The following is a 72,089-nucleotide window of genomic DNA, read 5'->3' on the forward strand; positions in this document are numbered from 1 at the left end:
TTGACCGGACATAGTAATACCCGAGGTAAAATTAGCTCGGTTGGAGAGCCTGAGGGTAATTCGCTCGGCTGGAGAGGCTAAAGGGTTTTTAGCTCGGCTGGAAAGGCTTAATAAACCCTAGCTCGGCGAGAAGACTGATAATCCCAATCATGCTGCGCAGATGGAATTAAGGGGCAATTGAGAGGGTAATTTTTGGAAAAAATTGGGCCGAGCTGCGAGTTGGGCTTTGAGGCCCGAAACGCGAAGGACTGAGTAAAAAAGGCCGTAAAGGGTATTCCGGCCCAGGATAGATTGAAGGCATTCCGGCCCAAGTTGTTAGAGTTACTCCGGTCAAGAACGATAGATTTACTCCGGTTCTGAGGAGATGTTGACTCACTCCGGCCCAAGGAGGTGAGATTACTCCGGCTCAAGAAGAGATAGTTACTTCGGCCCAAGGAAGAGTAAAACTACTCCGGTCTGGAGGCAACTCACAGTTGGGTCGATCTCAGTTAGTCCGGTCGCAGTATGTTCTGGGAAGGCCGGTTTCGGAATTAAACCGGTCGTGACATACAGTGGTTAGGTCAGTCAGAACTTGTTACTTGGAAGTTTGATCTAAGCACACCAAGGTTGAACAGGGGCAGCCGAAGTAAGGAGTTAGAGGAGAAGACCGAGCTAAGGATAGTTCGGCCTTCTGTGGCTCGGTATAGCCAATTTTACTTCGGTCAAATGGAAGTTCGGCCATAAAGAAAACCATCCCACTTGGTTTAAGCAGTGGGGGAGGGTGTAAAAGGATAAGCATTATCCTTAGGAGAATGAATCCTAGGAGGACTCTGCATGGAGAAATACAAGTCCTACTAGGATTGTGCCACAGGAAACTTATAAAAGCTCACGAGCATCACCTTGGAGGAGGTAATTGAACACAATCTTTCTGAGAATTTAGAACTTTGTCTATTTGTCAAGTTTTCTGACTTAGGCATCGGAGAGGTTTCCGGCACACACCCGCCGGCTAGCTCACGTTTGTGTTTTCAGGTGACAAAGCGACGTCGTACGGAGGAGCGTGGACTTGGTCAACAGGATTATACGAGGAGAATTATTTCTTCCCCGTACATTTCTAAAGTAAAATTCCACTGTAACTTCGTTTCAATCATACAAAACAGAGTGAAATGATAATCACTTTGCACAATGAAATTTTACTTTTCCATAACAATATGAACAAAGTAAAACTTTGTCGAATTTCTTTTTAGAAGTTTATATTCATGGTGAATTTTATTTTATAAATTTTTTAATAATGATTAAAAAAAAATACATTATTTTATATAAAAAAAAAAATGTTTAGATTAAAAATTAGAAAATTTATTAGAAAATTCTCTTTCAAGTACTTGTATCCCAATTAGTTTATAAGATATTCTTGTATTCTAATAAGTCATATTATTTTAGACATTTGATCTACCAAATTCTAATTCTCATGTTGAAGATAATTTATAGATAATTTTACCTTTATAAAAAAATTTGAACCCTTAGCAACTTGGTTTGCACTATTTTGGACTATTTCGAATGTTCCATGATATGAATATTCACATTAAATAAATTTGATGGTGTGAATTTTCATATCATGAAATATTCACATTGTCAACGTGAATATTAATGCACGTTTCACCCTATTATTATTAGATGTATTTTGATAATTATGTCATTCATAGGACTTATTGAAATATAAGAAAATAATTTGGATTGAGTAGACCGTAAGGTGGAGAAGGATTTATGAGTAAATACTCCATAAAAATTATTGAATTTTAAAATTGTAAATCAATAAAAAAAAATGAATGGAAATTTCATTAACATTTTTTAAGGCTCAGTTTGGTTAGATAGATACAGAAAAGTGAAATTTTCAAAATATAGAGGGAAATTTATTGTACAACTCAAGTTTTTTGTAATAGAAACTAAAGTTTTTTGTACAACTCAAATTAACTTGTTAGTTAAGCTAACAATTTCTTGCAAAATATAGAGGGAAATTTATTTTTATTTTTCTTTACAACTCCTTGTTATATAGTGATTATATTTTTTTTCATAATTTTCTTACAAAATTTTTATCTATAAATAAATGCAAGAAGATAAATTTTCATTTTTTTTTTCTTTTTTTCACTTTACTTTTTACCTTTTTATTTTCTATCATGTACTTCTTTTTAAACAAAGAGGGCCATAATGAATTTCCACTTTGTCAAATACTTCCTAGAAATAGTTGCCGAAAGTGAGTCATTGGTAATGAGTGGTAGTCACGGAAAAATTGTCACCAGTTGCAGTAGATTAAATTATTTAATTTAAAATAATAAGAATTAAAATAAAATTTGAGTTAAATTTTAAAGTTCAAAGTATAATTTAGGCCCTGTTTATGAATGATTATTTAGGTTAAAATAATTAATAAAGATAAAATAGATTAAAATAGTTAATAAGTCCATAATTATTTGAGAAGTTATTTGTTAGTCCTAGGTACAGCCACGTGATGCCTCTTGTGTGTTTTGATTGGTGGAGGAGGTAGGATCCATAATTTTATGTTGGGTGATTGAAGAACAAGAGAGGCATGGAGATTTGCGATTGACCATGGACACGTGCCCAGGACCAACTAATAATTTTTCTAATTATTTCACTTTAATTCTTACAACTATCAAATCAACCATACAAAAAATAAATAAAAAAATTAATTATTTCCAAATGCAACTTTTTTAGCTAGTTTAAAATAGCTAAAAAATTAAAAAATCAACTAAAATAACGAGCTTTCCAAACAAAACCTTAATTTAAATTATTTTTATTATTCTGGCTTATCTTAGTAAGTATAACATAAAGCGTAAAGTCTTCAAATTTTGGGAGAAATTATAAGAAAACTTTAGAGTTTGAGTATTGCAACAAAATGGACTTTGAGTTTTTATTTTTATCATTTTAAATTTTAAATTTTTTATTTACTTTCAATTTAAATCATTTATCTATTTTCATTAAGTAAAATTGATGAAAAAAAATAGGTATTTTAGTCATTAAACTTCTCAAAAAGCACGCTTTAGATATTTTATGTATATACAGTGTATTTAATGACTAAAATACTCTTTTTCCGTCGATTTTACTTAATGAAAATAGTCTAATAAAAAAATTAAAAGATTATGATTTAAATTGATAAAATTCAAAATTTATGATTTATTTTGTAATAAAGCTCAAACATTGGAGTTTTTTTTGGGGAAAATTATTTATAAGTCTTATTAGGGAGACTTATGCTACATATGGTCCTACTGAAAAACTTATGTTCCCATATGTCCTGTGTGAAATTTGTTGACACATTTACCCTCAATATTAGTTGTCAATATCATAAATAATGGTAAAACCATATATAGGAAATTGAATGTTATCATATATCAAGTTTGCGAAACGTAACGTGACACCTACATAAACGTAACGTAACATGACGCCTACATAAACGTTACGCAACGTGTCACGTTACGTTTCGCAAACTTACTAGGTTTTTGATTTTTTTAATTGAATGTGAAAATGTTACTTTCTATAGTAACATTCAATTTCCTATATAGGAAATTGAATGTTACCATAGATTAAGTTTGCGAAACGTAACGTAACACCTACATAACCATATCAGATGGGACATTACATAAACGTAACGTGACGTGACACCTACATAAACGAAACGTAACGTAATGTGACACCTACATCAACGTAACGTAACGTGTCACGTTACGTTTCGTAAACTTACTAAGTTTTTTATTTTTTTAATTGAATGTGAAAATGTTACTTTCTATGATACCATTCAATTTCCTATATATGGTTTTGCCATTATAGTGTATAATAGTATATTAATACCATTTATTTACAACTCATAAGATCTTGTGGAATACATTCCTATCTAAATAAAACTTGAGACTCTATAAGAAATTACACAGGACTTAACATAGTATAAGTGTCCGAAATAGGGCTTATAAATAAGTCTTCCTTTTTTCTTCCGGTAATTGTCCTTATTTTTATTTATTTATTTCCCTCATTTATAAATATTCTCAATTATAAAAATCGTACTAAGATCATCTTTAATGGTTCATCAATTCTGTCATTAAATTTAAATTTGCTGAAAAAACACCTCTTTTCCTGCTCCAATGGTTATATCAAATAAATTTCAAATCGAGGATATCAAAAAAATTTCACTAAATTGAAAACGCCGAGAGCTTTCATTAAATCACTGTTCATAGCAGTTGAATTTTCACCACCGAATATCTCCAGATGACCATCTCTAGGTAAAAATTTGTGAAAAAAACACACTAGCCAATCGACTGGTCGGACATCCACTCGGTCGTTTGTCCGGTCGACTGGTATTTTGATAAAAGCTCAAAATCTTCCGCTGAAACACTTAATATCAAATAGAATTTTTATTCAAATTTGATATATATAAAAAAAAATACATCATTAGAGATGCACACACACACACACACACATATATATATACAAATATAGCTACATAGACAAGCACGCACACACATATATTCATGTTAACATGTATACATCTTGTGCAATAAATACAAACATTTGATATACATATGGGCTTGGAAATTAACAAAAATTGAAAGGCAATCCAATGACTAAAATGGTTCATCATATAAAAACAAAAGCATGAAAAACCCACAACAAATAAACATCAAATGATATCAGAAGTTGTAAATCAAAAAAGAAAAATGCTAATTGGGGAAACTTACCGGAATCAAGATGAAGAGAAGGGCGTTTGTTTTGTATTTGTTTGGTGGGATTGAAAGTTAGAAAACAAAGAAAATTAAAATACAAAGAAAATCAAGAGTGAGAGAAGAAGATAAATGAGTAGTAAGTTTCAATCACTAAATTCTTCGATTTTTCAATCACTAAACTAGGCAAGAACATCTGAAAGAGAACAAGAAAGAAGAAGAACACAGCAACTATGCAAATTCCGCTTGGTGGGGGCAGTGGACTGTCAACAGGCTGGTTTTCAAAAAAAAAATTCATTTGCTATTGCCGATCGACTGGTCGAACACTCCGCGAACAACCGATGTTTTGATACCAGCTACAAATTCGTCGTTGGAGTGACTGATATTAGATAAAGGAATTCGTAATTTTTTTTATTCAAATTTGATGAAATATTTGGCTAACCATTGGAGATGTCCTAACCAACTCCAATCCATGCATTTGACATGCATTGAACTCTTGCTTTCATCAAGACATTGACATGAAGTGTTTTTAAGGTTTATGGTGTGATTTGAAAGTAAGTGTTTGAAGTATGAATTTAAGTAGGAATTTGAAAAGAAAAAGAAAAAGGATAAGTACAATGTGAATGAAATATAATTTCATTTCACTAAGACTTTTCCTTTCACTTTTTAAATTTCTACTTAAATTTACGATTCAAATACAGTTAAAGACTCTCTACTTGAATGACTGAATTTGAAATGAAGAGATTTAAAGTTAAATTTTGTAACAATACAACATGAAACTAGCCCACCAATGGAAGAATGAAATGCTATCATTTTTTATTTTTTTTTATCATCATAATTGATTGAATGGGGGCCTATAAGGGGTTATTGTGACCTAAATTTTCCATCTAAGAGACAACAACAGACTGGGCATCACCTGCAACTGGTCCTTTCACATTTAAGATCATGAAGATGAAAAGGAGGGCAATTATGTTTATAGACCCTTTTGTTTTGCTGGCTTTGTTGTGTTCCTTCCAAGTGTGTGGTTTAAAAGTATCTTTCACTCTTTTCAACGTTAGGTTCTTTTAGTGTGTGGTGTGCATTTTTGGACAAAAGAATGGAAAGAATTATTTGATTTATCAATCAATGAGGTAGAAGTTATGTATATATAATATATTTATAATACAATTTAAGAAATAATATACACAAGGATATTCAACAAAATAATTCATATTCTAATTTTTATATTCAAACATAATATTTTGATTCCTATATTCTACACTCCCCATCAAGTTGGCGTGAAAATATTCAACAAACGCCGCTTGTCAATGAAAGACTTGAGTAAAGTTAGTCCTACATATTTGGTGAACATATTTGCCAACTTCTAAGAAGAAGAGACAAAAGATGGACACACAATGCTAATCCGAACTTTTTCTCGAATGAAATGTATGTTAACCTCGATATGCTTGATACGCTTATGCAGCACATAATCAGAGGATAAGATAATGGTAGATTTGTTATCACAAAATAAAAAGGAAGGAATAGTCTCCTTAAAACCCAATTTTGCCAGAATAGAGTGAAGCCAAAGAATCTCACATGTCTCATGTGCCATAGCCAGATACTCAGCCTTTGTAGAAGACCTAGAAACAACCGCCTACTTTTTACTTTTCCATGAGATAAGATGATCACCATAGAAAGTACACAAACCAGAAGTTAATGACGATCAGTCTTAGATCCTGCATAATTTATGGATAATTTTACCTTTATAAATATTTTTTGAACCCTTAGCAATTTGGTGTGCATTATTTTGGACTATTTTGAATGTTCTAAGATGTGAACATTCACATTAAATAAATTTGATAGTATGAATATTCACATCATAGAATATTCATACTGTCAACATGAACATTAATGTGCATTTCACCCTATTATTATTAAAGGTACTGTTAACCAAAAGATAACCTAAGAGGGGGGTGAATTAGGTTTTTACAATTAAAAATAATAATACCCTAATAAAAATCATGACTAGCACAATAGATAAATATAGTTAATGAAATAAAAATAATTAAAACAAGTGTTCTAACAACTATGTCAATTAATGATTCTAGCACAATAAAAATATGAAATATAGCTATGGCAATTTAAATAAAATAAAGAGATAAGGGAGAGAGAGGCAAACAAATTTATAGTGGTTCGGTTTCAACTCGACCTACGTCCACTCCTCAAGCTTCACTTGAGATTTTTTTACTATTCTCTAGCTTCACAGGAAGCTAGCAATCTTTTTCACATATGGAGCAATCCTCTACAGATTTTACACAGACTTTCTAAGTCCAAAAAAAAAAAAAAACAAAACTGAGAGTACTACACTCTTACAGGATTGAAAAGAATGTGTTTTTGCTTTCACAAAAAGCTACAAGAATTATCTCTCAAAAATAGATATAAAAATGACACTCTGATTTTTCTGTAAGCATTACACAGGAAAGATGGGCTTAAAGCTATACGACTTAATGTATAATTTCTCAGAGAAGATGTAAACAAAAATTGAAGAACACTTCTCAGAAAATTTTTCAGAGAATAGATGAGAGTGATTTTAGATCAAAGAATATTTTTTGATTTTTGTAACTTGTTTGTAGTTTCTGTAACTTGTTCACATCAGAGGCTTTGGTATATATAATGAAACTTATAGTCGTTTATAGCCGTTATATTCATTTGAATATCTTCTACTCCATCATTACTAATTTGAATATCTTCCACTTAAACCTTTTGAACTACTGCTGTGCTGGGCTGTTTGAACCTCTGTTTTGGGCTATTTAAACTCCTGATTTAATCAAATATTAAATACATTCTAACAACATTTAGGATAAAGGTTTAGGTGAGAAATAATGGGACAAAATAAATTTTGATTTGATTTTTCTCTTTCAAATAAATTAAAACATAATTAAATAAACCATCAAAATAAATAAGTCTAACAATCTCCCCCTTTTTGATGATGGCACACAATGAAGTTTTGATTTGATTTGGGAGTAAGAAAGGCTCTCCCTCAAATCGTACTCTCTGAATTCATTTCTAAATACATAGGTTAGCACATGTGTAATAAATAAGCTTTAATCAACAACATGATATAAGATTAAGATATCAAACTATAAATACATAATATCAGATTAGTTTGAAAATAATACCATAATACATAATATCATCATAATATATAACATCATCATAATACATAACATCATAAGTTTCTCCCTCTGTGACATTATCAAAAAGGAAATCATAGGTCAGAATCTGGAGGAGAAGGAAAATGATAGTGAGAAATGGCATCTATACAACTCAAAACATATATATATATATACATATATATACGATTCGCGTGCTTCTCTCTTTTCTGTCGAAAATAGCGTCGGACACGCGTCCTCGCTTTTGCGTCAGTCGACCGACAAAAGCGAGACGGGTCAATCAACGGCCTCGGCTCTCTCTTCCTCTTGTCTTCTTCTCCACCATCTTCTTCTTAATCACCCTCTTCTCCTTTTTCTTTCTTATTCGCTTCCATCTCTTTCTTCTTCTACATAAGAGAGATAGAACAGAAAGACTGAGCAGAGCAGAAAAGCTGCCAAAAAATGACCCTCCTGTCGATTACAACTCTCGCTTCTACTTCATGGCCTCGTCCCGTCCCCTTACTCTCTTTCCGGACCTGAATGGTCCCGTAAGCGCTATTAGGCCGAGTGCCCCGGCTCCTACTCTTCCCAACCTTCCTATGATGTCGATTGAGGAAATAATGGTAGCTCAATCAGACATTGAAGCCAATCATTTCACACTGACGTCCTGTATGGAGATGATGACTGCAGTCACAAAATTAGCTCACCGACTGCAGAACAAGATGAGTGAGCTCCACCAAGTCAACGCCCAACTCTCGCTGCTCCAGCACATGTACAAAGATGCGCTAGCAGAGATTTGCGTACTAAAGGCTAAAAATAAAGAGCTTAAACGGAAGACCACGTCCATGGCCTGATTTAGAGGAACGTCGTTTTTGGCCTTTGATAGTCAGTGGGGAGTCGTCACTTTCGACGAAAGCACGGGGGCAGGGCCTTCAAGGGCCTCCCAATGTGATAAAAAGAGGAAGAAAATGATGGAAGATGCGAGTAAGTAAGATCGGCGTATGGCCGTAAAAATGAAGGTTTTTTTTTTTATATGTAAATATGTTTATTTTGATCGGCATATGGCCGTAAAAAAAATGAAGGGTTTTTTTTATGTAAATATTTGTATTTTGATTTGTTTTTGTTTTTATGTTTAAGTATTGAAAAATGAAATTAAAAAGCAAAAAAAAGAAAGAAAATTAAGCCTAAACAAAAAATAATAATGAGAAAAAAATAAAAATAAAAATAATTAAGCCTAATAGCAAAATAAAAAAAAAGAAAATAAATTAAAATAAAATAATACCAGTAGAAATTAAACTTAATGGGACGTTGGTGTTGCTGGAATGGTAATGCGAAAAAAAAAACCATCAGGGTTTAAAAAAAATCAATGTGTGCAAAATTAATTTTACCTCAAGATGCAGAACCCCCCAAAAAAAAGTTACACAGTTGAGAATAACAAACTGTTGAGGAGAATAAATGTATGAAGGATGTAACGCCCTCAAAATAAACCTATTATATACATATACAATTGACATGCATTATTTAAAGAAAACAATTTATTAATTCATTCATCAGAGTATTACAAAATAAAAGCATTACATGCAACATCGAATAAAATGCCCTACAGGCTTACATCTTTCCAAGCCAACCCTTGGATACAAAAAAGATGAGTTATAACTCAATACAAGAAAAGCCCTAGGCTTGGATGTTTACATGTACCAATAAATAAAGACAATTAACTAAAGATAGTCTTCAAAGTCCAAGTCCCTTCCAAGCTAAGTCCTTGGAGGTAGCTTATCACCTGAACCTGAAAATGATGTTCCCATATAGGGTGAGCCACAGCCCAGTAGAAATATACTAAACCACATATAAGCAATGAATAAAGCAATAGCATTCAACAGGTGGTTAACCAAGGTAACCAATTACTTCATTTTACAGTCTCATGACAGAATTTGGATCCTCGGCCGCCCTTTTGGGCGGCCCTTCCCAGCAGCCCCCCCAAAACGACGTCGTTTTGGGGGTTATCCAGGAAAAAAAAAAAAAAAAAAAAAAATTCAAAAAACCCCCAAAACGACGTCGTTTTGGGGGGCTGTTGCCTCGGCCGCCGGAAAGGGCGGCCGAGAATCCGGACTCCTCATGACACTATTGTCTAAGACACGTTTTACTTTCCAATTTTATCAACATGGCTCAGAACCTGGCCAAACTTACAACAGTGAATTACATATATCATATTCACATCCTTCCAATATCAACAAACAAATGAGACTCAAGCTTAAATCAAAACACTTCATACTTCCAGATTGATACACATTTTAGTGCTGTATCAATAAAACACTTCTATATAAATAAGCACACATAAAAGTGATGCTAATGGAGTCCATCCCCTATCTCCTCCCAAACAAAATCCGGTTTAGAGGTCCATCCCCTATCTTCCCCTAAACCGTGGAGTACATCCCCTATCTCCTCCCACACAAAACAATGTATGCAAATGCAATGCTCAATCAACACACATATTTTCTGTATCAATGCAATAGACAAAATTAATGACTTAACCAATGTGATTAGTTTCAGTTATTCCTAATCCACATGCAATGTCTACAACAATCACGACTATCCTCCACCGATAGCCCAAAACAGTTATTTCTAAACTGAAAATAACTATGTCAACAATTCAATAGACACATGTTTCAAATTATCCAACTACGCCATTTAATCCATAAATTCCCCAATTCCATGAATTTAACCATCTTTTCCCAATTCCATGAATTTAACCATACAAATTGATTTAATAATACAACCAGGGTTTTTCTCAAAATTTTCCAAAGTATCCCCAACATATCAAAATACCAAAACTTAGAACAAAACCTATAAAATAGAGTAGGAAATCCCTACCTCGAAGAAATAGCCCCAAAAGAGAAGATGGAGATGAAAGCCCAAACTCCAAAGTGCTCCAAACTACCAACAATTCAGATTAAATGGAAGCCCTCGACCCACTCTATCTTTTTAATAAAGGATCTAAGGTAGAAACTCACTCTAAGTAGATCAATCCTAAGAGAGAAGGTGTGTAGAGGGAGAGAGAACTCGTACCTAGGGTTTTGGAATCTGAAAGGGAATGAAAAACTGATCTGAAACACGTTGCTGCCTAATTAAACCTGACCGGCTCGCTCGAGCGAAGACTTGGTCGCTCGAGCGACCAGACACAGAAAAGATACGCTCGAGCCAAGAAAACCTTGCTCGAGCCAACAACCCAAAAGCTCGCTCGAGCGAAAGAAAACTCGATCGAGCGAAGAACTCAAACCCTCAGGTCTGTAACCAGACACACGCTCGAGCGAAGGAACTATTGCTCGAGCGATGAACAAACTAACTCGCTCGAGCGAAGAAAAGCTCGCTCGAGCCAAGAATGCACAGCTACAGGTCCAAATCAGACGCAACCTCTCGCTCGAGCTACCAAACCCCGGCTCGAGCGAAGAACCAAAAATAACAGCTCGCTCGAGCGACAAACTCCTAGCTCGAGCGAAGATCCAAAATTCTGGACAGCAACACTTGGTTTCTAAACCCAACCAACCTGAAACAATCCTGCCCAACACATCCTATAAGTCCAAATGAGCAAATAAGGGACAACAACAACAATTATACAATGACAGAATCTACGGAACCTAAGTCCGGATACAATAATCAAATGGGAGAAGACCGGGGTCGCTATAAAGGACTTGAGAGCATTCAACTGATATAACTATTTCCATATCAATGTAGCAATACACATTTATTATTTTAACAAAAATTCAATTTTCACAGTCATAACAAAAAATTTTAAGTAGAAATTGACATTTCAAGCTCACCACGAATAAAATTGAAGCGATCCTCGCTTAGGGGTTTTGTGAAAATATCCGCCAATTGTTTGTCGGTGTTTACAAATTTAAGTACAATATCCCCTTTTTGAATATGATCTCTTAAAAAATAATTCAATATGTTTTGTTCGTGAGTGTTGAACCGGATTTTTGCTTAAATTGATGGCACTACTATTATCACATTTAATAGGGATATGATCATAATGCAAATCAAAGTCCTCCAATTGTTGTATCATCCAAAATATTTGGGCACAACAACTTCCGAAAACTATATATTTAGCTTCGGTCGTTGATAAAGCAACATAATTTTGCTTTTTGCTAAACCAAGATACTAATGAGTTACCAAGAAAGTGACAAGTGCCACTGGTGCTTTTTCTATCAAGTTTGCATCCGGCAAAATCGGTATCCGAGTAACTAATTAAATCAAATGCAACACCTCTAGGATAAAATGGTCCCAAATTTTGAGTGTCAACAAGATATTTAAAAATTCTTTTAACAACACTGAGATGTGATTCCTTGGGATTTGATTGATATCTAGCACATATACAAACACTAAACATAATATCGGGTCTACTTGCAGTTAAATAAAGAAGTGAGCCAATCATACCTCGATATTTTGTTTGATCAATGGACTTACCTTTTTCATCATTATCTAACTTAATGGGTGTGCTTATAGGTGTTCCAGCTATTTTTGAGTCATACATATCAAACTTTTTGAATAGTTCTTTTGTGTACTTAGCTTGGTTAATAAAAATTCCTTCCTTACATTGTTTGATTTGAAGCCCAAGGAAATAATTTAGCTCCCTCATCATACTCATCTCAAACTCACCTTGCATACACTTAGCAAATTCCTTACACAAGGTTTCATTAGTAACACCAAATATAATGTCATCCACATATATTCGCACAATAAATAAATCATTATTTTTAGTTTTAACAAAAAGTGTTGTGTCAATCGTTCCTCTAGAAAATTATTTTTAATCAAAAATTTACTTAATCGTTCATACCATGCACGAAGTGCTTGTTTCAAACCACATAAAGTTTTTGATAGTTTAAAAACATGATTTGGAAAAGCATGATCTTCAAAACATGGGGGTTGTTTAACATAAACTTTCTCATTTATAAAACCATTAAGAAAGGCACTTTTTACATCCATTTGATAAAGTTTGAAATCTCTAAAACATGCAAATGCAAGTAACATGCGAATGGCTTTTAATCTAGCAATCAAAGCAAAGGTTTCATCGAAATCAATACCTTCTTCTTGATTGTATCCTTGTGCAACAAGTCTAACCTTGTTTCTTACAATTGTGTCAGATTCATCAAGCTTGTTTCGAAAGATCCATTTGGTACCGATAATGGTATGATCTTTAGGTTTTGGCACAAGTTCCCCACACTTTATTTCTCTCAAATTGGTTAAGCTCTTTCTGCATAGCTATCATTCAATGTTCATCGAATTCGGCTTCTTGAAAGTTTTTAGGCTCAATCTGTGAGAGAAAAGTCAGGTTACTACAAATGTTTCTAAGTGAATAGCGAATTTCGATACCTTTTGTAGGGTCCCTAGGATTAAATCCTTAGGGTGTTTATGAACAAACTTCCATTCTCTTGGCAGATCATCATTGTTTCCTCCTTCTTCTTGAGGTGGGAGAATAGGTTATTCAATCTCTTTGTTCAGCTTACATGGTTGGTTCTCTTCTTTGTAGATACTTGAATCTTCCACATTCGGTTCCAAATTTACATTATCACTAACAATTTGCTTTTGAACAGAGATGTTAGTTTCATCAAATGTCACATTTATAGATTCTTCCACAACAAGAGTTCTTTTATTAAAAACACGATAAGCTTTGCTAGTTAAGGAATAGCCAGGAAAAATTGTTTCATCAAATTTTGAATTAAATTTACCTAAGTTATCCCTACCATTATTATGCACAAAACATTTACAACAAAAAACATGCAAGTGACTAATGTTGGGCTTTCTATCATACCAAAGTTCATAAGGAGTCTTTTTGATAATAGGTCTAATCAATGCACGATTTAAAATATAGCATGCGGTGTGAACGACTTCGGCCCAAAAATATTTAGGAAGATTATTTTCGCAAAGCATTGTTCTACTCATCTCTTCTAAAGTTCTATTCTTCCTTTCTACTACACCATTTTGTTGAGGGGTTCTAGGTGCTGAAAAATTATGTCCAATACCATGCTCATCACAAAACAATTCAAATTTATCATTTTCAAGTTCTCTACCATGGTCAGTTCGAATATTAGTAATAAGAAAGTCTTTTTCATTTTGAATTCTACGACAGAGTTTTGTGAAAGAAGAAAATGTTTCATTTTTGTGTGCTAAAAACATAACTCATGTAAATCTTGAATAATCATCAACAATAGCAAGACAATAATGTTTACCACTTAGACTAGATGTCCTTAAGAGACCAAATAAATCCATATGCAGTAGTTGTAAAGGTCTAATTGTGGTAATGTGAGATTTTGATTTAAACGATGTTTTAGTTTGTTTTCCTTGTTGACAAGCACTACAAAGATGATCTTTTTCAAATTTAATTTTTGGAAGTCCAATGACCAAATCATTTCTCAAAAGTTTAGCAATTAAATCCATATAAGCATGACCAAGTCTTCTATGCCATAACCAACTATTTTCATTATTAACATATAGACATTTAACATCACTAGCATAGAGATCATTGAGATGAAAAACATAAACATTATCGTGACGATTGCCAACGAATAAAGTTTTATGATCATTTATGCTTTCAATTGTGCAATGTGATTTATCAAAAATAACTCGATTACCTTTATCATATAATTGACTAATAATAAGTAGATTATGCTTAAGTCCATCAACAAGTAAAATATTTTCAATAGAATGGTTAAGAGAAATACCGATGCTACCAATACCGATGATTTTTCCTTTCTCGTTGTCTCCAAAAGTAACAAAGCCTCCATCTTTGGATGAAAGTGTAGTAAAGAAGGATTTATTTCCGATCATATGTCTGGAACATCCACTATCAAGGTACCACTTCCCTTCTTTAGCTTTGTACTTAAAGCAAACCTACAAGATGGCAATCAAGTGTTGGTTTTTGGTACCCATAGTTTCTTCGGTCATTCTTGGTTAGTTTTGTTAGATCCCTTAACAATCCAAATCTTTTTAATTCCCATGTTTATATTATTTTTGAATGAACAAGAAGATATATAATGGCCTTTTTTTTTACAATAATGACAAGTAATATGAGGGTGAGTTATGAGAGGTGCTTTTTTAAAAATTCTATTGAGATTCTTTTTTTTTTTAATAGGGTCATATCCAATGCCCACCTTATCGAAAACACATCTTTGATTTCCAAGAAGCACGTTAAGATTATCTCTACATTTTACAAAATTTTCAAGTGTTTTTGTTAAATCATCAACATTGTTTTTGTAAAGCAGTTTTCTCATTAGAGATGGTGTCAAAATCATTTTTCAAAATAATTTTTTTCTTTCTTTAATTCTTCTACATTAATAGATAAAGATGCAACAGATTTCTTCAACACATTATTTTTGGCACAAACTTTTCTAAATTCATCTTGTAGTTCATGGAATGCACTTTCAAGTTCTTCATAAAGAGTAGTTACCTCATCTTGAGTAGAGTCCTCATCTTCAAGAGCCATGAGACATAAATTGGCTACTTTATTTTCAATTTCATCACTTGAGCTTTCATCTTCACTTTCTCCCCAAGCTGCTACCATGGCCTTTTTGTTTCTTTTGTAGTCTTTTCCATGATTCTTCAATTTTGGACAATCCATCTTCATATGTCCAGGATTTATACACTCATAGCAAATAATAGGCTCTTTTTTGTTATCTTTGTTGTACTCTTTCTTGAAAGGTCTTCTTCCTCCATAATTATTTTTCTTGAAGTGCTTTTTGAGATTTCTACTAAACATGGCATAGCTTTCATCCTCACTGAAGTTTTCATGTTTTTCTTCATTTAATGAGGCTTTGAATGCAATTCCACTTTTCTTTTTGTTTCAATCATCCTCATGTTCTTTCATGGTGATCTCATGAGTCACAAGGGAACCCATAAACTCATCCAATCCAAGTGTGGAGAGATTTTTGGCTTCTATAATGGCCGTGACCTTTGCTTCCCAATTCTTTGGTAAACACCTAAGAATTTTTCTTACCAACTCACTGTTAGTATAAGTTTTACTGAGAGATTTCAAAAAGTTTACAATTTTAGTAAATCTAGTAAACATACTTGAAATAGATTCATCAGAGTTCATTTTAAACAATTCATAACTATGAACAAGTATATCAATACGGGATTCCTTCACTTGGTTTGTACCTTTATACGTTACCTCAAGTTTGTCCCAAATTTCTTTTGCCGAATCACAACTTGAAATTCTATTATACTTCTTAGAGTCTAATCCACAAACAAGGGTGAGTTTAGCTTTAGCATTGGCTTGCAATAATTTATGATCCCTTTCATCACATTCATATTCAGTTTTAGGTACACTAATATTGTCTACTAATTTGGTAGGAATTTTTGGACCTTCAGTGACAATAATCTACATTGCATAATCAGTTGCTTGTAGGTATAATGTCATCTTATCTTTCCAATGACTATAGTTGTTTCCGTCAAGCAATGGTGGCCTATTTGTGGCTTGTCCTTCAGTTGAGGTTGCCATGGATTGAAACTCCTAGATGGTTAATTCTAAAACAAGAGTCTAGGCTCTGAAGCGAATTGTTACCCAAAAGACAACCTAGGAGGGGGGGGTGAATTAGGTTTTTACAATTAAAAATAATAATACCCTAATAAAAATTATGACTAGCATAATAGATAAGTATAGTTAATGAAATAAAAATAATAAAAACAAGTGTTCTAACAACTATGTCAATTAATGATTTTAGCACAATAAAAATATGAAATATAGCTATGACAATTTAAATAAAATAAAGAGATAAGGGAGAGAGAGGCAAACAAATTTATAGTGGTTCGATTTCAACTCGGCCTACGTCCACTCCTCAAGCTTCACTTGAGATTTTTCACTATTCTCTAGTTTCATAGGGTGCCAGTAACCTTTTCACATATGGAGCAATCCTCCACGGATTTTACACACACTTTCTAAGTCCAAAAAAAAAAAAAAACTGAGAGTACTACACTCTTACAGGATTGAAAAGAATGTGTTTTTGCTTTCACAAAAAGTTACAAGAATTATCTCTCAAAAATAGATATAAAAATGAGACTCTGATTTTTCTGTAAGCATGACACAGGAAAGATGGGTTTAAAGCTATACGACTTAATGTATAATTTCTGAGAGAAGATGTAAACAAAAATTGAAGAACACTTCTCAGAAAATTTTTCAGAGAATAGATGAGAGTGATTTTAGATCAAAGAATATTTTCTGGTTTTTGTAACTTGTTTGTAGTTTCTGTAACTTGTTCACATCAGAGGTTTTGGTATATATAATAAAACTTATAGTCGTTTATAGTCGTTGTATTCATTTGAATTTATAGCCGTTTATAGCCGTTGTATTCATTTGAATATCTTCCATTCAATCATTACTAATTTGAATGTCTTCCACTCCATCATTACTAATTTGAATATCTTTCACTTGAATCTTTTGAACCTTTTGAACTGCTGCTGTGCCGAGCTGTTTGAACCTCTGTTTTTGGGCTGTTTGAACTTCTGATTTAATCAAATATTAAATACATTCTAACAACATTTAGGATAAAGGTTTAGGTGAGAAATAATGGGATAAAATAAATTTTGATTCGATTTTTCTCTTTCAAATAAATTAAAATATAATTAAATAAATCATCAAAATAAATAAGTCTAATAGGTATTTTGGTAACTATGTCATTCATAGGACTTATTGAAATATAAGAAAATAATTTAGACAAAGTGGAATATAAGGCGAAGAAGGATTTATGAATAAATACACCATAAAAATTACAAAGCTGCTACAAGGCCCGAAATCCCAACGGCTCGAATGGCTCGAAATGGTTTCCCTCTGAAATTTTGATGCACGTGGAGCTCACTGAGATTAATTCAGTCCTTTGTCCTAGATGCTGCTACAAGAAGCCACATTCTACAAACCTCTCTCTCTCTCCACCACCAGAATGGCAGGCGCCACAGCACCGCCACTGACCCCAGCCCCAACACCCACCACCACATTACCAGAAAACCACCCAATCGGCCACCCACTCTTCACCAGAATCCGCCTCGCAACCAAATCAGACATCCCCCACATCCACAAGCTCATAACCTCCTCGCCTTCGAGCGACTCGGCTACCACTGCTCTGCCACCGAGTCCTCCCTGTCCTCCTTCCTCTTCCGCAACAATGCCAACCCCTCCCCTCCTTTCCACTCCTTCACCGTCTTCCTCCTCGAACTCTCTCCTACCTTCACCCCCTTCCTCTCCCCCCACCCCACCCCCTCGCTCTTCCGCCCTATCTCCAAATCTCTCAATTTCGACCTCCCCATCACCGACCCAGAATCCCATCTCTTCAAATCTTTCAAAACTGACTCCATCGTTGTTGGGTTTGTGCTCTTCTTCCCAAACTACTCAACATTCCTTGCCAAACTAGGGTCCTATATCGAAGACCTGTTCGTGAGGGAGTGTTATAGGAGCAAAGGGTTCGGGAAGATGAGGCGAGAGAGGTGAGAGGCGTGGGTCAAGAAAAGGAAGAAAATAAAAAATAAAAAATAAAATGAAACCCAAAACGACGTCGTTTTGGGTTTCGAGCCAACAAGATTTCGAGCCCTCAAACATTTTCGATAAAAATTATTGAATTTTAAAATTTTAAATTTGTCAAAAAAGTGAATGGAAATTTCATTGACATTACTTAAGGCCTCGTTTGGAAACCCTTATTTTTAGTCAAAAAGTCAAAAAGTTACTAAATTAGCCAAAAAACCAACAACTCATACCAAAAAGTCAAATATTCTCTTTTCTCTCTACTTTTTGCACAGCTTTTCGTAAAAAGCCAAAAAGTCATCCCAAACATACTAATTTTTTTAACTCATATTTTAGCCAAATAGCCAAAAAGTTACTAAATTAGCCTATTCCCAAACGAGGCCTAAGGCTCAATTTGATTAGATAGATATAGAAAAGTGAAAGAAAAAGGAAAAGAAAAATATATGTGTTTAGATAGAGAGTCATATAAACTAATGGAAACTAAAATTTATTGTATAATTTAAATTTGCTTGTTAGTTAAGTTAACAATTTCCTGCAAAATATGGAGGGAAATTTATTTTTTCTCACAAATGTTTCTTTTTTACCTATGTTTTGCTCTACAACTCCTTGTTACACTGTGATTATATTTTTTCTCATAATTTTTTTGCAAATTTTTTATCTATAAATGCATGCAAAAAAATAAATTTTTATTTATTTTTTTTTTTTACTTTTACTTTCTATCATTTTTATTTTTTATCACGTATATTTTTTTTTTAAAGCAAACGGAGCCGAGCCATAGTGAATTTTCACTTCGTCAAATAGTTCCTAGAAATAGTCGCCGAGAATGGGTCCATTGGTAATGAGTAGTCGTCACGAAAAAATTGTCACCAGTTGCAGGTTGGTCGATTAAATTATTTAATTTAAAATAATAAAAATTAAAATAAAACTTGAGTTAAATTTTAAGGTTTAAAGTATAATTTAGGCCCGGTTTGTCAAAAATCAATGAAAATAAAATAGATTAAAATAATTAATAAGATAAAATATTATATTCAACTCATAATTATTTGGAAAGTTATTTGTTGGTCCTAAATATAGTCCCGTGATGTCTCACGTGTGTTTTGATTGGTGAAAAAAGTAAAATCTACGATTTTGTATCAGGTGACTAGAGAATAAAAGAGAGCATGGAGGGGCATAAAAGTTTGTGATTGACCATGGCCACGTGCCTTAAGACCAACAAATAATTTTTCTAATTATTTCATTTTTGTTTTCTTCTTATAATCATTAAATCAATTATAAAAAAAAAATTAACTATCTTTTCAAACATAACTTTTTTAGTTAAGTTAAAATAACTAAAAAATTAAAAAGTCAATTAAAATGCCCAACTTTTCAATTATTTCAAATTATTTTTATTATTCTAACTTATTACGTAGAACAGCGTAAAGTCTTTAAATTTTTGGAGAATTTAGAAGAAAAACTCTAGAGTTTGAGGATTGTAGCAAAATGAATTCTGAGTTTTATAAATAATCGATTTCTTTTGTTCGGAAAGTCTTGATATACTTTTGATGGAGCTGATTTGGCACTCTACAATTGGAGGAAACAAAAGGCCGGCTTTACAGTTGTCCCCACGTGGGCCCACCACCAACCATTCAACCGTTAACTACCATTCTTTTCACAAGAAAGCGCGGGACAGGCAGAGAGAGAGAGAGAGAGAAAGAGAGAGTCATGAAGCTCAAACCTCAACAACCCTTCACCTGTCAACCATTTCCATGGAATCGTATGGACCCATCATCTCTCTCCCGCCGATCTCACTCTCCTGACTCTGCCGATGTTGCTCAAAGGCAAGATCAAGCTCCCGGAGAAAGCCCGGCGAGTATTTCCCGACCACCTCGGGAGCCTAGTCGCCGGATTCGAAGACAGGGAACAAGAAATCGAAATCGAGGTTTCTGATCCAAACTTCGAGCCCGGCGAAGAGCTCGAGACTTTTCAGCCCAATGTTTTGGCATCGGACCGAGAAATCGATAAAATTGATGACTACGAGATAGATAATGGCAAGTACTCTGATGGTGAATCGGACCTAAGCAAGGTCAGACCAAAGCCTGAGAAAGATGTGGCAGCTTCTGTTTCTGTTAAGGAAATCATCGTTGCCGACGAGAAAAGGTCAGATCTTGAGTACGAGGTTAGTATTAGTTTGAGTTTGTTTCAATGTGTTTTGAAACTTCAAGATTGACTTTCAAATTAAGACAGTGCATTTCTATGATTTTTGATGCTTTATGATTCAATTTCAGTAGTTTCACCCTTTGTTTGGTTTACTGAGAAAATTGAGGTAGAGAAAGCATTAATGCGCTTTGACGTCATTTTTTGTTAATAAAATATATTTTAAAAAAAATATTTTTACACTATTTTTTTAAAAAAATCACTCATTTTAATTTTTTTAAATATATTTAGTATGTTTAAATAAGTATATTAATTCACTAAAATGTTATAAATAATATTTTATTAAATCAAAATTTCTATTTTATGTAATAAAATATTTTTGATTTAAACATCAATCAAATGTTCAAAAATTAAAATAAATTTTTTTTTTAATTATAAAATATTTTACGTCGAAATACCCTAAATGTAAAAAACCCATATTTGTAGTTTGGCTCAGTTGACTGGATTTCATAGGGATGAAAAATCTAGGGTTAAAAGATTTTTATTTCTCTCCAGTATTTTGGCTACCAAATGGTGTGTTAGTGCATTGAGATTTTGCTTTTGTTTTTGAATTTGTTTCCATGTGTCATGAAATTTCAAGATTGAGTTTCAAAATCGTTGGTTTAGGATTCAATATTAAAAATATTCAGTTTAGTTTTACCCATCTACTGAGAAAATCAGGGAAAGTAAGCCCCAAAATTGCCAAGCCCACCTTCATCTTCAGGCTCAGTTGACTGGGTTCCATAGTGATGAGAAATCTAGGGCTAAATATATATATACACATCTGGTGGATGCAAACACAATGCCTTTGCAGTTTTGCATTTAAACTTTTAAATGACTTGCAATTGAGGGGCGGTCTGCTGAATGAGTAAAACATTTAGAAAGTTATTGGATGTAACAGTTATTTGTTGTCAAGGGCATTCTAGAAAGGAAAAAAAAAAATGACAGTGTTCACACCAAATAGAGTGTTCATTTTATATAATAGAATAGATATTTTGGTACATTAGGAATAAAGATTTTTGTTTATTTTATTTTTCTCTACTTTCTTGGCTACCTAATGGTGACCTCGTAGTAGTGTATTGGGGTTTCAGTTTTGTTTTTGTAGTCTTTTAGTTGTGATTGTCAGATTTTGAATTTGTTTTGTGGAAATGGTGCATTGATTAGCTTTCCCAAAAGGAGATAAATTTGGAAAAGTTGCAAAGAGTTGCTAGTTCGGGGCTTCCCGATGGAGGAGGTTTGCGGGCAACAGCTTGGAAGGTTAGGGTTCTCTTCTGGAATTAACTTTGTTTTGTAATTAATATTTTCAATATGGTTTTTACCACTTTGATTGAAAATGGGTTTTTATTTATTTATTTATTTATTTTTGAATGTGCAAGGCATATAGTTCTATATACACAGTGGTTCTCATTTATAGACATGATCTGAATGTAGAATGAAACCTGATCGTAATTGGTTTTACATTCAAGTTGGTTGGAAAGTTTAGTTTCTTGATATTGATAAGGCCACACTATCAATATTTGAATAACTAACCAGGCCACCTCAGCCTTTATTGTAGTCCAAGAGTAGATGGGTACGGCATCAATTACAACTTATTTTGTGCATTGTAATAGCTCAACAAGATGCATCAAAATGATGTGGAAAACAGGCAGGGAAAACAATGAAGGAAAATTTGTTGAGAAGTTCATTTTTAAGGGGTGTATAGCATTCAGTCAGAAACTTCTCTTAAGGTTTTTATTGATGATGTTAACATTTTTTTTTCCTTACGATAAAGTAACAGGAGTGAATTTATAATAGAAACCTAAACTTCAGGGAGGTTTCTGTCATTTCAAAAATCTCAAGGGAGGTTTTTCTACCATTTCATTAAACTTCAAGGGAAATTAGTGTAATTGGAAACTAAACCTTAAAGAGAAGTTTCTGTCATTTTAACAATTTCATTAAACCTTAGGGGATGTTAGTGTGATTGAAACTAAAACCTCAAGAGAGGTTTAAGTCATTTTGGAAACTTTGGGGAAGGTTGTTACAAATTTACTACCTCAGAAGATACTTGGAATTTCCTTCAAAAAATAATTTATTAAATAAATAATTTCTATGTTTCAGCCTTCCGCATAAAGTAGCAGCAGGGTTTCATGAGCCTTAGTAATTGGCTGAATTGAATTAACTGAAGACGGAAATAATTTGAAGTATGAATGTTGCTTGCATTGTCTAAGATTTAACTGTTGAGATAAAAATATTCTGCAACTAGATTAGCTTATGAAATGAGGCCAATTTTCCCAAATAGTTTTGTTTGAGATTCTTTTTTAGTTTCCTGGAAAGAGCATTGATAAAGAAGTAGAGAAATAACGGTTCAAATCATCCATAGGCTAATGCAACTTGCTTCATTACTTAGAATAGCAAGTATATCATGAAATATTTGTGCTGAGGAATTTTTTTCCCCTTGCGCTTGGATTTTTCATTGGAATGATCAGAAAATGGTACTAACATTACAATGTAATTATTCCCTTCACTTTTCTTCACCATTTCTTTTTGTGATTATTGAAGATAATATAAATTAGACTTACAATTGACAATATGTAACAACACAATAATCGTACAAAATATTTTTTACGAAAGAGTCTCACTGTAAATTACAATGATACTCACCTGTTGTAATAATATAAAATGCTTCATTTTATTGTCTCTTTTGATTCTCAATAAAGTTGTGTGATTATGAGGTTGTGCTAACGTTCTTTCTTGGAAGACATTTAGAATTTCATTTGAAGTTGAATCAATATTGTTTGTAGTCGATTCGCATATTATATACACTTCATTTCTTCATTTTGCTTCATCTTTCTAGAAATACCAAGTGTGACAATGACTTTCATTTCGCAGTTGATTTTGTTTGAGCTGAATGCCCTAATTACTGTGATTATATGATTTGCATATTCATCAAAACATGTCTTTCAAATACTCCGATATCAATTTACAGTAACCATGTGAGCTCCTTTACAATATTTGTTGTTTATGTGTAAGCTCAGAAAAGATTGAGTCCTCCGGCTCATGGCACAACTGAGCCAAGGAGTTTTTAGCTCTATTTGGAACATGACATGTCTCTATGAATAGTTCTAGAGCAGTATGCTACTGACCTGTCACACATAGTACGTGGTAAATCCAACTTATATTGTCCAAATTCTGTTTTAACCAATATGTTAGGGGGATTTAACGTTAGAAATTAAATCCTTAAAAATGCAATAAGCTGTTTTTAGTAGCAAAGTGTTCAGGGATTCGGTTTCCCTGATATGCAAATTCCCAGAGGCCAAGGAGCGACAATCTTGTAATTGTGAAGAAGTCAAAGCTGAAGCACTTTGAAATTCCAAACAGTTTTGTCATTCAGGCAAGCCTCAGTTATTCTTTCATGTTATGTTATGTGCACATTAGGGAACCCACTTGGAAGCCATATCAAAGCACCAAGGTAATCGAAGCGCAACTTCGAACTTATTTCGTATTTTTGGTTTCGAGGAGCGTTCAGGATTAGCCTTGTGGACCTTCGTACATGTACCGGTAATCCAGGATTCCAAGCTTCTTTACACTTGCATATAGGTTAGTTTTTTGGCTCAATCATTAGGTCCACCTCATTTATGAGGCATATGTTACATGGATTCGGGTATGGGTGTGGGTATGTATCTAGAGGTCGGACTCATCAAATTATAAATTTAAGGGTACTCAGACTCAGCAACTAAGAAGCACGGACTCTTCTAAGAAGGTGACGTATCCGTGTCGTGTCCGTGTCGGACACCGACACTCTTTGGACACGTGTCCGACACTCTTCAAAACGTGTCCTAATTTTTAAATTTTTTTAAACAGCCGAACACTCTTTGGATATTTAGAAGACACACATGTCAATCACATAAACACACGTGTCTATCGATTGGATACATGTGAAACTAATTATAAGTTTAAACAAAATAACTTAAGATACAATAATAAAACAAAAATCATATAAATTTATAAGAATTAGTATCATATTGCATTTTTTATTATCTTTGAATGATATATTAATATATATAACATATAATAAATATATAAAATTACATATTTCACGCGTGTCCCCTACGTGTCGTGTCTTTCATTTTTTGAAAATTAACGTGTCAGCGTGTCTGTGTCGTATCCGTGTCGTGTCACGTGTCTGTGTCCATACTTCTTAGCTCAGCAAAAAAGTGTCATATTTTTGTTTTTTTAATCATGTATGTGAGATAAAATGGTGCTATATGTAATTTACAGTGTCAAAAAGACATTTATAGTATTTGTGTGACAATAGGTACATATAATAATGGTGTTGAAAACAATTATATAAGAGGTGTTCGATGAAAAGTATCCGATTCATATCCCATTCCCTTGTCCCAGTGTCGGGTGTTCGACATGGGTATTTGATTTATTTTGAAGAGTCCTGTAACACAAACTCACATAGCCTGCATCAGTAACAGTTACTGTAGAAGAAAACAATAGCTACAAATCTTATTCACCTGTCAACCCACATGTAGAATTGAAAAAAAAATAGGAAAATGCTATAGGTCCCAATTTTTTTACCAAATAAATGACCAAATGTCTCACATGGATGCACATTTGTGGACCCCACACCAATGTGAGAAATGTGGACTCCACTCCATATGAGACATTTGGTCATTTATTTGGTAGAAAATTTGGTATCCCTAGCATTACCCAAAAATATATATATATATATATCCGAATCTTGAAAAGCTACAAGTTGTTATATGATGCTACAGTGAAAAAGACTTCAGCAAGTTAGTTTCAAACGAGGATCAGTTCAGTTGGCTTCCCAGTGACTGTTAAGTCACCAACTTCCCAAAAACTTAAGCTAATAGGCTATGGGCCAAACAATGTATATGATGCTATTCAACACCCTTCCTCACGCGCAAACCATTTCTTGCACATAGAGAGACAAAGAGAGAACCAAACAGAAAGAATGTTGGAAATTCGTGGTGGGTTAGACACATCTCAAATCACAATGTGGGAGAGAAGTGAATAGGAAGAGATCACTTTGTAATTTTCATTTCACTAAATCATAGGTTACTACATCATACTCCATCTCAATTCCTATTTCACTCTTTTTCACTTATCTACTTAATCCCTAAGGTACATGGGTATTCATAGGATCCAAAGAACATGAACCAAGACATTAATGAGTCATAACCCTTCATCTACGTACATGACCATTATTTAACTACATACATGAACATGAACCACTTCATGCATGTATCATGTATGTCTAGACATTTAATTATCTAAATCAAGTTTACTTCTCGACATTCCCCCTTAAACTTGATTTTGCATTGAAGTCCTTGTGCTACAAAAAAGCTTCGTGGTTGATCAGTTTCAAAGCAACATTTCTGGTACTATTTTCAAATCCATCACCTTCAATAGCAATTCACAGCCATCTCCATGGATGTATAAACTTTGAATTTGAATTTTTTAAAAACACTCTTGCATTTCTTCCTTACATGCTTGTGCAATGCCTTCAAATGAGGAGCTTCTAATTTTTTCTTCACGTGAGCATTCCACAAGCCTTCATTCTTGAATTTGTAATGCTTCTTGAATTCTGCATTCGCTTGCTCTTGGGGATCAAAAAATTCTTCCATATTTACCCAATTCGTGTCAAAAGTTGTATTCTCCAAACTAATTTGTGAATAACAACTTCTAAAATTCCATCCCCTTGATATTTTCTATCACACTTTAACGAAACAGCTCCATCACCACTAACATCATAAGGTTCAATGACAAATGCCAAAATGCCCTCCAAAATATGCCGCAGCAGTTGGTATTTTGAGCATCTTCTTCATATGATATCGGATTGAGATGAGGTTCAATGATAATCATAAGGTTCATATTTTATTCATTTCAAGTCCAAACGATGCAAATCTTGTGTCTAAATTGAAGCTTTACAAGTCTAGTTTCAGATGGAATTAATCTCATGTCAAAATTCATAGCATGGAGGCAGATATCAATAAAATATTTAGATGTAACGCATGTGTTCAACAACTAGCCACCAAATTTGACTTCTTAAATCTTTCATTTTCAACCATGAGTGGTTGTATTTATGAGCAAATCTCTAAATATTTGAGTAGGAAAGACTTTGTACATGTATTTGGATTGATAAATAGAGAAGTTGGGTTGATCAAAGAAAAAAACAACTCCTAATATGATCGTCAAAAAAATTCATATACCGAAACTCTAGGCATGGACTATCTTCAGTTAGTACGAACCGTCTTACGCTAAAACTACTGTTGTAGGAATGGTCCAGCTTCCCTATGCAAGGTAAGTATTTCTGCTTGTCATGCAGGTGACCCGAGTTCAATCCTGGCAACGCTGCCAAAAATTGATCGTTCAAAAACTAGTAACCCATAACTATGCAAAATAAAGAATATAGTAGAATGGGTACGGGTGTCATACCACAGTGATTGTATTAACTAAAGTGCTTAAAATCGAAATTTATTTTCATTTGATCAAAGAAGGTTGATGATATGGACTTAATGGAAATGACAATTAAGTATAAAATAATGATGGAGTTTGGTTGAGGAAAATTCCTTACGATGTTCAAATCCACCAATACTCACGTAACACGAGGTAATTGTAACCGTTCTTGGAAGATTAATTAGTGAATAATTATGATATATTATGACTACAAGTCCTAATATGATCATTAAAATATTCATATATTGAGACTCTAAACATAGACCATCTTCAGTTGGTACGAACCATTTTATGCTAAAATTACTGCCGTAGGAACGGTTTGTCTTTCCTAAGCATGGTCTATCTTAGGATCTCAATATATGTACATATAAAACTATTGCATAACCATGCATTTGAAATCACAGAAATCAAACACAAGAAGTAAGATTAATTTTTACATACAGAAAAATCTTTAAATGTTATGCAATTATTATCCAAGCATAACACAACCCAAGAATTAATTACAAAGCTTCAATCATTCCTTGAGTAGGGCTTCATCTAAGCCCTAATAATGAGAAGTTAATATACACATGATTGAGGAAATTTCCATAACTATCTTAGAAGAAAGCTTGGAAGAAAATTTTCTCCTTATTTTATTTTCTACTACTCATCTTCACTTCTCTTCTTTTTTTGATTAACACAACTTCTCTATTTATAGAGAACATACATGTACAAAATCTTTTTTCTCCTAATATTCAGGGATTTTCTCATAAATACAACCATTCATGGTTGAAAATGGAAGATTTGGGAAGTCAAATTTGGTGGCTAGTTATTGAACATATGAGTTATGTCTGATCTTTTATTCATATCTCTCCATGCTACGAATTTTGACATGAGGCTAGTTTCATCTGAAATTAGACTTCTAGGGCTTCAATTTAGACACAAGATTTGCATCGTTTGGACATGAAATGAATAAGATATGATTTTTCAAGTTTGATGCATGTAATCTGTCCTTAATGCAATTCTTTTCTCTGAATATGTTCTCATTTTTGACCTCCAACATGGCTGAATTGAGAAAATATTGTGAAACAATAATTTGTATCCCTTTAAGTTAGCTTTTTAATGACACTTGAATCAGCTCAATCGTATATTGTATGAAGAAGATATGCTCAAAATACCAACTGTAGTTCAGAGAAACTTCCAACTCAAAAATTTAAGATTTTGTTCTTAAATTTGATTGGGTAATCCTTTCTTCCAAAAGCCCATGTAAGCTTTGTAAAAATCATCCTACTCATATCGTTTGAGTGTAAAGACTTGGAAAACCTACAAATCCATAACGAAGGAGAGCCATGGTGGGTTAGACAATACGTGGAGGGTTAGACATGTGGTAGCTTTGATACCACTTTGTTGCCAATACGTGGTGGGTTAGACACACCTCTAATCACGATGAGGGAGAGAAGAGAAGTGAATAGGAAGAGAACAATTTGTAATTTTCATTTCACAAAATTATAGGTTACTACACCATACTCGATCTCAATTCCTATTTCATTTCTCTGCTTAATTCCTAAAGTAGATAGGTATTTATAGGATCCTAAGAACATGAACCAAGTCATTTACATGAAACAAGACATTAATGAGTCATAACCCTTCATCTACATACATTGCACATTATTTACTACATACATGAACATGAACCACTTCATGCATGTATCATGTATGTGTAGGAATTTAATTATCTAAATCAAGTTTACTTTTCAACAAAGAGAAACAAATAACCAAACAAGAAGAAATCAAATGGGGACAAAATACCAAATATGAACGGAGAGACTTGAACCCAAGACCTCTCTCAACATGAGCTTTGATACCATGTTACGTCACCAACATTTCCAAAAGCTTAAGCTGATAGGTAATGGGCCCAACAATGTATATCAACATATTCAACAATGACAAACCACTACTATAAATAACCCATTTGGGGGAGCTTATTAGGCGTCGAAGTGAGAGTTCATTTGTATAATCACTTGAGAGTATTTTTTGAATACCCACAGTTGAGTGGAGAGAGAGGTGAGTTGGAGCATCTCCAGAGAGATTGAGAGATCATTGTATCTCTTTGAACACTTGTTCTTGTTTGAGAATGAAAAGTATTGTTTGTGGGATTGCCTGGGGATGTAGGCTTAGCAGAACCACGTAATGCTCTGTTATCTTGTGTGATTGTCTCTTTCTTACCATTCTCTATACTTTTGTTTGTATTATTGTTCTCAATATACATAACCATCATCAACCTTGATGTGGTATAGTTTTCTAGAGGCTCTCTGCACAACATATAGTTAGCCCTAATTGTTTGATTCATGGAGTTAATGTATCAACTAATGCTATCTGTCGCACGCTTGCAGTTGCTCTTGGGTTATTTGCCAGCTTCTCGAGACTTATGGGAGAAAGAGCTAGCTGAAAATCGATTAAAATATGCGAAGTTAAAAGAGGAGCTTCTCTTGAGTCCTGTAAGATGATTTTGACCATGATCAACTATTTTCACATAGTAAGAATTGCCAATGGTTTACTAACTAAATTGTCTAGCTAAAGCAATATTTTAGCAATAAATAGTATCAAAATGCTATATTTTAACGATGTTACTCCAATGGTCATTTTTCTATTTTTGGTACAACCAACTTTCCCTCCCCATTTAAACTACCATTTTTTCAACTTCCATTACTCAACCATGTCTTCGTCCCGCTATGCACCCTACATTGCTTTTCTTTCTTTTTTTGTTTCTTTCTTTTTTGTTTTTCTTTTTTTTCCCCTCTTTTTATTGCTCTCTCTACAATCTCTATGCTCCTACCCATTCTTGCTCTACAAAATATTCGTTTTGATCTCTCTCTTACACTCTGGTACTTTATTTTTTATGGAAGTGCTATGAAAAATTTTGGAGTTTGAGTTTGTTCAGTATGGAGTTTGAGTTATTGTTGATTTGTTTGATTTTTTAAGTTCATTTTGAAATTTTTGGTTAGGGGAGATAAACCGTGTTTTTGGTATACAATTGGGGAAGATGAAAAGTGTTATTTGGGCAATTTTGTTGGGTTGGCAGATTTATCTATAGCTAAACCTTGTGCCACAACGTATAGCAAATCTAAAAAATAAAGTATTCCTTTTAGCTAGCTATTGAAGAGGGAAAAAATTAAACTTCATGCTATTTTTTGAACAATAGCAACCCTTACACCTCACCATTGGAGAATCTCTTAGGTTGTGCTTGGATTTCCTTAGCTTATATTTCATTCATATTGTCCCTACATTTTCCCTTGCCATTTCCAAATCCCTAATCAAATCAATGATCCAAAAACACCATTAATGGACTATAATTTTGTTGGTGCTGAATTTTTTTGCCCATACACCTCAATATGTAGTATCTCTGGTTGCTGGTAAATATGCACTAATTTAAGGCTTCAATCTAGACAGACAGAATTCTCTCGAAGAAACGGTGAAGTGTTGAATTCTAACCAGCAGTGTGCTGACGGTGATGTTGATGGGCCGCTTGAGCGACAAGACATTTCTAATGAAGATCATCCTCTGAACCTTGGTAAGGCTAGTGTTTGGCACCAATTCTTTCAGGTAAAGATCTTCTCCATCTTTAGGTGCCCAGTTGAAATTCTTGTGTTGTACTAGACAGATGCTCATGGTAACAGATGCATTTTGTTTCCAGTTCACAGAGATTGCAGAGCAGATTGATCGTGACTTGCAACGCACGCACCCAGATATGAAATTCTTCTCTGGGGAATCATCATTGAGTAGGAAAAACCGGGTATTTTAATTTTTTTTGTTTGTTGTGGAAGTGAATTCTGTTAAGATTGTATGTTATGCCAAAGTCAGAAGTCCCTACAGGGGTAACCTTGTCATGACTGGACTGGACCGTCCAGTCCATATGTTGTTCGTTTATGTAGATCATTTACAGAAAAAAATCAGACTGATTCATAATCGCAGCCTCATGATTTCATCATATTTGTTGTCAAAGAAATGGACGATAAGTATGATTTTCATAACTGACTACAAGACAAATAGGATGCAATTATGCTGCTATATTTATTGGATCAAACTAATTTTTTTCATAGATAATCCACACATAAGCCTAGAAATGAGTAGTTTTGATCATCAAATCGGCCACATGGATACCAGACTGGAGAGAATCTAGTCTTTTCCCATATCTTGAGCTAATATAAAGATTCTCATTGACTGGATATGTTGGCTGCTTTATTTCTATCTACAGGAAGCAATGAGAAATATTCTTCTTCTGTTTGCGAAACTAAACCCTGAAATCCGTTACGTCCAAGGCATGAACGAGGTTTTAGCACCAATATTCTATGTATTTAGTACTGATACTGATGAACAAAATGCTGTGAGAATTTCTGCGACCTTGGTGTTTCTATTTTTTTTTATATTTTTAGTTCTGACTTAAAGAGTAAAATCCAGATATGCTTGTTGTTTTTACATTGAAATCAGTACATTTTGGGGCTAATCTGAACTGAATAACATTAATGTTTATTTTTGTTCCATTATGCAGGCAAATGCAGAGGCCGATAGTTTTTCTTGTTTTGTTCGACTCTTAAGTGACTCAGTCGATCACTTTTGTCAACAACTGGACAATAGTTCTGTTGGTATTCATTCTACCCTTTCTCGCTTGTCAGAGTTATTGAAAGACAATGATGAAGAACTGTGGCGGCATCTTGAATACACAACCAAGGTAATATAAATGCATATTTGGATGTCTGAATATTTTTCAGAATCCTTGTCACTCAATTTTTCTCATTGTCTATTAAAGTTGTATTTGGATCATGGATCTGGATAGAAATTTGAAAGAAAAAAAAATGGCAAGGGATATGTAAAAGAAATATAAGCTATTTTTTAAATTTCTTTTCCATTTCCTTTGGCCTTTTTTTTTTTTTTTTCAAATCCTACTCAAATCCATGATACGGCCTAAAAAGTGTCATTCTGTCAACTACCAAAGAAAGTTTGTAATGTTGTCGACAACTTATTTGATTTGAAGTTTGAATTATGAGAAACTTACATTACCGGTCCTAATGAGCAGGTCAACCCACAATTTTATGGATTTAGGTGGATCACTCTGTTGCTTACGCAGGAATTTGATCTTCATTCTGTCATGAGGATTTGGGATACCCTTTTAAGCAATCCTTTTGGTGTTCAGGTTCTCTCTCTCTCTCTCTCTCTCGGCTCAACTACTTTTAGGTGGGGTTTGGCAAATGTGTTTTTTGTAGATTTTTTTATGCTTTATTTATTTTATTTTTTTTGGCATTTTTTTTTAGTTAAACGTAATTTTGCTAAAAAAAAAACTAATACATTTGACAAATGGTAAACAAGTTGTCCCTTTGTTATTGGGAAGTTGAGCGGAAAAGTTGTTTATTTCCCATTTTGTCAGCTAAATCAGCCATTGTCAAATGGGCAAATATTTTTTGTAGCTGAAAATAGTCAAGAAGTGGCTAATATGTAAGCTATTGACAAACAAAAGAAGCTCAATTTTTACTCAGTCTAGTTTTCTTCTCATCAGTTTAAAATTTATTCAGCCAATTTGCACCGGTTTATGTGATGCTGATGTATTTGGAGCTCTTTGTGCAGGAAATGCTTTTACGGGTATGTTGTGCAATGTTGCTATGCATTAAAAGCAGTTTGTTGAGTGGTGATTTCATAGCCAACTTGAAGCTTCTGCAGCACTACCCCAAGATCAACATTGAACACCTTCTCCGGGTTGCCAAGGATATCAGCCCCGACACGTCTTCCTTTCATTTGTCACTGTAAATTTTATCTGATGATATACGAAGAGGGGAGGAGGGGAGAAAAAGCACTTTTATTTGCAAAATGTCTCCCTTGACATTGTTCATGAATATAACAGAATTTATCAGTAGATTTTGAGTTGATTGCAATATAGGTATAACAATCTCATGAACAGAAGTATGTCTAAGAACCAAAAAATCAAATATAAAACTAGACACGGAAAACACATGAATGGGCTTGATTTTACAAGATTTGTTGGTAGCACTCAATTCTAGACAATTCTGTCTATTCATGTATTTTCTGCATCTGGTTTTGTATTTGGTTTACATGTTGGTAGGGCTACAAACGAACCGAGCCGAGCCGAGCCGAGCTTTGCTGAGCTCGAGCTCGGCTCGTTTACTTAGCGAGCTCGTTTATTGAGCTCGAACTTGGCTTGATAAGGAACTGGGTTTGAGTTCAACTCGGCTCGGCTCGTTAATATTAATGAAACTTAAGTTTGGCTTGACTCGGCTTGATAATTTTTTTTAAATATTATTTAAATAAAAATATTATTTATATTATTTAATATATAAATAATATATTTAATATATTATTTAAATAAAGATAAACAAGCCGAGTTCAAGCTTAGCTCATTTACTAAACAAGCTAGCTCGAACCCAGCTTGTTTACTAAACGAACCGAGCCGAGCTGAGTCGAGTTCTGAACGAGCTGAACCGAGCTTGTTCATGAACAATTTAATTTATTTACAACCCTACATGTTGCTAGGATTATTGCATGAGCAATGGATGAAGGGTCATGATTTGGAGCATTGAGTAAAGCTCTAACTTGTCTTTGAATTTCCATTTTTTCCACACGTATGGAGTTGCAATTTAACTGAGATGTCCCTGATATTTTACTCCATCACCATGAGTCTACTACTACTATATTCACGTGGAAGCTACACATTCCACTCATTAAGGCATGTGTAATGCACAAAAGAAGGGGAAACCATGTGAAAAAGTTGCGAGGTTGTTGAATTGCCATACAAACCGCAGGTTGTTTAAAGTAGGAGAGTGTTGACAGGGGCATCCCAGCTGCTTCCCATGCTCTGACCTTGCATTTGCTTGGCTTTAACTTCTGAATATTTCATTCACATTGTTTGTGGGATGAAGTTCCACTATCTCACCTAAATTTAATTGGTGTTAAAAATAATTTAACTTTTTATAGGATTTGTGATTTGAACCCATGGCAATCTAGTTGTGATACTACATGTAGAATCAAGTTCTCTATGTTATGTAAAATCAATTGATGTTGGGAATAAGAGGTGGATCTAACATAAATCGTTGCAACTCTACCCACAAAAAAAAAAAAAAAAAAAAAGGCAATATTTATCACAAAAAATAGATAATATATATCACAAAAATGCTTAAAAGAAGTGCATACTTATATATATATATATATAATGGAATTTATGTTAGAGTGTTTGGTGCAATTTTGGCTTATAACTAATGAGATAAAAATAGTTTTAAAAAAAAGTTTAAAAAAAGTTGATTTGTTTGGTAACCATTTTCGTTTTCAATTTTCAATTTTCAGTTTTTAGTTCATATTTATAAAAATTTTAAAAAATGTCAAAAAAACTTGTTTGATAATTTTTTTGGTTTATAAATGGTTTTCTCAGTTTATAAATTTGAGAAAAAAGTGTAAACTCAAAAAATGAGTTTACCTTGGTTTTTAAATATAAATTTAAAATTTTGACTAACAAATTTTTTTTTTCAAATAATTTTTTTTTCAATTATTTTTTTCAATTAATTTTTTTTAATTAATTTTTTTTCCAATTATAATGTGTATGATCCCATTGTCATAATTAATAAAAAATAAATATAAATATTTTAGGTTTGAACAAACATATTTTTTGGTTTATATTTTAAAATTTTTCAAATATTTTGTTCAAACCAAACGGGTTTTTAGTTTATGTTTTTCTAAAAATAAACAAAAACCATTTTATAAATTTTTTGTAAACATAAACTAAAAACGTAAATGGTACCAAACACTTAGGTGCCGTTTGCTAACACTTGGGTCTGTTTGGTAACGTTTACGTTTTTAGTTTATATTTATAAAAATTTTATAAACTGATTTTTGTTTATTTTTAGAAAAATATAAACTACAAACGCATTTGGTAATTGACAAAATGTTTAAAAAAATTTAAAAATACAAAAAAAGAGTGAGAAATGGCAAGTAATGGCAAGTAGCGGCGGAAGACGGTGGTGGAAAGTGGTGACGGTGGGTGGTGGGTAGCGGGTGGTGGCGGGTGGATGGGTGACGGTGGAGGGTGGTGGGTGGTAGCAAGTGGGTGGTGGTGGCAGATGGCGGGTGGTGGTGGGTGGTGGCGGGTGGTGGCGGGTGGGTGGGTGACGGTGGCGGGTGGGTGGTGGCGGGTAGGTGGCGGGTGATGATGGTGGGTGAGTGGGTGACGGTGGCGGGTGGTAGCGAGTGGGTGGTAGTGGTGGTGGGTGGTGGTGGCAGGTGGGTGGCGGATGGCGGGTGGTGGTGGTGGTGGTGGGTGGGTGACGGTGGCAGGTGGTGGGTGGTGGTGGGTAGTAGGTGGTGGTGGTAGGTGGGTGGTGGATGATGGTGGTGGTGGTAGTGGTGGTGGTGGCAGGTGGGTGGCTGGTGGCTGGTGGTGGCGGGTGGTAGATGGTGGTGGCAAGTGGGTGGTGAGTGATGGTGACGGGTAGGTGGCGGGTGGTGGTGGCGGGCGGTGGATGGTAGTGGCAGGTGGTGGGTGGATGGCAGGTGGGTGGTGGGTGGTGGTGGCGGCGGCGGCAAGTGGGTGGGTGTGTGGTGGGTGGTAGTGGCAGGTGGGTGATGAGTGGTGGTAGCAAGTGGTGGTGGGTGGTGGGTGGTGGATGGTGGTGGCGGAAGACGGTGGTGAAAAATGATGGCGGGTGGTGGCTAGTGTTGGGTGGTAAAAAAAAAAAAGTTGAAAACTCAAAACGTAAACTCATTTTTTGAGTTTACATTTTTTTGCCAAATTTATAATTTAAGTGTTACCAAACGGCACCTTACGTTTTCAATTTTCAATTTTTATTTACAAAAATTTTAAAAACTCAAATAAAAACTTGTTTGGTAAATTTTGATTTATAAATCAGTGGTCTTAGTTTATAAATTTGGCCAAAAAATGTAAACTCAAAAAATAAATTTACGTTTTGAGTTTTCAATTTTTTTTTTTTACCACCCAACACTAGCTACCACCACCATTTTTCACCACCATCTTCAGCCACCTACCACCCACCCCCACCACCACCACCTGCCACCACCACTCACCACCACCCACCTACCACCCACCAGCCACCACCCGCCACCATCACCCACCTGCCACCACCACCTATCCCCTGCCGCCGCCACCACCACCACCACCCGCCTGCCACCCACTTGCCACCACCACCCACCCACCTGCCACTTACCCACCACCACTACCCACCACCACCACCACCACCACCTACCACCCACTCTACCACCACCCACCACCACCACTCACCTGCTACCACCATCCACCACGCACCCGCCACCACCGCCGCCACCGCCACCATCACCCACCACCCACCTGCCACCACCACTACCACCGACCACCCACCACCCACTCGCTATTATCCGCCACCGTCACCCACCCACCACCACTACCCGTTTCCTATCCGCCACTACCCACCTGCCACCCACCCGTTACCCATCACCATCACCTACCACCCACCTGCCACCACCACCCACCACACACCTGTAACCACCACCTACCACCCGCCACCACCACTACCCACTCACCACCACCCACCACCGTCACCCACCCACCCAACACCACCACCCACCCACCAACCACCACCTGCCATCCACCACCCACCGACCCGTTACCGCTTTCCACCACCATCTTCTGTCGCTACCACCCGTCACTTACCCTCACTTTCCACCACCGTTTTCCGTCACCACCACCCACCCACCCGCCACTTTCCACCACCGTCTTCTGCCACCATCACCCACCACCTGCCACCATTTTCTACCACCGTCTTCTGCCACCACCACCCGCTATCATTTTCCACCACCGTCTTCCGCCGCCACCACTCGTCACCACTCGCCACTACTTGCCATTTCTCACTCTTTTTTATATTTTTAATTTTTTTAAGCATTTTGCCTAAACTAAACGCGTTTGTAGTTTATGTGTTTTCTAAAAATATAAAAAAAATAAACAAAAAACAATTTATAAAATTTTTGTAAACATAAACAAAAAATGTAAACGTTACCAAACGCTACATGAAAAACTAAACAATGCTTTCAATTTTTATTTTTTTTAATGATTATTAGGCCTCGTTTGGGAACAAGGTTTTTTAGTATCTTTTTGATTTTTTGGCTAAAATATGATGTAAAAAAAATCAGTATGTTTGGGATGACTTTTTTGATTTTTTTGGGACAAGATGTGCAAAAAGTTGAGAGAGAATAGAATCTTTGACTTTTTAGTATATGTTGTTAGTTTTTTGATTTTTTTAGTAACTTTTTGGTTAAAATCACCACTTGTCAAATGAAGCCTAGTTTTCAGTTTGAAATAAGTTACACTAAATGTCCTTTAAATGTACATGGGTAAATTACAAATACACTTTTTGAGGTTTGATTAAAATACGAATCACTCCCGATGGTTTTGAAAATTACATTCCATCCTTGAAATTTTTAATTTCATTACAAATCGACAATTTTATTAATAAATTATCAAGTCAATTAATAGTTTTTAATGATGTTAAAAATATGTTTCAATTAATAATTTAAGTAATTTTTTATGGGCAAATTATACTAACAGTCCTTATAGTTTGAGACTCGTATCACTTTGGTCCCTGACTTTTCAATTGTGACACATTTGACCCTGAATTTTGAATCTTGTTCTAAATAAGGACAATTGAAGATACAACTGTTTAATTTCAAGGGCAAAATCGTTAATTAAATAAAATACAAACTAATTTGACAAAAATAAATGTCAAAAAAATATTTTTAGTTTTTTAAAAATTATTTTTATCCACCAATGATAAAATTATATAAAATTGATAAAAATTAATAAAAATTACATGATTAATTTTTAAAAATTAATTTTACATGATCATCATCCAAACACATAATAAAAAATAATTTGGTAAAAAAAATAAATAAATATCTAAAAGATTTATCAGTTTTACATAATTTTATTTTTAGTGGATAGAAATAATTTTTAAAAATTCAAAAATATTTGTTTGACATGTATTTTTGTCAAATTAGTTTACATTTTATCAAATTGACCATTTTACCCTTAAAAAGTTTAATGATATATTCAATTGTCCTTATTTGGAACAAGATTCAAAATTTAGGGTCAAATGTGTCACAATTAAAAAGTCAGGGACCAAAGTGACACAAGCCCCAAACTGTAAAGACTATTAGTGTAATTCACCCTTTTATTGTTGTATAGGAAAGCAATTATAAATTTCATTTTTATAGTTAATTCTATAAAATAAAAAATTCTACCAAAAAGATATTTTTAATTTTCCAAACCATAGAGGCAATCTGTATTTTAAAAAAATCTCAAGAGGTATATTTGTAATTATCCAGGATGATATATGGAAAGTTTTCTCTTATCTTTGGTGGTTTGTGCTATGATTAAAGATTTTATTTTGTCCTAAACTTTCGTCATTAGTACTTAAGTTTGAGTAATATTATATAACTAATAAATCTTACAAGCCTTTTATATTTGCCGATGTGGCACCTATTACCATATTAAAATAGGTCTTGTTTCAAATAATAATAATAAAATTATAAAAAAAAAAACGTTACACATTGGTTAAGAAAAACAATTTGTAAAATTTATTAATTAGTATTCATTTTATGCTTTATATTAGCTCAAAAATCATATCATTATATTGTTATTAATTATGAGGAAAAAAAATTGAGATTGCACTAAATTAATTTCTTGATTTGTCACCGTTAGAGATGACGTCACTTATATTTTTTGAGTGAAATTATAATTTGGCAAGAAGCACTACAACAAAAACATACTTCAGTAGCACTACACTAGTGGCGTATTTTTAGAAAATGTCATAAAAAATGATATTTAGTGGCATGTTTTTGAAAAATGCTACAAAACGACAAACATAAAAGGCTCTAGTGATATTTTAATGAACAAGTGTCACAAAACTACAACAAAAACATACTTTAGTGGCACTACACTAGTGGCATATTTTTAGAAAATGCCACAAAAATGATATTTAGTGGCACGTTTTTGAAAAATGCCACAAAACGACAAACATAAAAGGCTCTAGTGACATTTTAATGAACAAGTGTCCCAACACTACAACAAAAACATATTTTAGTGACACCATACTAGTGGCATGTTCTTAAAAAATGTCACAAAAAGAATATTTGGTGGCATTTTTTAGAAAAATGTCATAGAGCCACATACATACAAGGCTCTAGTGGCATTTCAATTAAAAAAAGTGTCACTTCACTACAACAAAAATGTCACTACAAAAACTTTTTATGAATATTTGCAATGGCATTTTTTAAAAAATGTCAGGACACTAGGTAGGTGCAAATTACTTTTTATGGCACTTAGGTGAAAAGTGTCATAAACAAATATTTTATAGCATTTTGAGAAATGCCACTAAGCCAAAAACTTTCCAAGCTTATAATGACATTTTTGAAAAAACAAAAAATGCTAATATATTTTCTAAATTTTTAAAATGCAATAAATGATTAAAAATAAATGTATTAAACTCAATATACACTACAGGAAAAAGCATATTCGGAGACTAAATTTCCTGACCAAAAAAAATTTGGTCACTGAAAGTATAGCTTTCAGCAACCAAAACAGCATTAGTTGCCAAAAGTAAAGCTTTTTGGCGACTAAACAATTTTAGTAGCCAAAAGTCTACAATTGGCGACTAAAACTAAGTTTGGTCGCTGATTATATGGGTTTTATTGACTAAAAAATTTTTAGTAGCCCAAAGTAAAACTTTTTGGCGACTAAAAAAATTTAGTAGCCAAAAGTCTACAATTGGCGACTAAAAATAAGTTTGGTCGCTGATTATATGGGTTTTATCGACTAAAAAAATTTTAGTAGCCAAAAGTAAAGCTTTTTGGTGCCAAAAAAAATTTTAGTAGCCAAAAGTAAAGCTTTTTGGTGACTAAAAAAAAAGTTTAGTCGCCAAAAGTGGTTATTTTTAGCACAGGAGAACTAAAATCCTAAGGCGGGAATAAAATTTTTTGGTGACCAAAATTTTGGTAACTGAAAGTGCATCTTTGGCGACCAAATCCGATTTTAGTCGACAAAAGTTAAATTTTTTAACAACTAAAAAATAATTAGTAGCCAAAAGTATAGAATTGGCGACTAAAAAATATTTTTAGTCACCAAAAGTGGTCTTTTTTTTTATTTTGGTAGTAAATAGTTTATTTTACATAAATTATGTTCAATAAAATAATTACGTTTATACATATACTTTTATATATAATATGGATGTATGTACTATATAAATAATATATGTTGCATATATAATCATGTGGTGCTTTAGAGGTGTAGTGAGAAGAGTGTGGTGTATAAGGTTTATGGTGCGGAAGGTTGGCAGTTCGAGTCTCCGCAAGAGCGGATCAAATTGTTCTACAACGAATTATTGTCATGAATGACATTTGATAGCGTCACGAATAGTGCCTACCATGACATTAAAGTGTCACTGAAAGGTTTTAGTCTTGATGGTGTAATGACACTTACAAGTGTCACTAACTCTTTTTTTAATGGCACTTGATAGTGCCACAAATAATATCTACCATGACATTAAAATGTCATTGAAAGTTTTCAGCCATGATGATGCAGTAACACTTGCAAGTATTTACCGTAACACTCGTATCTACCGTGGCACCGATAGAAGTGGCACTTGTTCAAAATGCCACAAAACTAAAAAATGTCATTAGAAGAATAATTTTGTGGCACTTTCAAATGTCACTAAACTAAGAAAATGTTGTAGTGAAGTGAGGGGAAAACAATAATGAAATGGTGAAAATCTTATCGAGGGTGCAACTTTTATTTTTTAATTTTTAATTATATATATATATGAATTACAACCTCCAAGTATTGATAATTAGGGAAATTCTATATACACATCAAAAATTCTCTCAGTACACACTATTTTCTCATACCTTTAATCTCCGATTCTTACCTTTGAACATCACCTAGGTTAGTTTTTTCTATATGTTTTTTATTTGCTTAGCGATTCACCTGCCATAATTGTTTCTATTTTGAATTTAACTCGACACTAATTGACTGAATATTATACAACAAAATAAATACGTTTGAAATATTTATGTTAAATAAAATTAATAAGTTCATACTTTTTAGAATAGACAACTCAACTCGTTCAGACTTGTTATGTTTAGTTTTTAACGTATGAGCATTTAATATTTGGTCAACCTTAATAATTTAAACAAAATAGTTTTGCTCACATTGAATATTATGTAAATGTTCAACCATGGTTAATCCGAATGTGCGACGAACAAAACCATCCTTCTAGTGATTTTACGAACAAAAAAAAAAAAAATACAAAATTGCCTTTGTAAGTAGTATTCATTGATACATTGTTCCAAAGCAAGAATTTGAGTGCTGTTCATGATGTTTAAATCTTTAAAATTGATTGATTCTAATGTTTTAAATCCCAAGTCTTCAAAGATAATAATATTTTGAGTTGGGAATAGAAGTATAATAGAGAAGAGAATGAAATAAACTAATTGATAATAAATGATGTTTATGAATGTAGTATGTTAGATTATAATGGAGAAGATGATAAGTGCTGGATAATGATAAAGAAATACAATGTTTATATGTCTATATATGATGATGTGCAAAGAGTGTTTTGTATTTTGATGTATGAATTTTCTTTGGATTGATAGAATGCATACTATTATTGTCCGTAATAATCATTCTTTTAAGAGATTATTATAATATAAATTTAATATTTTAATAACATGTATTTGAAATAATTTATAATGTGTAAATAGAATTATTCTTGTAATTATGTATGATCCAACAAGTTGATTTTTTTTTTTTTTGATATCACCCTAAGTAATTCACTACAACATTTTCTTAGTTTAGTGACATTTGAAAGTGCCACAAAACTATTCTTCTAATGACATTTTTCGGTCTTGTGGCATTTTGAACAAGTGCCACTTCTATCGGTGCCACGGTAGATACGAGTGCCACGGTAGATACTTGCAAGTGCCACTGCACCATCATGGTTGAAAACTTTCAATGACATTTTAATGTCATGGTAGATATTATTTGTGACACTATCAAGCGCCATTAAAAAAAGAATTAGTGACACTTGTAAGTGTCATTACACCATCAAGACTAAAACCTTTCAGTGACACTTTAATGTCATGGTAGACACTATTCGTGACGCTATCAAGTGTCATTCATGACGATAATTTGTTGTAGAACAATTTGATCCGCTCTTGCGGAGACTCGAACCGCCAACCTTCCGCACCATAAACTTTATATACCACACTCTTCCCACTACACCTCCATAGCACCACATAATTATATATGCAACATATATTATTTATATAATACATACATCCATATTAATATAAAATTATATGTATAAACATAATTATTTTATTGAACATAATTTATGTAAAATAAACTATTTACTACCAAAATAAAAAAAAGACCACTTTTAGTGACTAAAAATATTTTTTAGTCGCCAATTCTATACTTTTGGCTACTAATTATTTTTTAGTTGCTAAAAAACTTAACTTTTGTCTACCAAAATCGGATTTGGTCGCCGAAGATGCACTTTCAGCTATCAAAATTTTGGTCACCAAAAAATTTTATTGCCGCCTTAGGATTTTAGTTCTCCCGCGCTAAAAATGACCACTTTTGGCGCCTAAACTTATTTTTTAGTCGCCAATTGTAAACTTTTGGCTACTAAATTTTTTTTTTGCACCAAAAAGCTTTACTTTTGGCTACTAAAATTTTTTTAGTCGGTAAAACCCATATAATCAGCGACCAAACTTATTTTTAGTTGCCAATTGTAGACTTTTGGCTACTAAATTTTTTTAGTTGCTAAAAAGTTTTACTTTGGGCTACTAAAAATTTTTTAGTCACTAAAACTCATATAATCAGCGACCAAACTTAGTTTTAGTCGCCAATTGTAGACTTTTGGCTACTAAAATTGTTTAGTCGCCAAAAAGTTTTACTTTTGGCAACTAATGCTGTTTTGGTCAGGAAATTTAGTCGCCGAATATGCTTTTTCCTGTAGTGTATATTGAGTTTAATTCATTTATTTTTAATCATTTACTACATTTTAAAAATTTTAAAAATATATTGGCATTTTTTATTTTTTAAAAAATGTCATTATAAGCTTGGAAAGTTTTTGGCTTAGTGGCATTTCTCAAAATGCTATAAAATATTTGTTTATGACACTTTTCACCTAAGTGCCATAAAAAGTAATTTGCACCTACCTAGTGTCCTGACATTTTTTAAAAAATGCCATTGCAAATATTCACAAAAAGTTTTTGTAGTGACATTTTTGTTATAGTGAAGTAACACTTTTTTTTAATTGAAATGCCACTAGAGCCTTGTATGTTTGTGGCTCTATGACATTTTTCTAAAAAATGCCACCAAATATTCTTTTTGTGACATTTTTTAAGAACATGCCACTAGTATGGTGTCACTAAAATATGTTTTTGTTGTAGTGTTGTGACACTTGTTCATTGAAATGTCACTAGAGCCTTTTATGTTTGTCGTTTTGTGGCATTTTTTAAAAACGTGCCACTAAATATCATTTTTGTAGTATTTTCTAAAAATATGCCACTAGTGTAGTGCCACTAAAGTATGTTTTTGTTGTAATTTTGTGATATTTGTTCATTGAAATGTCACTAGAGCCTTTTATGTTTGTCGTTTTGTGGCATTTTTCAAAAACGTGCCACTAAATATCATTTTTTGTGGCATTTTCTAAAAATATGCCACTAGTATAGTACCACTAAAGTATGTTTTTGTTGTAGTGATTGCAGGAATTGGTATTGTGATAAACCAACAAGCACCATCCCCAACGGTAAACATGAGTTGACTATCACTAATACTAGGACCAACAATCAATAACAGACTAAAATAATCAACAAAGTATGATCTAAATTGTAAATTTGGTAAGCCTCATACTTAGAATGAATTTAAGTCACGTTCACTCTGTATGCCTTTTGAATATTCAGAAACAGTTTTCGAGTTGTATTTTTTAATTTTCTGTGAATTTTCAAAATATTTTTATCAATTTTTTAATCTAAACACACTTAAAAAGTAAAAATAAAAAAAATCTTGAAATTCACTAAATATAAAAATTCAGTACTTTTTTTATTTATATTTTTAAGTATTTATTGAATTCCTTTTTATTTATTTTTACAAATATTTTACTTTTTCAATACATTTAAATTAGGTGCATTAAAAAAATAAAATTGATTAAAATACAAAAAAAAAAAATCATTAAAGGCAATAATAATAATAATAATAATAATAATAATAATAATAATAATAATAATAAAAAATTAAAAAAAATTAAAAAACTAATAAAAAAAACTCAAAAGCATATAGAGTTATTATCTTTGAATGAATCCAAATCACCTATTATTATTTTTATTTTTATTTTTGTATTGGTGTTCTTAATGTTACTATATAAATCAATTTTAAAAAAATAAAATAAAATATAAAAAGTAGTGTATAAACTAATGGAGCAAAGTTGATTCTCCTACATTTTTCCATGAGAATTCTGAAATTTTAAAAAAAAATTTAATAGTTGTTGAGATCCAGACATAATGGGGAAGTTGTACATGTGAGGTGTGTTTGGTTTGAATAATAATATAAAATTTAATAAATTAATGGGGAGGTTATCCATCCAACTAATCCATAATGCATGGTGGACCAGTTTGTGGGACAAGGAGCAGTGAGTTATATGGTCTAAAGAAAAGCCACTTGTATGAATACCATTTCACACCAATCTTTTTCTACATTTATTAATATTTGCTTTTGGATTAGTGAGTTATAGGGTCTAAAGAAAAGCCACTTGTATGAATACCATTTCACACCAATCTTCTTCTACATTTATTAGTATTTTGCTTTTGGATTTGAGAATTGACTATGCATCGCAGTTCTTTCGGCTCCCCTCCCCCTAATCAATTCCCCCCCCCCCCCCCTCACAATAAATCAAAGACTTCACACTCCACGTATGGTGTTGGTTTTACGACTTTTTAAAAATAAGAGGATAACGTGATATTTAATGATAGCTAGAAGGTAAATTGTAATCAATCATTAATTTTATGTGATTTGTGGGGACATAATTTTTTAGTTGTCTACGCGATTTAGGTTGTTAGCTAAGGTTACATGTGGGTGATCCTAGTTAGCCGAGGTGTGATTTGTTCACACCAGAATTTGAGTTAATCGAATAGAGGATAAGAGTCCTAGTTAAAGTTAGACTATCTGTTTGGATAAGATTGGACTCTTAAGAGAGTTGATCTCATTCCGAATAGGATGAGTCAAGATAAGTGTTATCCTAATGAAGGATAAGAGTAAGACTTCCAGGGGAAAAGTGGACATTGATTATTATATAAAGATGGTACCCCCGTGGGTCTAAAGTACATTTTACTTAAATGTTATTTGTTTACTTGAGCCAAGATAGTTGTGAGATTGTTTGACTAACTTAATCATCGGAGTGTCCCCAGGTACACGAGCCACTAGTCTTGTTTCTTTCTGTGTACAGGTGTTGGACTTCTCTATTCATGTACATGCTCTACGGTTTAATTCTTAGGATCTCAGCAAAGTGATCCAATTTGCTTGTGACGTCAAAATTCAACACCCACAATTTGGCACTGTTTGTAGGAACTTAGTCAGAATAGATATCCAACGTTGTACACAACATGCAGAACCTGCGGGTTGAAGACGACTTGTATAGTGAGGAAGGAGAGCGCATCAATCTTGATGAGGGAGATGAACATGATGGCGAGGATAACAGGGAGGAAGTTCCGGAAGCGAATAATGCTACCAACGGCCGAAATCCAAAAGCAGAGGACAACTCAAGAAGGGGCAACAGGAGGACAGCAAAGCAACCCCTAGAAGAATATTATAACGAAAATGATATCTAGATTTGGAAGACTAATGTTTACATCGGGATGCGGAGGTAGAGGATTTGGCCAATAAGGTGGCAGAGTTGCAGACCATGATGAAGTTCATGGTAAAGAATCAGGTATCGCAGCTGACAACACCGATGCTGACATTACCACCAGTGTTCATCAATGCTGGTGTCCAGAACGGTGGGCAGATGTCGGCACGATGCAATGGGAGACAAACAATTTGCTCTTGTAGACACCCTCTAGCTTGCCTTTCATGCTCCTTTCGGATACGACTAGCCCTACAGTTCGGACTCCCGTGATTCTCCGATAGCCCTATGTCTTTGGTGGAGGCATATCATCAGCACCTGAAAGTTGTTTTCCACGTAAGGTGAGCTAAAACCCAGTAGTGATACTTTAACACAATTTATGAAACTTAACGAAGTCATGAGGTGAATGCACATGCATGCCATTTGTCAAACGTTTTTTCATTTTCATCTCAAAAAAATGCAATGCCAGAATTATATATCAGCTCATGAAAATATCCTTTTTATATTAGAAAACATGGCAGTGGATACAAAACGCTGGGAATCTCTAGGTACGTGTTTGCTAATAGGCTATACAAGTACTACCAAAGCCATTTTATCGGTACTAACCAGAAGGATCGGCACTTAATCGTGCGGGTTTCAAAACTTTCACCAAGGACACACAAGCCAACAATATAAACCATAACCACACCCCTTAACCAAATTCACCAAGGTATACACTCATTTTTCTCAAAATAATACATTTTCAATGTTCAAGTATGAAATAATGCTCGATGCACAATATATGAGAAATTAGTTTCAATTTAACTTAATCCTCATACAATTTATATAACAATCAAGACTATTCTCCACCAATAGCCCAAAATAGATATTTCTACTCAACAGATAATTTTCTAATAAATAGGAGCGATAATACATATCCAACTCCACTCTCATCATCAACAGATACGTTTTTCCATATCCTTTCAAAATCCAACATCCTTAATTTTCCTTTCATAAAACAAACATCAATAATTTTCAAACAAAACTTTCTTTATTTCCAAAAATCATATTTAAAGAAAGACCCTCCCATATTTCAACACAACCCATCAATATAGACACTTCCACAAACCCTTGTCAAGCATTTATTTGAAAAACCCCTTTTTATATTTCACAATCAAACCCTTGATTTAACCCAAAAATTCCCAAATTAGTAACCCTATATGGGGAGCAAATAACCAAGCTAAGGATCATACTAAAGATCGAAGAAGTCCCTACCTTAAGAGTAGAAGAAGAAGAGAGCAAGGGGTGAAACTTTGACGGAGCCAAAAATGAGATCCTCTCTGATTAGAATGAAGCGTTTGACGAGCTCTACCTTTTTCTCCAATGAGCAATGTAGAGAAATCAATGGATGATGGAGTATTTGAGGCTTTAAGCAAGAACTAGAGAGAGAGAGAGAGAGAGAGTAAAGAAATTAGGGTTTGGAAGGTTTTAGTGAGAGAGAGGAAATGAAAAAGTGATTCAAATATCCTTTTCCTGAACTGATATACGCACAGACAGCTCGAGCGATCAAAATACCGCTCGAGCGTAAGACACAATAAGTGAGACAACTCGATCGACCAAAACATAGCTTGAGCACACAATAACCCCTTTCCAGAAGTTTGCAAACTAAAGAAGACTGCTCGAGTGCAAGAAATAACGCTTGAGCGAAGATATCCTATTCCCAAAACTTTTACAGACTTACAAAATATTGGGAGATCTCAAAGATCACTCGAGCGACCAAAACATTGCTCGAGCGAACAAGCAGAAAACAAAATATCAACTCTTTTGAAAAACTAACTCCCAACCTGTTTCAAACATAGCCAACAACCCAACTTAACTACCAACAAGACGATAAAAGACATAAATAACAATTAAAGACATAGAATCCCAGATTTAAGAGCATGAAATGGATCGGATCTAAACCAAAACCGTTATAATAGAAGTGATTGCTTGGACGCCCTATGAGATACCAAGTATCGATCCCAAGGTAACCTGTTATTGGTTAAATGCAGATAGACTAACAACCTAGCAAAACCTGTAATCCAAAGAGCAAAAAGACCTACAATGATTCATGTGGAAGCGGTAGAAGAAGAAATAGAGAAACTGCTAGAAGCGCAAGCAATTAGAGAAGTTATAGCGATCCCGATTTTTCCTTCCTTTGTTTATTGTATTCCGGACTTGGTTCTGTGGTTATGTGGTTGTCTTATTCTCATTTTCATCATTTACTCTTTGTATTTGAGTCTTGGGTTGTGTTGGGTAGGTTTGAAACAGGTTGGTTGTGTTTAGAAACCTAGAGTTGATGCCCAGATTTTGGCCTTCATGCTCGAGCGGGTATTTTGACGCTCGAGCGGGCCCTTCGTTTTTGCTTCTCTGCTCGAGCGGGAGTTTTAACGCTCGAGCGTGGTTTTTCATCTCTCAGCATTTTTGCTCTACAGGTCGTCATACGCTTGAGCGGGAGTTTTGACGCTCAAGCGGGACCTTTGATTTTGTTCCTCCGCTCGAGCGGGGAGTCTGACGCTCAAGCGGGGACCATGGTCTGCAAAACTTCTGGAAGTGTGCAATTGACGCTCGAGCGGCGATTTTCACGCTCGAGCGTGAGTCTGTGTCTGACGTTCGAGCGGGGAGTTCCACGCTCGAGCGAGGCGACGTGTATATCAGTCCGAAGTTCAACTTTTTGGATCATTTTTTCAACTCCTTTTCTCTCCCTTACTTTTCAAAACCTCCATTGTAGAGCACCTCACTCTAAAATCCCACTTCTCTCTAGAGTTTGATCTAGTATGAGTGATCCTCTACCCTTAGGCCTTTGTAAAAAGTGTTGATCTCGTTGCGGGCTACATTTTGATCCGAAAATCTTGGGATTTGGAGCATCTCGAAATTCTTCATCTTCTCCATTTGAGCTCTGAATTTGAGATAGGGATAACTACTCATTCTTATGGTCTTTGACATAAATTTTTAGTCATTTTGATATAATGTTGATGTTGGGTAATTTTGGGTATTAGGGTTTTCAAAATGAGAAAGAAGGGTTTTGTTATTTTGGCCCACACTTGTATATTTTTGGTCATAAATGAGGGTATTGATGTTATTGAAGATATTTTGGGCCTTTGGGTCAATATTAAAAAAGAGGGAGAAAAACCCTAATTTGATGATATGAATTAATTTATATAATTAATTTGGGAATGTTATGGAAATATGAAATTGAGTTGAGAATAATGAAATTGGCTCATTATGAGATAGAATGGTGGAGTTGGATTCATTAATCACTCACCTTTGAAAATGTTGATAATTTATCTGTTGGTGCATTTATTATCTATTTAGAAATAACTGCTTTGGGCTATCGGTGGAGGATAGTCTTGATTGTTGTAGACACTGCATGATGATTAGGTGAATTAAAACTAATCAATTTGAGTGTGTCATTGAGTATGACGGTTGGAATAATACAACGAATTTGTGTATTGATTAGTCATTGTATATGATGAGTATTTGAATACATGGGTGTCGAATCCTACGGATGAAATCTCCGTAAAATGGCAAATTTGAAAATGATTATACATGGGTGCCGAATCCCGCGGATGAAATTTTCGTAAAATGGCAATTCAAATATAATTATACATAGGTGCCAAATCCCGCGGATGAAATTTCCGTAAAATGGCAATCCAAAAATATCTATACATGGGTGCCGAGTCCCGCGGATGAAATTTCCGTAAAATGGCCATAAGAAAATAATTACACATGGGTGCTGAATTCCGCGGACACAATTTCCGTGAAATGGCAGTTCGAAGTATTGTGGGCATGAGATATAGTCTCACTTAAGTTGTTTGGCCAGGTTCTGAGTCGTGTTATAAGTTGAGTTGTTGTTAAGTGAAGGATTATGGAACTGGATTGTACTGTATGTTGGTTTATATGAGTTAAACGTTTATCAAATGCTGATGTTTTAGTTATTGCTCATATTATGTTTAGCATATCTCTACTGGGCGCTGGCTCACCCTATATAGGACATCATTTTCAAGTACAGGTGTTATGCCACCTCTAAGGATGTAGCTTGGGAGGCTTGAGGCCGTCAGACTCCTTTTTGTTGTATTACATGTATATCAAGCCAAGGGCTTATTTTGTGCAGAGTTAGTACTCTCTTTTTTGTAACCAAGTATTGACTTGGAAAGTTGTAAGCCTATAAGGCATTTACTTTTGTTGTCAACATGTAATACCTTTTGTAAGAATACTCTGATGATTGTAATATGAAATCTCTTCTATTTATCGTGAATGTATGCTATGATGGGTTTATTTTTGAGGGCGTTATAAGTCTATTACTCGACATGGCTTTCCAACGCAGTGGTGGTCAAAGAGAAAAATAAAAAGTTGAGGGTCTGCGAGGATTTCATAAGTCTGAACAAGGCTTGCCCAAAATACTATTTTTTTTTTCTTCCAAAGATTGAACATCTTGTTGTTACAACCTTGGAACACAGGAGAATGAGTTTTCTAGATGCATACCAAAGTTATCACCAGATCACAATGTACGAACTAGATTAGGAGAAAACTACCTTTATCACTCCAAATGGCTTAGATTTCTATAAGGTGATGTTTTTTGGACTGAAGAATGTAGGAGTAACATATCAAAGATTGGTAACGAAAACGTTCAAACATCTGATTGGAAAGACAGTTGAAGTGTACATCGATGACATGGTTGTAAAGAGTAAGGAATCCACAGATCACTTAGCTGACCTCAGGGAGGTGTTTACGATCTTGAAGACATTTTGGTTTCTACTAAATGCTTCCAAGTGTGCTTTAGGAGTTGGATCAAGTAATGTTCTGGGATACCTAGTCACTAGAAAAGGAATAGAAGCCAACCCTGACCAGATCAAGGCCATCCTTAATCTGGAGAGTCCAAAGAATGTAAAAGATGTGCAAGTGTTGATCGGTATGGCAGCAGCGTTGAACAGATTCATTAGAAGCCGACAAGTTATGATCTTGGTTGGGAGGGTGTCCTCTACCATGTTGTTTAGCTGACATGCTAAAAGATTAGATGATATAAGTTCCATCAACTCAGCATGGCCAAGGTAATAAAACCTAGGGCAGTTGTGGGGACATAAATTTTGGGTTTGTCCACATGACCTAGGTTGTTAGTCGAGGTTACACATGGGTGATCCTAGTTAGTCGAGTCTGAGATAATCGGATAGAAGACAAGAGTCCTAATTAAAGTTAGAATATTTGTTTGGGTAAGGCTAGACTCTTAAGAGAGATGATCCTATTTCGAATAGGATGAGTCAGGATAAGTGTTATCCTAGTGAAGGATAAGAGTCCCATGATGTAAGACTTCTAGGGGGAAAGTGGATATTGATTACTATATAAAGATGACACTTCTGTGGGTCTAAGATATACTTTACTTGAGAGTTATTTGTTTACTTGAGCCAAGATATATGTGAGAATGTTTGATTAACTTGATCGTCAAAGTACTCTCATGTGGATGAGCAACCGGTCTTGTTTCTTTCTGTATGCAATGTTGGGCTTCCCTATTTCTACACGTGCTCTACGGTTTAATTCCTAGGATCTCAGTGAAGAGATCCAATTTGGTTGTGAGGTCAAAATTTAACAATCACATGATTATATTGTTGAATCTTAATAGGCTGCCCACTATGATAATTTGAATGTTCATCTTATATGGTCTTCTAAGAAAATCATTCATGCAATAAATTAAGTTGATAGAACAATTATAATCATATGATCATATCATATTTGTTAAAAAAATGAAATGCCAAGTATGATCTCAAGAACAAATGATTCTAATATGATGTAATCATGTACTTATGGTTATCCAATCAATTTCATTTTGACATGAATAATTTGTTTAAAGAATTTTATAAGATGAATAACTCAAATCATGAATGTAGGCACATTCACATCCAACCAGACAATCTAGTAGAAGAAAATCATATCCCTATATAAAAGTGGAGTTTATCAATTTTTCCAACTGAGCTCAAAATATTAACAAATTTCTGTCCAAGTTTAGAGAAGTTCTACAATGCACAACTCTTTTTTGAGGTGTACTAGAATTAGGTTACCATATATATATATATATATATAATTAAATTTTGATTCTACTTTATCCTCGGAAACAAAAGCACAATAATAAATCATAAGCCAAATAGAGTACTACCTAAGATATAATCGAGGGCTACTTTTTGTTTATAACTAAAAGGGTTAATTATATTTTACCCCTTTATAATTTAATTCAAAAACACATTACTCCCCTATAGTCTACAAATATACACTTAACCTCCCTCTAGTATGGAGTGAAATGTAAAAGTTACAAATGCTGTCTATGTTAACATTGCGTGTATAACATGCACTATGTTAAGGGGGAAATTTTATTTCCACACACCTACTTATTTCTGTGCACGCACTTAATGATTTGTTTTTTTATTACAGTTTTGTCCTAAAATAAAATTACTAAAGTACTTCTCCACCAAAACCCTAATTTCTTAATCTTAACCCTAGTTACTGCCCACCGCTATTGCCGCTGCTATTACAGTTTTGAAAATCTGAGTTTATTGCAATCTCTTGATCTCAACACTAACCAATTGAGTGGGAATTTTCCTATGATTGAATGGTATATTTTTTTTGTTTTCTGAAAAGCATTATTTCATCGTAATTACTTTGTTTATGGTGACTGTGTCTGTTTTGTTAGCACACTCATTTTCTTGCTTATATGCTATTGAAGCGCGTGATGAGGCATCACCCCATCATCCCTTGAAATATGCTTATTATGGTCAATATTACAGCTTATGGATGCAGAGACTTTAAGTTGTGTTTTCTTGCATTCTGTATTGCATATAATGGAACTTGATCTAGAGAATGAGTGTTGGTTTAGAGATTCAATGTTAAAGAAAAGGATATTTTTGATAAAAAGGGTTGTGCATTGAGTAAAATTACAATATTCAAAATTAGTTGGTGTGTGTATTGAGAGAGGATGTGGAGTGAAATATTTTGGTGTGTGGAAATAGAATTACTCACGTAAAGCTTGTGTTAGGTCTATAACTATAAAATGACATTTTTATCCTCTTTACATTTTTTCCTTTTCTTTTATTCTTACTTCTTCCTCCACCATTGCACAACGGTGGTGGAATCTATCTCCCTATCTTTTTTGCAACTGCACATTATCTCCACCCTCTCATCTCCCTTTCCTTTACTTCCTTCAACAATCCAAAGCCACCAACAGAATTAGGATTTTATTGTTGGAAATGGTTATAAAATTCTGGATAAAACTAGAATTTTTTCCTAAGTTCGGTCTATTTTTTAGGTGGGCCCCGAGTGTCGATTTACTCGGGTCAAAGTGGTAAACGCGTTCTATGCCGCGTTGTGATTCACGTGGTATATTTGGTTGCTCAAAACCATTACCGAGTGAATGGGAAATTGAAGCCAAAGTGTGCTCCATGGAAATGGAGTTTTGGTGGAAATTCCTTAAGGTTGTAAATTGGCTTGTCCCACATTGATTTGGTGGGAAGGTTTGAAAGGGTTTATAAGGCTTAGGGTGAGATACTTGGGGTGTGCCCCAAGGGGTACCCAAGTGTTTTAGAGGGAGAGGTTATGGGCAAAATGGGCTAAACCCATTGGACCCAAAAATCACCACGCGCGCGCGCCACCGCCGTCCGTCCGTCCGGTCGGGCGGGCTGGGCTTGGGCGCGGGTGCGTGGTGTGTGGTTGGGCTTCTAATCTTTTTGGGCCAAAAACATTTGAATTTAATTTTATTTTTTATTAAAATAAAATCCAGAATTCAAATTAAATTGGTTTGGATTTTTTGTTCATCCAAACAGGGCCCTTCCCGTTTTCAAACAGAAATAAACTGTTTTGGAATTAGTGCACACCCAAACAGGGCCCTTCCCGTAATTGCTATCTGTTTGAATTGTTGAATCTGTTTGAAATTCAAAACCCAACAGGTATCATACCTGTTCAATTAAAAACCAAGAGCCACATACCTGTTCAATTCAAATCCAAGAGCCACCTTCACATCTATAAATAGGACCACCCTCATTTGATGTTTTCCATTCAGAAATTTCGTAGTTCACTTCTGCTATTCATATTCTTCATCTTGCTGCATTTTATTTCCGAAAGAAAGAGTGTAAACACTTAGTGTGTTCGTAAGGCAAACAATTAGTAGTGCTGCTATTGTTTGTGGTAGATCATTTCATCCTGGGAGATAGACGTCCGAATTCTGAAAGCACCGTGGAGAGGACGAATCTGTCTTAAGGACACAGTGTTAAACACTGGACTTGATCAGAAAATAACTCGAAGAAATTAAATCAAGTAAGTTATTTAATTTATTTTCAGTGTTGTTTTTATTTATTTAAATCAGATTTTAATTTTGTTTTTGTAACAAAATAAAATCTGTTTTTATTTATTTATTTTTATTTCGAGTTTGATTTTTGTAATCAAACAAATTCTCTCATTTTCTTTATTTCTTTAAATTCTATTTGTTGTTGTGTACACAATAGAATTAAATCTTTTAAATACAGTGAAGATTGTCCAACAATCTTAAGACAGACTCCTTTTTGGGTATCTTCATTGTATTTAATTTTCTGTGTTTTCAAATTAATATTCTGGTTGGAAAAACAAATAGTGATTTATGCTATTTGACATATAGTAGTAATATACTGTCTCTTTTCTTTGACAACATCTAGTAGTACGATACTGGTGTCATTAACAATTCAGAATATTATTTGGTATTACAGAAAATTCTTGTTATATATTTTATTTTTCTTGTTTTAGTAACAAGGAAAATAAAATTATTTTGTTATTACAATTATTTTCTGGTTTTAGTAACTAGGAAATTAATTTGTGTTTTAATATTTTCTGATTTTTGTAATCAGAGATTATGGCTACTACAACTGAAACTGCATCTGGCAGTGGTACTCCTATTGTTACACCTACATCGGTCCCTATCCAGAACCATGTTCATGTACCAATCAATCATGGAGAAAAACGGGAAAAATTTAACGGTACCGAGTTTAAGAGATGGCAGCAGAAGATGCTGTTCTATCTTACAACTCTTAATTTGGCCCGGTTTCTCCATGAAGAGGCTCCAGCACTTAAAGAGGGTGAAAGTGATCGGCAAGTTGTTGCCGCTGTAGATGCTTGGAAACATTCAGATTTCCTGTGCAGAAACTACATCCTAAATGGCCTTGACAATATGCTGTATAATGTATACAGTCCTCTGAAAACAACAAAAGAATTGTGGGATTCTTTGGAGAAGAAATACAAGACAGAAGATGCCGGCACGAAGAAATTTGTCGTCGGTAAATTTCTGGACTTTGTTATGGTAGACTCCCAAACGGTAATATCTCAAGTTCAAAGTTTTCAAATAATTTTGCATGATATTCATTCAGAAGGTATGTCTCTTAGCGAGTCATTCCAAGTCGCTGCTTTAGTGGAAAAGTTACCACCGGCTTGGAAAGATTTCAAAAATTATTTAAAACATAAACGCAAAGAGATGACTATGGATGAATTGATTGTAAGATTAAGAATTGAAGAAGATAACCGAAAGGCTGAAAAGAGGAATGGGAAAAATCCCATTGAGTCCAAGGCAAATGTGGTTGAACAAGTTCATAAACCACATAACAAAAAGATAAAGTTTACTGGAGATGGTCCTAAACAAGGCGATAGTAGCAAGAAGTTCAAAGGAAAATGCTATAACTGTGGCAAAACTGGACATCGAGCTTCTGACTGCCGCCGCCCTAAGAAGAATCATGGAAGTACAAGTAAGAAGACCACCAATCAGGCCAATGTAACAGAATTGGATTACATCTCTGACGGAGTGAATGACATCAACCTCTCTGCTGTGGTGTCTGAGGCTAACTTGGTTGGAAATCCCAAAGAGTGGTGGGTTGACACTGGAGCAACTCGTCACATATGTGCGGACAAGAAGATGTTCACTACCTACAATGAGGCTGCAAATGGTGAACAACTTTTCATGGGAAATTCTTCTACTTCTACTGTGGCTGGACAAGGGAAAGTAATCTTGAAGATGACATCAGGGAAAGAACTGACCCTCAACAACGTACTGCATGTACCTGACATCCGGAAGAATTTAGTTTCTGGGTCTTTGTTAAGTAAAAATGGTTTTAGGCTTGTATTTGAGTCTGATAAATTTGTATTAACAAAGAGTGGTATGTATGTTGGTAAGGGATACATGAGTGATGGTCTCTTTAAGTTGAATGTAATGACAGTTGTACCGAAAGTTGCTATGAATAAGAATAACACATCTTTTGTTTATATTCTTGAGTCAAATTTATGGCATGGTAGATTAGGACATGTGAATTTTGATGCTTTGCGTAGATTAATTGGTTTAGATTATATACCAAAGTTTGAAATTAATCCTAATCATAAATGTGAAATTTGTGTAGAAGCGAAACTAACTAAGGCTCCATTTAAATCGGTTGAAAGAAAAACCGAACCTCTAGAATTAATTCATACTGATGTATGTGATTTAAAATTTATTCAAACTAGAGGTGGCAAAAAGTATTTCATAACATTTATCGATGATTGCACTAGATATTGTTATGTTTATTTACTTAGAAGTAAAGATGAAGCCTTAGAAATGTTTAAACTCTACAAAACAGAAGTTGAAAATCAACTTGGTAAAACCATTAAAATGGTTAGAAGTGATAGGGGTGGTGAATATGATGCACCATTAAATGAATTTTGTGCACAACATGGCATTATTCACCAAACTACAGCCCCTTATTCTCCACAGCAAAATGGAATTGCTGAAAGGAAGAATAGAACCCTAAAAGAAATGATGAATGCCATGTTACTAAGTTCAGGCTTACCACAGAACTTGTGGGGGGAAGCAATATTGTCTGCTAATTATGTTCTTAATAGAATACCCCACAAGAAAACCAAAAGCATTCCTTATGAATTGTGGAAAGGTCGACCACCTTCCTACAAATACTTAAAAGTGTGGGGGTGTTTGGCAAAAGTTGAAGTACCTGTTCCTAAAAAGACTAAGATTGGACCAAAAACAATAGATTGTGTGTTTATTGGTTATGCTCAGAATAGTAGTGCATATCGGTTTCTGACTTATAAATCAGATATACCTGATATAAATGTGAACACTATTATAGAGTCAAGGAATGCTGTGTTTTTTGAACATGTCTTTCCTTACAAGAAAGGACAGGAATTAAGTTCACAGAAAAGAACTTATGATTGTACACAAAGTCAAGAGACTAATGACAATCAAACACAAGAGACTAGTAATAGTCTCGACCAACAGGATTTAACTAATGATGAACCAAGACGGAGTAAGAGAGCAAAAACATCAAAATCCTTTGGTCCAGATTTCCTGACATACTTGTTAGAAAATGAACCTCAAAGCTTTAAGGCAGCAATGACAGGTCTTGAAGCACCTTTGTGGAAAGAGGCTGTTAATAATGAAATTGAATCCATTATGCAAAATCATACTTGGGAATTGGTGGATCTTCCACCAGGTTCTAAACCTCTTGGATATAAATGGATATTCAAGAGAAAAATGAAAGCAGATGGTTCAATTGACAAGTATAAAGCAAGACTTGTTGTTAAAGGTTACAGACAAAAGGAAGGTCTGGACTATTTTGACACATATTCCCCTGTGACAAGAATAACATCCATTCGCATGCTTATTTCTATAGCAGCGTTGTTTAATTTAGAAATACATCAAATGGATGTTAAGACAGCTTTCTTAAACGGTGATCTAAATGAAGAGATCTATATGGAACAACCCGAAGGGTTTGTAGTATCAGGGCAAGAAAAGAAAGTTTGTCGACTTGTAAAATCCCTTTATGGATTAAAACAAGCACCTAAGCAATGGCATGAAAAATTTGATCATGCAATGCTTACTAATGGGTTTAAGATAAACGAATGTGACAAATGCGTCTATGTTAAAAACATTGACCAAGGATATGTCATAGTTTGTCTTTATGTGGATGACATGCTTATCATCGGAAGCAGTCAAAACATGATCAAATCAACTAAGCAGATGCTTAACAAAAGATTTGATATGAAAGATATGGGGGTCGCAGATGTTATCTTAGGAATGAAAATTACTAAAACATCTGACGGATATGCAGTATCTCAATCTCATTATATTGAGAAAATTCTTGATAAATTTATCAAGGATGATTTGAATTTAGCTAGAACACCTGTAGACATCAATCTTTATTTATCAAAAAATAAAGGTGATGCAGTGTCTCAGTTAAAATACTCCCAAATCATTGGAAGCCTAATGTATCTAATGAATTGTACTCGTCCTGATATAGCTTATGCTATAAGTAAATTGAGTAGGTACACTAGTAACCGTGGAGAAGACCATTGGAAAGCGATCATTCGAGTTCTTAGATATCTAAGATTTACTCGTGATCATGGTTTGAACTTTACTCGATATCCAGCAGTAGTCGAAGGTTATTGTGATGCCAATTGGATATCGGATACTAAAGATTCAAAATCCACTAGTGGATATGTCTTTACTCTAGGCGGCGCTGCTGTTTCTTGGAAGTCCACGAAACAAACTTGCATCGCACGATCCACAATGGAATCCGAGTTCATTGCTTTAGACAAAGCAGGTGAAGAAGCAGAATGGCTTCGTCACTTCTTAGAAGACATTCCAATGTGGCCAAAACTTGTGCCAGCTATTTGTATTCATTGTGATAGTCAATCTGCAATAGGCAGGGCACAGAATCACATGTATAACGGTAAGTCACGACATATACGTCGTCGACATAATACCGTAAGGCAATTGTTGTCAAATGGAATAATCTCAATAGATTATATAAAATCTAAAGAGAATATTGCGGATCCGTTAACAAAAGGTTTGACAAAAGAGCTAGTGTATAGTTCATCGAAGGGGATGGGATTAAAGCCTATTACATAAGAGTCGTCATAATGGTAACCCTACTTATATGACTGGAGATCCCAAGAACTAAGTTCAAAGGGACAACTAAGTTATGTGTGGCTCGCCAGAAATCACCAAGGGATTAAAATTCCTACCCATTCCTATGGTGAGAGTGATATCTGCAACATATGTTGTCTGCAGGGGTATAAGGATAAGCTTTGCTTTTCATGATTACTTATATCTTGATTAAGACATAAAATCAAGATGAGTATAAGAAGATACTCACAATAAGAATCACCTATATAAGTGTTGAACTGGGGCCGGTTCTATGAGAATGAAGAGGCTAAATTCTCTAGAAACACTTATGAAAACCAGGCGCGTTCAAGGCCAAAATGAACACAACAGTGAGAACCACGATGTGTTAGAAGATATTTTGTGTGAAATCTATTGTCTTGGCTTACACAAACGGCTGAACAATTCAAGGCATCGCGTCCATTGGTTAGCCAGTAAGTCCGATAGGTTATCACTAGGGAAGGTTCAAAGCCGAAAACTACCTATCCTGATGCAAGATATTTTCGACTTATACTCTTTCGTTAAAGTCTGCATATTGTTGCATTTCCGTTGTCATCAAATTCCATTCATGTGGGGGATTGTTGGAAATGGTTATAAAATTCTGGATAAAACCAGAATTTTTTCCTAAGTTCGGTCTATTTTTTAGGTGGGCCCCGAGTGTCGATTTACTCGGGTCAAAGTGGTAAACGCGTTCTATGCCGCGTTGTGATTCACGTGGTATATTTGGTTGCTCAAAACCATTACCGAGTGAATGGGAAATTGAAGCCAAAGTGTGCTCCATGGAAATGGAGTTTTGGTGGAAATTCCTTAAGGTTGTAAATTGGCTTGTCCCACATTGATTTGGTGGGAAGGTTTGAAAGGGTTTATAAGGCTTAGGGTGAGATACTTGGGGTGTGCCCCAAGGGGTACCCAAGTGTTTTAGAGGGAGAGGTTATGGGCAAAATGGGCTAGACCCATTGGACCCAAAAATCACCACACGCGCGCGCGCCGCCGCCGTCCGTCCGGTCGGGCGGGCTGGGCTTGGGCGCGTGGTGTGTGGTTGGGCTTCTAATCTTTTTGGGCCAAAAACATTTGAATTTAATTTTATTTTTTATTAAAATAAAATCCAGAATTCAAATTAAATTGGTTTGGATTTTTTGTTCATCCAAACAGGGCCCTTCCCGTTTTCAAACAGAAATAAACTGTTTTGGAATTAGTGCACACCCAAACAGGACCCTTCCCGTAATTGCTATCTGTTTGAATTGTTGAATCTGTTTGAAATTCAAAACCCAACAGGTATCATACCTGTTCAATTAAAAACCAAGAGCCACATACCTGTTCAATTCAAATCCAAGAGCCACCTTCACATCTATAAATAGGACCACCCTCATTTGATGTTTTCCATTCAGAAATTTCGTAGTTCACTTCTGCTATTCATATTCTTCATCTTGCTGCATTTTATTTCCGAAAGAAAGAGTGTAAACACTTAGTGTGTTCGTAAGGCAAACAATTAGTAGTGCTGCTATTGTTTGTGGTAGATCATTTCATCCTGGGAGATAGACGTCCGAATTCTGAAAGCACCGTGGAGAGGACGAATCTGTCTTAAGGACACAGTGTTAAACACTGGACTTGATCAGAAAATAACTCGAAGAAATTAAATCAAGTAAATTATTTAATTTATTTTCAGTGTTGTTTTTATTTATTTAAATCAGATTTTAATTTTGTTTTTGTAAGAAAATAAAATCTGTTTTTATTTATTTATTTTTATTTCGAGTTTGATTTTTGTAATCAAACAAATTCTCTCCTTTTCTTTATTTCTTTAAATTCTATTTGTTGTTGTATACACAATAGAATTAAATCTTTTAAATACAGTGAAGATTGTCCAACATCACCACAATAGTCAAAAAATAAATAATATTTTTTCACCATATAAACAAACACACATATATGTATAGTAAAATATATAAATTATATATAAATATTCAACTATCATAGAAATAACTTTTCGTAAAAAATAAAAAGAGAATGTAAGATGAAAGAAGAATGAGATATATATTTTTTATATTAAAGAGACCATTTTATTTATAAAATAAGATATATATATTTAGAAGGGTTATGATAAACATTATTTTTTATAAAAATAGAGAGGCCATGGCTTCATAGTTCTTTTAATTCCATCATTGCCACTATGGGACCACCACCTCACCGTAACACAAATAACACACCATGTCACTCACTGAAATAGGTTATTAGTATGGAATAGTTTATAATTAATTTATAGACATTAAACAAATTGATGTCATTCTAATGCTTTCATCATCAAAATAGGCATTTTTATTATTTAATTTCTGCCCATGACTTTTTCATTAGCCAATATAGACATAAATGCCCACTGTTATATTCCTCGAATCTACTGTATTGATTTCCCCTTAGAGCATCTCCAATGCACTAGGCATATAATACTTGTTAGTCAAAATGCCTAGTATGATTCACTTTTTTCAATTCCAATGCACTAGGCATATGATTAGGCATTTTGTCAATGCTAGGCAAAATGTATTCAATCATTAGGATCATTTCCCTCCATCTTTGTTGTTGACATGGCATTCTATAAAATTAATAGTATTTGGATAAATAGCTAAAATAAAGAGCATGGTTGGAGTAAAAACATAAAACAGTTGATAGGCAAAATAAAATATATACTTTATAGTAATATTTAGATAGGTAAAATGCCTACTACCGTTGGAGATGCTCTTATACGTAAAAGACCTACATAAATATATGTATGATTATGTGGGTTTTTATGGTAGTGAACTGAAAGAGAAGAGCCATGGGTTTTGGATGTATATATATAACTATACATATGTATGTGTGTGGGGATTTTAGCCAGTTCGACTGTGAAATCTGGTAGAGAGAGAGAGAGAGAGAGAGAGAAAAATGTAAGAAAATGAAGAAAACTGGAGAGAGAAGGAACTTTGGTTAATGATATTATAATAAAGAAAATTAGAGTAAAGGCCTAGTTTGGGGAGACTAAATAAGTGTACTTTTTGACTTTTTGATCATGTTTGTTTGGGCAGACTAGATTAACATTCCCATGACTAATAGTCCTAGGACTACGAATCCGTTGGATTATGTATCCTATCTTAACTAATAGTCAAGTTTAAAATAATTAGTCCCTACTTCAATTGTTTAACCAAACATCGGATTAATAATTTTATTGGACAATTAATCCAATCCCAAACTCATGTCCACCCAAACAAACATGACCTTTATGAAATATGGGTTGGGTTTGGGTTGGGTTTGAAGTGATGTGTTAGAGAGGTGATGTGACTTAAATAAGATGATGTGACTTAAATAAGATAGTGACTTTTTGACTTTTTATCTTTTTTCAATCATGCCAAACTTGGCCTAAGTGTGTGTTTGATTGGGGGATTAAGGGGATACTGTTCGGATTGCTTATTCGAAGGAGTGAGATCTCTATCATTTGTTTTTTTTTTAAGTCTGCTAGACATGGAGTCCGGCCGGACTCCATGTCCCCCATATGGGAGATTATACTCGGGGGGGTTGTGTGAGACAATTTTGGAGGGATTTTTTACTGTTAGGATTAGGTGGTAAGATGACCATTTTGACCGGTTACTATTTAATTATGTATTATATTTAGTAAAATTTAATAAAATTTAAATGTCTCAATTTAAAAATAAAAATAATTTTATTTAACTTTTTGTTGATGTTTTATTATTTATTTTTTTAAAATAATTTTTTATAGATATTTTATTGATGTTTTATTTTAAAATTTTGTTTATATTTTATTTAATTTCATTATTTAAATTTTAATAGATGTTTTATTTAATTTCATTGTTTAATTATTATTATTTTTAAAAATAAATTTATTTAAAATTTTAATTAAAAAAATAACATATATTTTTATTGATATTTTATTTATTTAATTTTTAAAAAATAAATTTATTTAATTGTGTAAAAAATAAAATAAAATAAATTTTTATTTAATCTAGCTAAAAATAATTAAAATATTAAAGATATGTTTAATATTGCTATTGTATAGTAAACAATTGAAAAATGGTAAAATAGTTTTTTGCTCATTTATCCTATCCAGTTCGTCCAACCAAACATTGGATTTACTAAAAATAGTCATTTTCAAACATTTAATCCCATGAGAAAACAAACACAGGATACATATCCAATCCAACCAAATAGTCCGGGGGTTCACAGTCCCAAGATTCAAGTTCGATGAATTCTAATCTCCCTTAATCCAATCTATCCAATCAAGCACACCCTAATGGTGTGTTTGATTGGGGGGATAAGGGGGGGATTATTTACTGTGCGGATTGTAATCCGCACAGTAAATCCAATCTGATGTTTGTTTTTTTTTTAGTCCGCCGGACATGGAGTCCGGCCGGACTCCTTATTCCCCACATGGGGGAATATATTATCCTAGGGGGGGTGTAGGATAATTTTGGAGGGATTATTTACTGTTGGGATTAGATAGTGAAATGACCATTTTGACCCTCTACTATTTAATTATGTATTATATTTAATAAAATTCAATAAAATTGAAATGTCTCAATTTAAAAATAAAATAATTTTATTTAACTTTTTATTGATGTTTTATTTATTTATTTTTAAATAATTTTTTATAGAAATTTTATTGATGTTTTATTTTAAAATTTTGTTTATATTTTATTTAATTTCATTATTTAAATGTTAATAGATGTTCTATTTAATTTCATTGTTTAATTATTATTATTTTTAAAAACAAATTTATTTAAAATTTTAATTAAAAAAATAATATAAATTTTTATTGATCTTTTATTTATTTAAAAAAAATAAATTTATTTAATTGTGTAAAAAATAAAATAAAATAAATTTTTATTTAATCTAGCTAAAAATAATTAAAATATTAAAGATATGTTTAATATTGCTATTACTTAGTAAACAATTTAAAAAGGGTAAAATAGTCTTTTGTTCATTTATCCTATCCAATCTGTCCAACCAAACGTTGGATTCACTAAAAATAGTCATTTTCAGACATCTAATCCCATGAAAAAACAAACACAGGATATATATCCAATGCAATCAAATAGTCTGGGGGATTCACAGTCCCAGGACTCAAGTTCGATGGATTCTAATCCCCCCTTATCCAGTCCGTCCAATCAAACACACCCTTATTATAGACTTGGGAGTAGCTTCCCTCTAGTTCTAGATCGGACTGGAGGGTGTTGTTGGGTCCGTGAAGGTTCACTATGGGTCCTGTTTCGATAATTTAAATCGTTCAATGTGTAGAACTCGCCGATTATTATGTGTATGTAAAATATTACATTGATCAGATATCGATAGCTATGTAATCAAATTAGTTTTTCTATAAAAAAAAAATGGAGGGTGAACAAATTGACTGTTGATAGAAAACTGATCTGATGAGATAGTTATCGATATTTGATCAATATAATTTTTTACAAGCATATAGTACTCGATAAATTTTACATATTAAACGGTTTAGATTATCAAAACGAAACTCTCGGTAGGCCCCCACGAGTCTAACAGCACCCTCTAACAGCACCCTCCAATCTACTCCCTATAGACTTTTCACAAAATTTATTAATGGAGTTGAACTTTACAATTTGTTTCATACCATAAGAGAATTATGTGCATATTTATAGACGACAAAAGGGTAATGTGTTTTTCAGCTAAATTATAAGGAGGTAAATTGTAATTAATCCTGGCTAAAATTATAATCGTAATACATAACCAACACTACAATTAAAATAAAAACCACAATTAGTCATAATTATGAGTGATTTTTCGATGATATGTTGCTCATAAAATTTATCACTTGGTGCTTGACAAAAAATTTCTATAAAACATAAAAAATATTAAATTTTATTATTTTAACTAATAAATATCATACGAAAGCGTATTTATTCCCATAATACCAAATAATTTTCCCAAACTATACCACACTGGAAGACAAATGGTCACAATGGGGTCCCAAAAAGGAGGGTGTGGCTTCATTTAGAATGTGAATTGACTTTTTGATTTTTTGACTTTTTAGTTATTTTAGGTCTCATTGGAGAAGTAAGGTTAAAAGTTAAAAAATTACCAAAAAAACTAAAAAAGCCTATAATTTATACTAAAAAGTTAAATATTTTATTTTCTCTCTACTTTTGTACATCTTTTTGTAAAACATTAAAAAAGTCATTCCAAACATATAATTTTTTTTATCTTATATTTTAGTTAAAAAATTAAAAAATTATTAAAATAGTTTATTCCCAATCGGGACCTTAATTTGTTAAAATGTCTTATTTAAGATAATTTTTTTAATTTTTTTTTAATATTTATGAGAAAGAAAATTAAAATGATGAATCTTATAATTTGCCCCATAGTTGATTTGTTTTATTTGATGAACAAGTTTTTAATAAAAAACCGTTTCCGTCCCTATCTAAAAACATAAAAGAGTACATTACAAATACACATTTTCATATTTGTTTAAAATATAAATTATTCTTTGTAGTTTGAAAGATTACAAATATTTTCTGTCAGAATTTTTTATTTAATATAATTAATTGAAAAAGTGAAATTTCTAACTGTTCACTTATACAATAATAAAATTATCTGAATTATAAATTGAAATAAAATTTTAACATTATTAAAAATTATTAATTAACTTAATGATTTATTAATAAAAAGCTTATTTGTTATGAAATTAAAAATTTTAGAAAACATAATATAATTTTTAAAATTATAAATAATTTATAATTTAAATAAACATAAAAAAAAAATATGTTTGTAATTTACCCAACATAAAAATAAACGTTGCCGTCCCAAGTGTGTGTAACTTGTTTGTTGGCTTGATGAGTCCACGGGGACCAAGTTTTTAACCAATAAAACGTGACTGGAGTTCCAGTAGGAATTAAACTCGCGGTTGATTATTATTGTCTTAGAGTGTATTATTATTATTATTATTATTTAAATTATTTGATTATATGTGTTTGGTATATCATTTATAATTTATAATTGATTATTTTTAAATTTATTGTAAATTTTTTTTAATAATTTAATTAATGTATTATTTATTTTATTATTTAAATTATTTGATTCTATGTCTTTAGTTTATCTAATACTTATATAATTTTATTCGCAAGGCTAAAAAATCAGACTTTGATATCAATTTAAATACATAGCAAAAAAAAAAAGAAATTTTTTTTTAAGATCCCTGATATTAAGATTTTATAAAAAAATAATATGTAATATTTTCATTGTAGTTAAGATCTCCTACCATTTCTACAGAGAAAATTTGACTCAGAAATTTTGTTCGATTCAGAGAAATTTCGTCCTAACTTTGAGAAATTTCTCTGTGGTCATACCATAAAGATTTTTTTGAGTTGAGGTCGAAATTTCCGATGAAATTTCTCTGAGTCAAACAAAATTTCTCTGAATCGAATTTTCTATATGAAAACATTGAGGGACTTTAGTTAATAAAAAAAAAAAAAAACATCTTGGACCTCTCTTATTATACAAAATTAGATAGGGATGTTTCACTAATTTTTTCAAAATAAAACACCTTTTACAGATAAAATATAAATTTAAATTTTTTTTGAAGTAAAATCTTAATTAGATGGGTTCTTTTACTAATTTAAAATATTTATGTATTTGTATTTTATTTTTTAGAATCATTTCTGGGACTAATATGTTTGAATTAAATATTTTACGGACTTAATAGATTCGATCAATAATTCATGAATATAATTTAGGATCTTAATAAACTCAATTGATAGTTTAGAAACATAATAATTAATTTAATAATAATAATGTTATACGAATGAAAAAAATTCATAATCAGAGATAAAAAGTAAATTTAACCTTTAAAAATAATTAAAATATCCCAAAATTTGACCATTTTAATAGAATAAATCTTGAGTTTTTAATTTTTTCAATTTAAATCCTAAGTTTTTCAACTTAATTTGGCTAACGAAATAACTTTTGATAAGGCGGCGTGGAGAAGAATGATTTATGTAGCCGATTCTATTTGATGGGACTTATGAATTGGTTTGGTTTGGTAAATCTTAATTTTTTTGTTGTTTTCAATATAAACCATTTGTTTAAAACCAATGAAAAAATAATACCATAATCATTAAAATCAATGTAGATATATATAAAATATCTAAAACATTAGATTGAAAAAATTTTAAAAATTAAAAATTTAAATTGACAAAATTAAAATTCAGAATTTGTTTTGTTATAAAGGTCTATGAGCTTTTCTTGTATTTTTTCCAAAAATATATTCAGTTTGTTTGATTTTAGTTTTCAGAAAACACTTTTCAGAAAATTCTATTTTTTATTTTTTGTATTTTTTTTTATTTTCAATGAATTTTTTTAATAGTTTAAGCAATTTTTAAAAATATTTTAGACACACTTAATATAAATATACTTAAAAAATATAATATCTGTAAAAAAATCTTTATAAAATTTACTAAATACCAAAAATACAAAAATATAAAAAACAAAAATTCAGTACATTTTTCGTATTTTTATGTATTTATTAATTTTTTAAAATATTTTTTCATAAATATTTTATTATATATATACATCTAAGTAAGGTGTATCTAAAAAAATAAAAAATTTACTTAAAATTTTAAAAATATTCATTAAAACAAAAAATTCAATTTACAAAAAAAAAAAAAAAACCAAATTCAGAAATTAAAACAAAACCCACTGAATTATTTATTTTTTTTCACTTAGAATTTTTTTTTTTGCTTTTGACACCCACGATGCAAAAGGAATGAAGTTGATTGACAACGACTAAACCAGCCTGTCCACGGCGCTTTCCCTCCTCCCCTGCATAACACTCTCTCAAATATAATACATACACATATATTATTATTATATGGATAATACTGATCTCCATATATTCATTCATACATCCCATTCAACATAAATATAAGTATTTATATTTACGGATACGATTGACTCCCCCAACCTGCTTCTCTCTCTATTCCATCTCTCTGTTCTCTGCTGGGTATTCATCTTCACTACTAATTTTTCCTATTGCTGTTTCTGACTTTGTTTCGTTTTCGCAGTGCTTCAAATTCAAAGGTCTGTGTGCTCATGTTTACTTGATCTTCCTTTCTTATAAATAAACATATAGTATATAGTTCTTGTATTGTATGTATATGAAGTGATTGAGGTTGGAGTTTTGTCATTTGCAGAGAGAGAGAGAGAGAGAGAGAGAGAGAGAGAGAGAGACACTAACATGGCGCAGATACTGCTTCATGGCACTATGCACGTCACTATCTATGAGATTGATAAACTTCACGCTGGTTTTGGTCGCAAATTCTTCAGCAAGGTACTCTCTCTCGTTTCAATTACAATCATTATGATATGAGATCCATGAAGCATCATATGGATTGATTAATTGATTGATGCGGAAAATTTTCTGAAAAAAAAAAAACCCAACACATGAATATGTTAAGGATGTTGAAATGTAACAATATCAATTAAGTTTCATATAGTGTTCAAATGTAAAACTAATTTAATTTCTAATTGTGCATACTTTTTAATATAATTTTTAGTATCCGAGGAGTATCCAAGCTTTCTAGGATCTCTCTATTATCTATCTATCTGTCTATGTTTGTGTAATGTTTTATGTTTGCTGTACATATCAATCAGCAAAATTCTTTTTTTGGGTAATTAATCAACAAAATTCTGATTTTAAACTATGGTTGGATCGATGATTTTTTCATCGAGACAAAATGCGATGGGTGTGTATAATTTCTCTTGCTTGTGTTCTACTCTAAATATGACTAGAAGCATGCCCTTTGAACCAATTTTGAAACACAATTATATCCAAATTGTGTCCTATATTCCCTCTTCTGCTTGAATTCCTGTAAAGATTGACCAATTTATCAGTCTCTATCTGCAAATATTGTCTCATGCTAATCAAGTCATTTGAAAGGAGAATTATAATAAGTGTTCAGCAATTCCAAGATTACCCAATTGCTGCCTACATGCTAGTCATGGTTACTTATTTAAGCTACAAATTTAATAACCATACACTACAGTTCGGGGCATATATTGATTATTTGCCGGCTATTTAGACTGTACTAATGTTTTTGTGCAGTTGTGTACCACCTCTTAAATAGTTTTGTTGAGATTTAAAAAAAGAGTAACTATATACTTATACACACACACACGTTTGACTAGATTTTCTTAGCACTTCACAAAGTAATAAATATACGTGGGAGCCATTGTATTTAGATCTAATGATAACATTTTCCTTAAAATAGGTACAATGCCGGTTAATTTTCATTATTTATGGTCATTAATTCACAGACTGGGATTTGAAATTCAAAGATTAATTGGATGAGACATTAAGCTGTTGTATTAGTACAATGATAATTGTGCGAAATAATTTGTTGTCCTAATCAAGTCATTTGAAAGGAGGATTATAATATTGGTTCAGCTTTTTGCAAATAATTTTCTTGGGGATTTATAAAATAGGTACAGAGCGCGTTAATTTTCATCATTGATGTTCCTCACTCACAGAGTGAGTTATGTAGATAATTTGAGATGGTAAAGGGGACACATGCTATGCTTCTTGAATTTGTAGGTCATTTTATAATATGCATTCAGTGTTCAATCCAGCATCAGAGTCTTCAAGAACTTCAAGCTTTGTTAAATTGTTATCGAATATTGAGTTTTGTTCGATGGATATTATTTTCTGAAGCCACTAGTCAACAGAATTCAACTTTCTGTCTGTTCAGCGAATTATGTTCACTGTAGCATATATTTTGGATTCACAAGAATGCCAATTGCTAAAATGAATTAACCAAATACGATGATTGTTTAATTGAAATGTTCAAACATGTTTATTTATTTATTTATTTTTGTTACAATTGGTATTATATTTCTTGCGATTTAGAGTCATGCACGAAAGGAACAAAATGTATGTCATATATGGACATGTTGAATTGTTTCCCCTTTGGCTGTGACTTTATTTCATTAAGAGATCAAAGTTGATTTACTATTTATCCTCATATAGAGATTTATTTTTCTATTTTTTAAGTTGATTTACTTTTCAATCATGAATTTTACCTGTAGATTGTGGAAAACATTGAGCAAACTGTCGGTTTCAATAAAACTGCTTCTAGACTCTATGCTACCATAGATTTAGAAAAAGCCAGAGTTGGCCGAACCAGGCTGTTAGAACATGACCGCTCCAATCCCCGCTGGTACGAGTCTTTCCACATTTACTGTGCCCATATGGCTTCTAATGTTATCTTCACAATCAAAGAAGATAATCCTATTGGGGCAGAGCTGATTGGAAGAGCTTACATGCCTGTCCGAGAACTCCTTAATGGAGAAGAAGTCGATAGATGGCTTGAGATTGTCGATAATGACCATAAACCCCTTCACGGACATTCAAAGATCCATGTGAAACTACAATATTTTGAGATTACTCAAGAACGTACTTGGTCTCGAGGGATTAGAAGTGCAAAGTTTCCCGGTGTCCCTTACACATTTTTCACTCAGAGAAATGGATGCAAGGTTACTCTTTATCAAGATTCTCACATTCCAGACAACTTTGTACCTAAAATTCCTCTTTCTGGGGGAAAAAATTATGAGCCACATCGATGCTGGGAAGACATATTTGATGCCATTTCTAATGCGAAGCACTTCATATACATTACAGGGTGGTCTGTATTTACTGACATCACCCTGGTAAGGGACACGAGAAGGCCGAAGCCAGGAGGTGACATAACTTTAGGGGAGCTTCTGAAGAAGAAGGCCAACGAAGGTGTGAGGGTTCTGATGCTTGTTTGGGATGATAGAACTTCGGTTAAGTTATTGAAAAAGGATGGTTTGATGGCCACTCATGACGAAGAAACTGAAGAGTTTTTCCATGGCACTAAAGTTCACTGTTGCTTATGCCCTCGGAACCCTGATGATGGGCGGAGCATTGTTCAGGACTTGGAGATTTCTACCATGTTCACTCATCACCAGAAGATTGTTGTGGTGGACGGTGAGATGCCCAGTGGAAGATCAGGAAAAAGGAGAATTGTGAGCTTCGTCGGCGGAATTGATCTCTGTGATGGGAGATATGACACTCCCTTCCATTCCCTTTTCAGGACCTTGGATACAGTACACCACAATGATTTTCATCAGCCCAATTTCACCGGTGCCTCTATTAACAAAGGTGGTCCGAGGGAGCCATGGCACGACATTCATTGCAGGTTAGAAGGGCCTATTGCTTGGGATGTCCTCTTCAATTTTGAGCAGAGGTGGAGGAAGCAAGGTGGGAAGGAAGTGCTTATTGCACTAAGAGAACTCGAGAACATAATTATACCTCCTTCTCCGGTAATGTACCCAGAAGACAATGAAATATGGAATGCTCAGTTGTTTAGGTCCATTGATGGTGGAGCCGCTTTTGGCTTCCCTGAAAGCCCCGAAGATGCAGCTAAATCGGGGCTCATCAGTGGGAAGGACAACATCATTGACCGGAGTATTCAAGATGGTTATATCAATGCCATTCGTCGTGCAAAGAATTTTATTTACATTGAGAATCAGTATTTCCTTGGGAGCTGTTTCGGTTGGAATTCTAGTGACATCAAGGATGAAGACATCGGTGCTTTGCATCTGATTCCAAAGGAACTGTCATTGAAGATTCTTAGCAAGATTGAATCTGGTGAAAGGTTCACTGTCTACATTGTGCTTCCAATGTGGCCAGAGGGTATTCCGGAGAGTTCTTCTGTTCAGGCTATTCTGGATTGGCAAAGGAGGACTATGCAGATGATGTATACTGATATAGCTCAAGCCATTCATGCCAAGGGAATTAATGCAAGCCCTAAAGACTATTTGACATTCTTTTGCCTTGGGAATAGGGAGACACCGAAGAGTGGAGAGTATGTGCCTTCAGAAAGGCCGGAAAACGACACAGATTACAGTCGAGCTCAGCAAGCTAGGAGGTTCATGATCTATGTTCATGCCAAGATGATGATAGGTAAACCATCATATAGATTTTTTTGTTTACCTGCTTTCAAAAACTTTCTTAGAAATTCATGAAACTCTTCACATCAGCACACCACTCTGTTGCAATTATCTGGTGACAATGTGACATCCTTGGGCTTGTTTGGTAGTGTTTACATTTTCTGGAAAACACAAAAAATTCTTTTGCAAACTGTAGCCGAAAACTATTTTTGCAAAAAATGCATGGAAGCAACTCACCTTTAGGAAACACCAAATTGTTTCCAAATTTTCAGAAACTGT

General features: G+C 33.6%; 2 protein-coding genes and 1 pseudogene across 8 annotated transcripts in view; all 3 read left to right on the forward strand.

The window, feature by feature from the left end:
• Window positions 1-17,479: 17,479 nt before the first annotated feature.
• LOC145806424 (GCN5-related N-acetyltransferase 8 pseudogene) lies at window positions 17,480-18,368 on the forward strand (annotated as a pseudogene). The gene has a single exon (XR_014349539.1). The product of XR_014349539.1 is annotated as a GCN5-related N-acetyltransferase 8 pseudogene (transcript).
• Window positions 18,369-19,894: 1,526 nt separating this feature from the next.
• Window positions 19,895-32,872, forward strand: LOC114273856 (uncharacterized). 4 transcript variants are annotated; one of them, XM_028215675.2, is made up of 9 exons: window positions 19,895-20,487; window positions 21,669-21,761; window positions 29,342-29,446; window positions 30,399-30,551; window positions 30,643-30,741; window positions 31,204-31,332; window positions 31,498-31,677; window positions 32,023-32,139; window positions 32,568-32,872. In XM_028215675.2, exons 1-9 carry the CDS (start codon window positions 20,137-20,139, stop codon window positions 32,745-32,747), a joined length of 1,407 nt encoding a protein of 468 aa, XP_028071476.2. In that variant the 5' UTR covers window positions 19,895-20,136; the 3' UTR covers window positions 32,748-32,872. The 4 variants fall into 4 exon arrangements, with proteins under 4 accessions (XP_028071476.2, XP_028071478.2, XP_028071477.2 ...); XM_028215677.2 differs by lacking the exon at window positions 31,204-31,332; XM_028215676.2 differs by lacking the exon at window positions 29,342-29,446 and having other exon boundaries at window positions 20,000-20,487.
• A 34,821-nt stretch (window positions 32,873-67,693) lies between these two features.
• The window catches only part of LOC114273855 (phospholipase D alpha 1), a 5,615-nt gene continuing 1,219 nt past the window's right edge, over window positions 67,694-72,089 (forward strand). Inside the window, exons 1-3 of one of the 3 annotated variants that reach the window (XM_082903332.1) lie at window positions 67,694-67,919; window positions 68,041-68,169; window positions 69,924-71,823. In XM_082903332.1, coding sequence (XP_082759458.1) covers window positions 68,077-68,169; window positions 69,924-71,823 — 1,993 coding nt within the window. In that variant the 5' untranslated portion in view covers window positions 67,694-67,919; window positions 68,041-68,076. Of the gene's footprint in view, window positions 67,920-68,036; window positions 68,170-69,923; window positions 71,824-72,089 lie in introns of all 3 variants that reach the window. The other 2 variants (XM_082903331.1, XM_082903333.1) reach the window with 2 other exon arrangements.

Source organism: Camellia sinensis, chromosome 13 (genome assembly GCF_055761805.1).
Source record: "Camellia sinensis isolate YWXY chromosome 13, ASM5576180v1, whole genome shotgun sequence".
Taxonomy (NCBI): domain Eukaryota; kingdom Viridiplantae; phylum Streptophyta; class Magnoliopsida; order Ericales; family Theaceae; genus Camellia; species Camellia sinensis.

Bases quoted from the DNA above. Each gene is read 5' to 3' on its own strand.
- LOC114273856 (XM_028215675.2), top strand. From the start codon at position 20,137: ATGTTGCTCAAAGGCAAGATCAAGCTCCCGGAGAAAGCCCGGCGAGTA. The intron at 29,447-30,398 runs GTAAGATGATTT...CAATCTAGACAG, and splicing joins AGGAGCTTCTCTTGAGTCCT to ACAGAATTCTCTCGAAGAAA. The intron at 31,333-31,497 runs GTGAGAATTTCT...TCCATTATGCAG, and splicing joins ATACTGATGAACAAAATGCT to GCAAATGCAGAGGCCGATAG.